The 50,831-nt window shown below is 40.5% G+C and overlaps 2 protein-coding genes across 13 annotated transcripts; one reads left to right on the top strand and one right to left on the bottom strand.

Annotated features, from left to right (window-relative positions):
* Positions 1–1,759: 1,759 nt before the first annotated feature.
* On the top strand, positions 1,760–13,500 carry AGT (angiotensinogen). Of its 9 annotated transcripts, none has more exons than XM_038133512.1 (6): positions 1,796–1,865; positions 4,901–5,076; positions 7,477–8,281; positions 10,540–10,804; positions 11,242–11,386; positions 11,831–13,500. In XM_038133512.1, exons 3-6 carry the CDS (start codon positions 7,501–7,503, stop codon positions 12,020–12,022), a joined length of 1,383 nt encoding a protein of 460 aa, XP_037989440.1. In that variant the 5' UTR covers positions 1,796–1,865; positions 4,901–5,076; positions 7,477–7,500; the 3' UTR covers positions 12,023–13,500. The 9 variants fall into 9 exon arrangements, with proteins under 9 accessions (XP_037989436.1, XP_037989441.1, XP_037989440.1 ...); XM_038133509.1 differs by having other exon boundaries at positions 7,474–8,281; XM_038133515.1 differs by having other exon boundaries at positions 4,901–5,080.
* Positions 13,501–18,624: 5,124 nt separating this feature from the next.
* On the bottom strand, positions 18,625–46,797 carry COG2 (component of oligomeric golgi complex 2). Of its 4 annotated transcripts, none has more exons than XM_038133054.1 (18): positions 46,650–46,797; positions 45,980–46,141; positions 45,175–45,240; positions 44,196–44,276; positions 43,482–43,585; positions 41,743–41,851; positions 39,857–40,036; positions 38,724–38,848; positions 37,326–37,452; positions 33,443–33,582; positions 30,017–30,078; positions 28,605–28,756; positions 27,154–27,354; positions 26,297–26,369; positions 25,015–25,157; positions 24,350–24,489; positions 21,094–21,274; positions 18,625–19,057 (listed from the first exon to the last, which is right to left on the bottom strand). In XM_038133054.1, exons 1-18 carry the CDS (start codon positions 46,716–46,718, stop codon positions 18,956–18,958), a joined length of 2,217 nt encoding a protein of 738 aa, XP_037988982.1. In that variant the 5' UTR covers positions 46,719–46,797; the 3' UTR covers positions 18,625–18,955. The 4 variants fall into 4 exon arrangements, with proteins under 4 accessions (XP_037988982.1, XP_037988984.1, XP_037988988.1 ...); XM_038133055.1 differs by lacking the exon at positions 18,625–19,057 and adding an exon at positions 20,272–21,017 and having other exon boundaries at positions 21,069–21,274; XM_038133056.1 differs by lacking the exons at positions 45,980–46,141; positions 46,650–46,797 and having other exon boundaries at positions 44,196–44,333.
* Positions 46,798–50,831: the final 4,034 nt, after the last annotated feature.

The raw sequence follows: 50,831 nt of genomic DNA, 5'->3' as shown, positions 1-50,831 counted from the left end.
TCTGTGCACAGGAACAATGGTGAGGCTGAGGGTCGGGTTTGCTGAGTGCAGTGTTTCTTTAGTATAGCGCTACTGAAAGAGTATTCTCAGTCTGTGCTGCAAAATGAGCCAGCATAAGCTGGCCTCAGCTCAGACATCTCTATTTTCACAGCAAGTTGAAGACAATCCCTTGGAGAGAAACTTGAGAGATGCTGGAACAAGCAAAATTCATGACAGCTGTCGGTCTGGGGATTTCTCGAGTTAGCAATCACACCTGGACCATTATGTTCTGCAGAGGCCAATGACCACACCCTCTGTTACTTCATTTCATTGCTTTTTGTACCAAGACCTCTGGTCTCTGCCACATCCTGTGGCAGTGTCTCCCACAGTTCAAGCATGCAAAAGAATTCCTCCTTTATATTTGTAGACTGATAATTTTACCGGGAATGCACTGATTCTGGCAATGTTACAAAAGAGTGGTTCAAGACTTTCTGTTCACCTTTAGCATTTTATGTTTATACTTCCCATACCAGTGAATTCTCTTCCAAATTGAACTGTCTTGGTCTCTGCAGGCACTCTACTGCTTCACAAAGCTTTTTTTCCTGGCTGTCTCACAATCAATCATTCTTCCATTCCATCCCCACAACTGACTGCCACACCTAGGGTCACCACTGCAGCAGCTGATGAAGCAGCTGTCCCCAGTCCTCCTTTTGTCAGATCCTCCCACATAGGCATTCTCTTTTGCCTTTCCTCCTTGTCCTTTTCCCACTGCCGGTTTACCCTCTCCATTTGGAACCTTGTTAAGACTCCAGGCTGTGTTCCCTTACCAAAACAGATGAGAGAGGGAACATTGTGAATGTTGATGGGATGTAGAGGTTCACTATTACCAATGTCAACTCACAGGCTGTATAAACAAATTGTTTGTGGCCTTTTTTTCACTCAAGATACTTTTAGGCTTAATAAGAGAAACCCTCAAATTTAGTATTGAATTATATATGCCATGTACATGCTATTATGTCTAAATTAGCCATACATATATTAATTAATAATCTATGTATGTCAGACGTGCCAACTCAGGTTAGGAAGATGTCATGTGAAGGTCTGTGGTCTGAGTTTGTGAGCAGAGTAATTTATTATCCCTCCTCCAGGTCTGCTGCCTCACAGGAGATGAGAGCATCATCACAGGAGTACATCTGGCCCCTTTGAGTTCAGGTCTCAGAGCAAAATTTAGGAAATCTGGAAAACAAACTGAATGAAACAGAATAAAATATTTACTATTGTCTCCACACAAAGTGCTGAATTTTATACAGCTTTTCCCAGAACAATTCAGATCAATGAAAACACTTTTTGACAAAGTGGAGACGCAATGTTCTTCGGCAGAAGAATAGCTGTCTGGTCGATCAGTCAAAACTTTAGCTTGGACAAAAACATTTTCCCATTCAAGGCTGAATTACATTCTGCTGTCTGTAGGGTTAGTGTTCCTCTGCCAGGGTTTAAATTTCTGAAGCCTTTTTGGCAGTATTTGCATGAAGAAGTGCTGGACCACCATCACCAAGAATTTTTTCATGGGGCAGGGGAATGCTTCCACATTAGCACTTCACAACAGTGAGGCTGACCAGGAGATCTGATCCCTAGGATGGCTGCAAGGAAACCCATAACTGCAGCACCAGTGTTTTTCCACCCCTCTTTGCTCCCTCTCAGCAGCTACCATGAATAACAAGCAGGAAAAACAGAGGCAGGTTTTGAAGAGAAATGAGGGCAGCAGTGGGGGGGAGGGGGGCGGGCCCAGCTTATGCAAGAGTGGGTATAAGAAGGGGAGCTGAGTACCCCTCCAAAATCGGAGAGTGGGGCAAAAGGAGAGCACACACCTCACTGCTGAAGAACAGGTTTGAGAGCTCTGTGTTTCTTTGTACCTTTACTGTGCCTGTTGCAGGGAGAGGTTCATTATAAAATGTGTGTGGGCCACAGGCTTATTTTGGATAGGGGATGCTTGTAGAACACCTTTGCTTTCACCTTCTTGGGTTCCTTGCTGCCAGAAAGCTTTTTGCCCAAATTTGGCCCAGTGCAAGTTCTCTGGCTCAACTCTCTTTAAGGGGCAAAATCCTTGGACCCCAGAACTGAAGGGCAGGATAGAGACTCCGCTTTTTTAAGTTGGAGCTCTATCTTTAAGCACACTCTCATTCCTAAAACCATGGCAACCCAACAAAAAAAGCCTGACAACAGCGTCCACATATAGCAATTGGAATAATGCTCATGCACTCCTGCTTAACAATGTCTCAGAAGTAAAATTAAAGACTAACTGTAGTTAAGTACTACTAGGATAAAACATGTTGCAGGTGTGGCAGGATATGTTCTTCGTAATCTGAAACCTTCTCCTTTAGAAGAAAGTGTTAAAAGATAAAAGACAAAGATCTAAGAAGTGCGCTGGTGTGTGATGCATCTTAATAGGGGAATATTAATTGAGTGAGCGAGCACTCAAAGTGACTGGCAAATGGGGGGGAGCTGAATCTGAGGTTTGTAGTAGTGCATGAACATAAAGTGAAATCAAAGGTTCTTCCTCATTACTGGGACTGGCCAAATTCCCAGTGGCCCAAAGCAAGAGGAGGACTGTGGTGAAAACAGGACATTGAACATTTCCTGGTGAAACTTCTTTTTCTGGAGAAAGCTATGTGATTACTTTATTGATGTGGGGGCAAGGGTGGGGGAAAAAAGATAGACTTCTGTGTTGCTCAAAGACGCTGACCATTTTTTTATCGACAGAAAACAATAGAACTGAGTGCACAAACACTAAAAGGCACCCAAGGATCAACTTGGCTGAAAACCCTGAGAATATTGAACTAAACTGAACTTTCTTTATATGGCAGAGCCCCCAGACACCCATGCTAGATTTGTTGTTCAGGTGACTCCTGCTTCTTCTCTTCTTCAGGGCAGCATCCCCTGCAGCCAGGGCTGCCTGTTTAGGGCTGGTACTTACAGCACAAGGAGACCAACAGCTGCAGCATAGCTTGGTCATGACCTTCAGGGGAGCTGGAGGCAGGAGATAGCCAAACAACAACATTGTCTGGATGCTACAGAACAAAGGCGTAATGATCTAAGGAAAAAAAGTACAGTGAGTGAGGGGTTTGTGATTTCCCTTTTGAGTGTATATTGTCCACAGCAAACATGTAAGTCTGACAGCTGTACTGGATGTTATTAGCATCACTTGTAGTTTATTACTGGCCAAAGCCAGTAATTCTTTTAAATAAGGATACTTTTCAGAGTTTTACGGAATACAAGGTGCCCTTCCATGAAACAGCTTTCATTTGTGTGTCCTCGATTCAGAGAGTACTGGGATGGGTTTTCTTTTTGCCTGTGCTCAAGCCTCATCTAGAGGGATGCAGCAAACCAGCTCTAGCACATAGGCTCAGCATGGTCTGGCCATTTGTGTGCACTGCTGATGCCTGCCTAGTGCCTCAGGTGGACCCACGTGGGTGGTGATGCAGGAGATACAGATTTGGGCTGGGCTCACGTCCCACCTGCAGCTCCACTGGCCTCTAAGGGACCAGCTGGCTCCCCTGCTCTGCATGTGGGAAGTAGTCTCCAGGGCAGAGGGGAAAGAAAGGGGACCCGACACCTAACTTGATTTCTTAGCATTTAGCTGAGCAATATGCATTTTTCATTTTTCATCCTTCTCCCTTTGCCTGTATTCTTTACTTGGCTAGAAGCATTTTGAAGCTGTCTGGAGATGGTACAAATGCTCAGGGATTGTTCTGTGGGCAGATGCTTTCTCAACTGAGATGCTCAGGTGGCAGGAAGACAAAACACCTTGAATGTTTCAAGCTGTTTGTTTAAGCCTTTAGTGCATGACAGCATGTTATGCAAGCCGGGGCTCAGAACTGCTTTTGGACTTCATTATAGTGAAGGTAATCAGATTGTTTAAATGAAAAGCAGGACTGCAGAGACAGAAATTTCTCATCTCTTTGGCGTGAGGCACCTGGCATACAGCCCTTGGGCTGGCAGGACTCAGCTGTCCCTGTCTCCACCTTCATCTCCACCAGCTCCACCTGCCCAGGCACACTGAAAATATCCCTCTCTCTCAGCTCTCTCCTTGAACCCAACATGTAGCTGGGCACTGCAGTACGAATCATGCCTGACTGGCCCTCTAAAATCAAATCACAGATGATAAATCAGCCCTACTCCTGTTAGAGCCATGGGATTTTAATTGCTAAGAATAAAGGGCCCTGAACAAGACCCAGTCTGACCAATTGCGTTTGTCCCTAGCTTGATTCCCTGTTTACGTGCTTAAATAGAAAGAGGGGGCACACCAAAACTGAAAGATTGTTTCAAAAGTAGCACAAAGATCTGCAAATCCTAACCCCTTTTCCCAAACAAGACTTGAGAGGCTGACACTGGAAGGGATGAAGTCTTTGTGATCCAGCTCTGGCCATCTCCCCATCTGGCTTTCATCTTCTCCATTTCAACACATCTTGTTCAAGAGGAGAAAGAACAAAGCCTTGACATCCTGAACAGTTCAAGAGGGAAAGAAGGGGTGAAAATTGAGAGCTTAATCACTTTATTCTACAGTAGCATACATGTCTCACACACTGGTGGGTCCCCAGGCTGCAAGGCAGAGATTAAAGGCAATTTATCTGTGAAGTCAAAAATCTGATCACTGTGCAACAAATCCAAAAATCCAACTGTACAACAAATACAAGTACAAAGAAATCTGCATTCCTTTCAGTCTGGCACAAAATGAGGTCTTTCCTATAATCAGCTATTCTGTGTAGTAAAACCCCCTGTGTCTGCTTTGGTAAATGTGTAACTTCAGGCTACACAGGTGTGCTGGGTCCGGCTAAAGGTTGTGTATCCCTCCCTGGAACTTTCTATGGAGCCGGTGTTCAGCCGGGCTCAGGTCTCATTGGCCTGAGGTAACTTCTCTCAGCCCGCAGGCTGTGATGTAAAGCAGCTTTGCGCAATGCCACCGCAGCCAGCCGCGTAGAAAGGGCAGAATTCCACCCGCGGTGCCACCACGCCGGGGGCGAGAGGTGTCGTGAGGAGCTCGCCTGAGGGACAACAGCATCGGAGGGGCAACAAAGGGGTGACACCCCTGGGACAGAGGCGAGTACGCGCTCTAACTGCATTTGCTTTGAATGCTGCTTTTCCAACTTCAGGTGTTTCCAAAGAGCTTGGGGCTCTCTTCTTTAGCCAAATAAACCACGCTGACTTTCCACAGATGGGGCTTAGGGTAAGTGCTTGGCAGCGAGAACTGCTCCTCTTGCTTCTGCTCTGTGGAACAAAAGCTGAACAGAGCTGGGAGCTCTGGCAAGCCAGAGAGAAGTGACCACTGGGTGCCAACAGTGCCTAATGGCACAGCCTGCCTGGGTGGCACAGGGTCACCTTCCCTGCTGTGCAGGAAAGATTAAGTAATGCCTCAAAAGAATTGTATGATGGAGAGAATAGTGTGGGAAGGGAATTCCTTCTAATTTGTGGCTTTTTGGTTCATTTTCCTGAGCATGCCAATGTGAAAAAATGCATTGAGGAGTCTAGAAATCCACTAGCACAGTAGCTGGGCTAACTGTGAAAGCGAAGTTGGGAAGGCACCTTCCAAGAAATTTTTTCAACCAGTCACAAGTAATGAATATGCTCTGTCATGCATGTCACATGCTACCAGTGGGACTGGGGAGGTGAAGAGGGGCTGGGAGCAGAGGGGACAGCAGCACAACTGTGCTGCTCATACAGTAATTTAGAGGATGAGGTGGGAGTTAATGGGAAAGAACAATCCTTGGGTGAAGGCACAGGGACAGTGACCTACAGCAGATCCTCCCCTGCATGCCTCTGGGGAGCAAATAGTTTCAGGGTTGACTCACAGGCATTCAGTAGGAAGACACTTAGACATCCTGACTGACCATCACAGGAACATAAACTCCATTTGCAAACCCAGCTGTTAGATAGGAGCCTACAGCCTGGGAATGCAGAATCCATGTTAGCAGGCAGACATAGGGCAAGGTATGTCTAGTTACGAAGCATCTGCACATCTCAGTTTTCGTATGTGCAATAGCGAGGTGGTACTGCAAACTGGGATATCATTAGGCATGAAATACGTGGGGACCCCTCAGGGGAAAGAACACAGTTATACGTTGTAAATTAGGCTGGGAAGGGGCCAGTCTTGAACAGCTGGATTTAAACACAAGCATTTCCACCCTGTGTAAAGTGTTGGTGAGACAGAGGTTGGTTGCTCTGTGTCCTCTCAAAAGGCCCAGGCTACCAGAATTACAGTACCTAACAGACTGGTGTGACTCAAAAAGCCTTGGAGGAAGTAAGCAGGGCTTGGGTACTGGCAAGGCTGATAGCAATTTGCCCATCCAATGGGCTCTGCAGAACTTGAAATGGGTGAAAGAGGGTGAACAAAGCTACAACAAACAAGGAATCACTACTAGCATAAAAATACAGCTCTGAATAACAGCATTTTGACTGATGATATGTGTTACAGATGCATAATTTTCAACAGATTTCAATTTGGATTTCAAATACACAAATAAACAGTCATATATTAGAAATCCAAGAAAAGTACAGCAGAGCTATTGAGCTAATAATCAAAAAAGTTTGGTATAAGAAAAGAGAGAATCCTAAAAATATAAAATTTGTCAGTGGGTATAATTTGTCTCTGTGTGAGAGACATGCTCATTCCCAATATGCATTACATCCTTTGTGCTAAAACACCAGAGACATCCACATACAGTAAAATTCTCTGTTTCTTGTCAGGAAAAACAAGAGCAGCTAGCAAGTGGTCTTTTACCTCAGGAGAAGACTGCCTGCGCATCTGAGTAAAACTTAGCCTATCCCTTCTAACTGTATTCAGACATAGAAGGTGCAATGAAACATGGTTTCAGTGTGAGCACATTTGTATAAGGGAGCCTGGAGTGTGTTTGCCTAGAAGTTAGAATGAATGTTTGCACTGGGCTATGAAAACACAACATGCTCAGCTAGTGCCAAGTATTTTGCTGACTAGACATACATTACTGATTAGACATACATTCTGTGTTTGGACCTTAAGAGAACTGGTTTCCAAACCTACTTCCTGCGTAACAGCAGGCACATTGCTTAGCCTGTCTGTGTGTCAGCAAGGCTCAGTGCAGCAGTTTGCAGAGATGGCTCTGACCAGGTCCCGGGAACAAATGTTGTTGCATTTGTTGCAAAACAAGGTTTTGCAGAAGTAGCATGCTCTAGTTTGCAGGCATAACCAGCATCCACTACCATTCCCATGATAAATCCTTACGGTACTGCAGAGGCTAATGGAGTCACATCCGTGCTTACCATTTCCCACCTGCCGCCATTGAAACTGGTGTCTGTCTCATCCGGGACTTTTTGGGGGCAGAGTCAGACCAAACACCACTAAATACTAAAATTCCCACTTTTGTAACTCCAACACAGCACTAGCACCTGACCCTGTGATTAAGAGAAACTGTACTTGAAACAGACTGACCAGTCTCCTTTCCTCCTATTTTTTTCTTTCAGCAGACAAGGTGGAGGAAATTTTCCAACATGAATCTGGTAGCAGATCTTCTCTGCTTGTTGGCTTGCCTTTCTGTGGTGACTTGTGACCGGGTCTATGTCCACCCTTTCAATTTGTTTTCTTTCAATGAGAGTGACTGTGACAAGCTGGAAAAATTGATTCAGGAGGGAAAGACTATTGTCCCTGTCTCCATTGAGTCCCAAACCACACCCGAATATGAAGGTGGCATGAATGACAACAGCAAGTTGGAAGCCCTGAGCCTCAGCACCTGGGGGAAGGAGGAACGGAGCAACTTGGTGTACGTCCTGGGCATGCGGTTTTACAGCGCACTGCAGAAAGCACAGGGGGGCCAAAATGTGCTCCTGTCCCCAACCAGCCTCTACAGCTCCTTGGTGTCATTCTACCTGGGGGCCTCAAACCAGACAGCACTTGATTTGCAGGGTTTGCTGGGATTTGTTCCCCCCTCTGGAAACCCTGACTGCACTTCCATGGCAGTCGGAAGCAATTTCCTTTCCAGCCTGAGGACGATTGAAAGACTTGTGAAGGATGGGGATGATGGGCTGCTCTTTTCCAAGACCCTGTGCTTGTTCTCTGCCCCTGACATAGCCCTCTTCCAGCTGTTCATGGAGCACTTGCTTCCCAGTGCTGATGCATTCTACGCCCGAGCTGTTGACTTTTCAAATCCAGGCGAGGCAGCAAAACAAATAAACGCCTTTGTGGAGGCCAAAAGCGAGGGCCAGAGCAAGGGCTTACTGGCAGACATCGACTCATCCACCGAGCTGCTGTTTGCAGTGGATGTCCACTTGGCAGGTATGAGGCAGCGCTGCTCCTTTTGGAAACAGGCTTGGGGAAGGACGGGCAGCAATCCTGCTCCTGGGAAGGAAGCAAGGTCATGCCTGGCCAGTGGGGAAAGGGAAGGGCTCAGAGGAAAGGTTGGACCTCTGCTCCCCACCACTGTGCCAGGGATCCTGCCCGCACTCTGCCAAGAGCCAGCAAGGGCAATGGGGAGGAGGCAGATGGACTCCAAGAAATTTTCCTTGTCCAGGAAAGGTGTGGAAAGGTGCATAAGAAAGACTTACACAGCATTTCTTGCTGCAGAGGAGCTAAATGTCATGAGGGGCCTCCAGCAAGATTTATCAAGGTGTAGCTTTAAAGAAAACCAAAGGAGCTGGAAGATGCAGGGCAGAGGTACAGATACAAAAAAAGGCTAAAAAATACAATGGACATGACTCCTCTAGTGGCTATTAAACACAGAAGTCTGGATGTAACATCTGGCTCAGGAAGTAACTGAACATCATCAGTTATGGAAGCAGGGCACCTATACAAACCTAGAATAAGGCAATCCCTTCATTGCCTAGGGTCATTCTGTGCTGCTGTCCCAGAAATGCCCCTGCACTACAACTGAGCCTTCTCTTCTGAGTGTAGCTGCTGTCCTAGATACTCATGACTGAATGCAATATCAAAGACTGCACACTTGAGACAGCTTGCCTACTTGGGAATGTATTTCAGGACACTTGCAGTGAGCCCCAAGCTCCTGAGTGGGCCTCTACTGCTAAAGGTAGAGTTGTGGTGCCCAGGAAACCTTTTTGTGCCTCTATTTTCCCACCTCAAAACTGGATGCCAGGTTTTCTTTGCCTTTCATGGGAGCTGTCATTCTCTCAATGAGCTGTTGGCATCAGCTTTCTCTTCATTGTAAGATCTAGCATAGATATGATACCACAAAAGTAATTGTGTTACACACTTGGGCATGGTGACAAAAGCAGTTTTCCTTTAGTAGAACCATTTTTTCCTCTTCTTCTGTATTGGAAACTTGTAATTTGTATAAGCTTAGAAACACATGTTCAAGAGTTTGCCTCACTGGGTCAGCTCTACTACCTTCTCTCTTAGAAGGTGCATTTTAAACGTTACAGTCCCCACACATGGGATGGACAAAATTGGCTCAAGAACAAATGAATTACACAAGCAATTACCTTCTAATAAACACAGAAGATGACTTTAGCATTTGGTTTGCCATTTGGTAGTGAAGGGGCACCCATGACAGCTGATGCTGTCATGCTCCATGTCTGTCCCTATAGCTGCAGAAAGCAAAAAGTACATTTTTTTCTCTGAAACACGTTACAAAAGCTCTGAGATGCTATTAACAGCCATAGCATTGATGAAGTGACAGAAATGTGTACAAAACAACAGCTAAATGTTCCAGTGGTCTCAAGTGCTGTTCAGTTGCACACAGTTTTCTTCACATTTGTAGGCTTGCTGCCAAGCAGGGCCTGCCATTTAGAATTCAATGCAGAACATCAGGTGCAAGTTTCACTGAGGGCAGTAGTTTCTTTAATGCTGAACAGAATTATCTGCCCAGCTGGGCACAGCATTGATCTGTGGCAGTGAGGAGATAACATGTTGAAATGCAAAGCTGCACAGAAGTAGTGCAAGGTAAGAGCAAGGCCTCTCATAGTTGTGAACTGGGAAAGAAATTTACTTTAAGGTCTAGTAAGTGTTCAAGTATGTCCTTTTTAACCTCCTTGGCTCAATGTACTCTTCAGTGTTGTGCTTACAACCTTCCCCATTGCTTGGTTTGTAAGATGGTGAAGAGTGAGTTCTCAGGCAGAGCTTGTGCTGCCTTCCCTCTCCTGAGCCTGCCTGGCTGCCTGAGAGTGCTCCTGCATCAAGAGCTGGCCCAGATGGATGTGCTTCCAAACATGCCACCATTGCACCGGACAGAGAGGAAACAAAGCTGACCCTCTGCACAGGCCTGTGAGGCCCCTGGGCACCGTGTGGCAGCCTGGGAGGAAGCAGGCAACCCAGCAAGCAGAAACCCTTTCCTGTCCCCAGGAAAGGCCACAAAGCCAACAGAAACACAGCAGCTTTAGTCACAGTCCTGATGGTCATGGTCCCTGTGCTGTGAGCTTGATGCCACCAGAAGGCAGGTTAAAAGGGGGAGACATGATTACAGTAGCTAAATGTGATTTTATACATGCAGTCCTTCTCTAAGGCACAGTGTGTTCTGGCAGAGGGGAGAAGGGAAGGAAGAGAAGAAGAATCAATTTCTCCTTTCTTGATCTGTTTTTCAGTGAATGTTAAGCAAGCCTCCCTGCTCAAAGAGCCTCAGGACTTCTGGGTGGATTCAAACACAAAAGTCTTGGTCCCTATGTTGTCTATCACGGGGACATTCAAGTACAAAACTGATGCCAGTGGCACTTTTTGCATGGTGGAAGTTCCCATCAGCCAGACGGCGCTACTGGTGCTGCTGCAGCCCATCAATGGCAGCCACCTGGAGAGCGTGGAGTCCCAGCTGACGTGGGAGTCCTCAGCCTGGTTCCAGTGGCTGTCCCCAAGGTAGGGAAGGGCCATGTGCACTCTCCCATAGAAGGAATGGATGGGATGGGGTGAACCACACGGGCCTGCCCCTCCCCTGGGGTCAGGTCCTGCCAGGGAGGCTTTACTGCCATGCACAAAGAGAAAGCCCTGCACAGCCAGGGGGCTCGTTTCAAAGGAGCTCTACTTCGGTGGGATCAGCTTTTTATCGGGGGGTATGTCAAAGAAATGAGCCTGCCACCCATGAAGTGGGACGATGTGGAGTTTAGCAGCAGACCCTGGCTGAAGTCTGGGTGAGTTCACACTTGGAAAAGAGTAACAGGCACTCACTGTGTTTGTGCCCACACACCAAGCACTTGTTGCAGTTTTTTCACACGCCCATTCCACTACCCAACCATGACGCTCTCACAGGGAACAAGCACTCACTTACCTCTCTCTGTCTCTCTCTCTCTCTGCAGAGAAATTAAATTAAAGCTGCCAGCATTAACACTAGAAGACAGCTCTGATCTACAGGAGCTTCTTGCAGATATGGAACTGCCTACACTGCTGGGGAAGGGGGCAGACTTCAGTAAGATAAGCAATGCCAGTCTAACAGTTGGAAAGGTACAGTACATGTCACTGGCATTAAAAAAAAAGTTTCCTGCACAGCTTCAGCCAACTAAACTGAATAAATTTACCTAGAACTAAGCAGTCAGAGCCATGTAGGAGACATGCTCAGTAGGGAACTGAGTATCACATACAGTGTTATGGTTTTGATCTAGTAGGAGAATAATGCTGATAATACAAAAGTTTTAGTTGTTGCCAAGTTGTGGGAGGAATGAGTGAGCAGCTGTGTGGTACCTAGCTGCTGGCTGGGGGTAACAGCATTACAGACCAGCCCAGTGTAAAAGCAGTTATACAGCTTTTGCACGTTATGGACAAATATTCCAACATCTTTTCTAAACACCTATGGAGTACAATGTGCTTCATCGTTTACTCAGACGCATTTCTCCCATCATGATTGTGCTCTGATGACTCCAGAATTACTCATATGTTTTTTCCTTACAGGTAATAAATAAAGCCTTTTTCAAACTGGCCAGTGATGGAACAGATCAGCCAGAAGACCCTGCAGCACAGAAGGAAGATGGGGTGTACCTGGATGTAACACTGAATAAGCCATTCCTTTTTGCTGTTTTTGAAAAGCAGTCAAGGGCAATGCTTTTTCTTGGCAGAGTAGTAAACCCTTTGCATGAGGATTAAATGCAAACACAGAGAAAAAGAAAGCAATGGGATGATGCACATTTCCCATCACCTTTTTCTTATTCATCAGATACTTTTGTGATGTTGTTGAGTGCTCTACTTAGCTTTGAGATGAAACAGTCAGTGTTCAAAATACAGCTTTTTGAAAGCTAACACCTTGCAACGTTTCATGTGAGGTGACTCACATCCTTTCTCCAGCCTCCATTTTATTCTTTGTGTCTCTTTTGCTCCTAGTTCCCTTTTTGGATGCAGTGGGGCAGGGCAGTGTTTCGATGCGAAGCATCACCTTGAAAAAACAGATAAGCAGCTTTTACTATAGTATTTTTATTTACTACAGAAAAGGACCTCTTCATTCTTTAAAAAGCTTTTCTAATTGTCAGTCAGTTTTGCAAGAGAGACTCCCTTTTACATTACACTGAAGATTTTACAATTATCCACAGAGATTTCTAGCTTCATCAGCAACATTTCCCTCTAAAATGCTGCCAACAGCACAGGCAGGCTCCCCTTGTCCCACTGAGACAAGATTTTTCTGCTTTGGAAGCAAAAACATGCTTAGAGGAAGTTTCTTCTTTCTGCAGCCCAGATGGATATGTTCACTTCTTAACTCTATGGAAATGCTAAAAATAGGGTTTGGTAGTATTAATGAACTGTGATGGATAAATTCTCAGAGCCTGACAGAATTACCTCTGATTTTTTTAGGAAAAAGATCCCACAAGGTCTCCTTTTGCAACTCAATTCCATTTACTGGATTACTTTATAACCTGTGAGGCATTTCTTGCAGCCTTATAGCAAAGAAGGACATTACTGGTTAGAGTCCAATTCTGTAAACTTTAACATATCCAAACCATATGTTCTTTAAAAATAGCATTAATGGCAATAATATATATTAGTATAAATAGTGGATGTGGTGCTGCTACTTGTGAATAAAACCATTACAGCAATCCAGTCCAACTCTTAACAGAGTCATAGAAATTTGAAACATTAAAGTGGAACAACAGATTATTAGATGACTTTGAAGTGAGGAATTGGGAGACAAACCTTGGTACTAAGCCTGGAACAAGGATTTCCACCTCTCATCTCTGGATTTATTGTTAGCACTGATGGCACTTAAAAATAACTGCAAACCTCTTTGGCAGATCATGCGAGACCCATCCTACAGTGCACAGCAGCTCATTACCATCCACAGTGGCCCAAATGTGTATCTAATCTAAATGCACTAATGCCAGCAGCTTGGTGTCAGTGATGTGGATATGTCACACATCCCTGTAGCTTCATGGAAAATGCTGTAACATCATAAATAAAATAACCCCCAAGAATGCTAGGATACAGCATCCGTGTATTTATCCATTTATACTGTATGGACTCCAGATGGTCTAACATCTAAATACTGTACTTGTATTATATACAGAAGTAATTAAGTATGAAAATGCAGAGGTAGAAAGATGCAAATAAACTCACTTCCAAGTTTCTTTGCCACAGTTCACTTGGGCTTTTGTCCATAAATGAGTCCTGGCTTATTTTGTCCATAAGTAAGTTCTGGGTACACTGACAAAGTTGAGGGGAAAATGCCTTTATTCAGAGTGGGGGGGGCACATGCTCTGGAACTCCATATCCCTCTTCAGTGGTTATAGGCAGAAAAGCAAAACAAACCCATCAAACACACTTTTCAGAAAAGAAATTTTGTGGTGGAGAGCACCTCTCCACTGACACCCTGGAGACGAAAAGGAAGAAGAAAAGGGCAGAGACAGGGAACTAAAAGTAAACTCACCAGAATAAGGACCGCAAAGAGAGAAGTGCTGGAGCAAATGCTACAATACCAACAAGGTAAACTATCTGTACAGGTATGCATTCTCCTGCATATTCAAATGGTAAAAAACAACCAACTAACAAAAAAAAACCAAAAACACCCACACCCAATTCCCAACTAAGTCTCTGCTTCCTCAACAACGTATGCTCTCCTGACACTTGTTTCTGACATCAATTTTGCATGTAAATTTTCATAGCATTTTTTACTCTTCCCTCTCCTCCAATTTTACCAAATTCCTCTGTCAGGAACACCATGATACACATTTCCAAGCATCCTAGACACCACTCACATACTGAGATCCCAAATGCAATCTACAGCCTACTAATCTAGTGAATGAAGCACCTAAACTCGGGCTCTAAAAGGTGGGAGATTTGGAGAAACAGAACAAAGGCAAGGATGAGCTCTTTAGGTTTCATCAAACAGCACAGTTGATCCCTGAGCATAGCAGACAATTTACGGACAGCATAAAAACCACAACAACTTTTAAGAAATCTATGCAGTTTGCTTCCTCATCCCTCCAGTTTGACCTTGAAAATACAATGGTTGATAGAAAAAAAGAGAGTAAATATTCCTTGAGTGGTCCAGCCAAATATACATACTGCTAGTTATCTTTAGACAATGAGGTTAGAACAGTCTGGTCCGCTTCTGGTATAACCTACCAAGTTGAGAACCCAGTTACCATTTTAGAGGAAGACATACCACTGCTCTTTCTCTCCTCAATATTGTACAAAACCTCTTCCAGCTAAATTCCTTCCAAGATTAGAAAGGCATAGCAAGTTTTCTAAAGGTTCTAGAATGGAAGAAGAAAAAGGCACAACATCAAAACTGCATTTCTGTCATGAAGTGCACTTCAAAAATTACTTAGGAATAGAAGTAATATGATTAGTAGCAGAAGACATCTCCATTGGAACACTTACATGGTAGATTGTCTCCTCAATGAGCCACAGTGTTTGAAAATGCTAAAATTCAGTTTACCAAAGACTAAGTTAATTCACACCTTTCTTTCAATGGGCGTAGCACACAAATTCTTAACTGATTATTCCACTGAAAGAAAATTCAATCCTATTCAAGTGAACAAAAATAAAAGATGGGGAACTGACATAGAACCACTGATACAGACATTTAAAGCAATCATAGGACCATTCAGCAATTTTGATTTGCTGCACAATGTTATTTCCTGCTCTGAAATTAAAGCTGTTCTTCAATGGAAAAGAACAGAATTCAGCCTAAGTCCTCAGAAAGTTGATGAAGACTAGTAGGAAGCACTGTTATTGCAGGAAGATGTGGAAAATCACTTGCAACTCAAGTGTAAGTAATCTCTCCGTGCCTTCTTGGTTTGGTACGCAGACTATATATTTTTCCCCAGCTTTGGAGGATACAAACAAAACTGTTCTATTTTCAATCATGAGTCTGTACAGGTCTCAGAATCTGCTGCTTTAGTGACAGCTGTTGTAGAAATTTAATTGTATAGAGATGCAGACCTGCTGAAGTGAGCAGTTGCACAGTGCATTTATAATCCTAAAATCTCAGTCTCAGGCTACAACTTACAAATCCATTTTATAATAGGAAAACATTGCTGAAAGCAGCAGTAGTCAGAACTAGGAAGATGTTTCTATTCCTGACTCTTAAGAAAATTAAGAGGTGTGGGAAGAACATGCTTTCTGTGTTCATCTATTAGAAGCCTGGAAAAATATAGTATGTACACAAACTTCTTGTTCATAAGCAGTAAGAGTTACATCCAGTCAGCAGTGTGTGCTTAAGGCTGAGGATTTCCACATGCCTGAAAGAGACAAACAGATCTCTCATCTGACAAGTTGGTTCACCTTGCTGTTTCTTTATTCAGCAATAACATTGGATGCTCCCTTGATTGTGCATGTGCCATGAATGGAGAGATGCTAAGCAAGTTAGCAAAGCCAAATCCTGCTCTCCATTACTCAAGATTGAATGCAAGCACCACCACGCAATTTTAAGCAGCAGGGCTTTCCTCACTGCCTCCCTTCAAAAAATTAGCATTAGAAAAGTCCTAACAGCCACCTTTCCTAATTGCTTCAAAAGCACCATGATCACATGGTTGTGTCTTCTCAACTAAAATATAATCAGTTTCCAACAGTGAGGAATGAAAGCCCTCAAGCTGTGAAAGGTTTGTTCACTAGTTTCACTTCACCCAACAGCCACGTGCTACACACCTTCTATCTCTAAGTACTTGGAAAATTTGCATAATCTGGCCATTAAGCCCCAAGCTCTCTAAATACTTTAGGAAGGAACAGGTATTTTTAATTAATAATCTGGAACTAGAATTCCAGTGTTAAATTTTCACAAGGAAAAAAAAATCAGAAAAACAAAACACAAACAAAACCAGGGCATTTTTTTTTTTTTTACTTTAAAGCCCTACATTCAACTCCTACTGTGCCCAGACTATGTTGCCTGTCCTTAACATGGGAATGAGAAGCATCAATAGGCAGATCTCTCTAGGTTCAAGAAAGCTCTTTGTTACTCCTTCTACCATTTTAAACCCTAGTAACACTTTCAAATTTCCTGCTAAATAAAGATGCACCTTGCACAGATTTAACTAGGTTTGAAGTTGCAAAAATTCTACATGTAGGCAGGTGAGTTCTAATAGATAATATAATACAAAAAAGAAATGCCAGCCTTGAATAAATTATAGCTTAGTGAATTAAGTTTGAATTTGAAGGAAAACAGGTAGTCTGAATGAATAACATTTAAGTAAGATACTTGTAGTAAAAATTATTTTAAAATTTAAATTCATTTATGAGTTTTTGTTGCAGCCCTTCATACCAACATGGTCTGTGAAAAAAAACCACATCAGTTAAATGAAAACATTCAAAACCCAAAAAGAGCTAACCATATCCCATGATGAAGGAGCAAAGCAGCAATGAGAAATAGCAGAATCCTGTTCCTGAGAGTACTTTATCCAGCTCTGCTTAGGGTTAGAGTTACACCCAGAGTTAGTGTTATGCCTAGGGTTAGGGTTCCGAAAATCACAAAGCCCAGAGCTCCAGGCACACAGCAGCTACAAAAGGCATGCCGAGGGGAAAACAAAACTGGCACAACATGGCTTCTGCCCCACCTTTCTGCCCCACCTGCGTTCCCCTTTGCATGGCATTTGCAGCTGCAGTGTGCCTGGAGCTCTGGGCTCTGTGGTTTTCATAACCCTGACCCGAGGCAGAGCTTTGAAAGCAGTCTTGGGTGACGTCTGTTTCCAAAGAATGGACAAAAAAATGCCAAAATCAACCTCACAGATGCTGCAAAAGTTGGGGAAAAAATCAAGGAAAAAGACAGACAGTTGAGGGGAAGAGATAAGTGACATGGCATGGAGGCTGCGGAAAAAAAAAATCTTTGCCAAAGTGAAAGCCATCCAAAGGCATGGGATGCCATGAAGTGCAGGGACACGGACCAAAGCTTGCCAAAATTGATTGACATTGAAATCCTGGAAACAGAAAAGAAGGACTTACAAACACTCTGTAATGGAGATATGATTAAAGGAAATGCAATTGAGAAAAAAACCCCTAAATATCTGAAAATTGGCAAATTTAGTGAGTACAAGAAGATGGACCGGGATTACATGAGGTGCAGTGCAAAGGACCAAAACATGCCAAAACTAACCTCACAGATGCTGCAAAAGCAGGGGGAAAAACTGAAGAAGACAAAACATTGACCGGAAGATATGAGAGACACCTAGAGTTAGGGCTCTGAAAACTACAAAGCCCAGAGCTCCAAGGACACTGCAGCTGCAAAAGACATGCCAAGGGGAACACAGAACTGCCAAAACATGGCTTCCTCTACAGCTTTCTCCTTTGAACTAGCCTTATACCAAGGCTGCTCTCTCAGGAGAGCTGGAATAACATTTGGAAGTTTTTGAGACCCTGTAAAGAGTTAAAGCACACAGCTGCCTGTCTGTCAAGGCCACAGACAGAACTTGCCATAAGATAAGCCATCACAGCAGGAACTGGAGCTAAGCACAGAATGGAGGAATTTGTGACAGGAAGGTGCTGACTCCAGACCTGTGAGTGGTGAGATCTGGTTAGCACATCCTGGTTAATGCATCCAGACAAAACTTCTCTGGCAAACCGTGGGAGAGAAAGCAAGTGCTCATGCTCAGTATCAATGTTCAAATTCACCCTAAGTTATGGGACAGATGGAGTCTGTGACCATCAACAACCCTGATGTGCCCCCAGACTCATTTCTGGGGCTTCCCACCAGAGGACTGCATGTGATTCACAGTAGACAGCATAGAATTCCCCTTCAGGGGAGGTACCAGGGCATTCCTACCTGAATCAAAACATGTATGAACCCACTGAACCCATGTATGAACCCTCTTTGTTTCATTGATTTCCCCCACCCCTGATGGATCGTGATTGTGACCATCACTTTGACCAACGAACATCTAAAATGGCAACACTCAAGTCTTGTTGTTGGATGGTGATGTCTTTCATCTCTACTATGTACTCATATATTTTCTCTTTCTTTCTTTTCCTTATATATTTCCTTAAATGTTATCTCTATACTTTCATATTGTTCTATTTCTACAGACAACAACCAAAACAGCTACATACCTTTTTTCCATTGCAACCAAACTGCTCTAAAATAAACCACATAGATAGATAGATATAGCTATATATATAAATATAGATACATAAACTCTGGTCACTCAGTGTCCTTTCACTCTAGTCAAGGGTTTGGTTAACAAGAACCTCAGTTACTTTGCCTCTGGAGTGGGCTGTAACACAGCCATCAATCAATACATTTAATTGAAAAACACCTGGTACATCAAACGTTAGGAAGACAATTTATTACATATTATTTTCAACATAGAACTTTGCTCTTGTACATTTCAAGTTGTACAACAAAAATAAGAAAAACATTTTCTTCTACTTTTATTCTATAGTAGAAAGTTTAGAACTTGGATTGCTTTCCATATAATGGATAACTGATAAAGTCTCAGTCTTTTGGTGAAGCAAGTTCATCAAGGCAGAAGATACACTGATTTGCTGCTTGAGATACTTTAGGAAGCACTTAATTGCTATTTATTTGGTAAAACAAAGCGGAGTTTTCTCTCTTTCTTTTAGGGACATTGTTTATCTTCAGTCACATGCTTTCAAAAATATCTAGGATGGTTCCATTGTAGCCTGTTCCTTGGCAGTTAGAACCAGCTCTGCAAGGGCTGAAAAGCTTTTTATGCTGCTTGTTTCCAGTCCCATCTTTCGCATCTAAAAAGATACAGAAAACCCATTAATTTTCTTCAAAACATTGAAAATCCACTAATTATTCTACTTAAAAATACTTAGTGAAGCCTATGTTTTGTCCTGCACTGACATGTGGCAAAAAACACAACTGCATATACTACAATATAAATATTTTCATCCAACTTTGCTCACTTAAGTCTCTCTGGTTACAGAAGTGTCTTGCAGGGAAATGTTTCACCATCTTCTAGGCAACTTGTAACTAAAGCCAGCTGGAAGTTTCCCAGTGAAGCAATCAGAAAGAGAAACTTGGCTGCAGTTGGTTTTAATGCATTGATTTCAACTGATTTTTTTTTTTTTTTTTTTTTTACTACTCCAAATGAAGTTTCTGGGCAGTACTTTAAAGATCAACATGAATGCATCCAAGAAGAGCCAACAGCACAGTGAAAGCATTTCAATAGGCAGCAAAAGCCTATGGCTCTAGGTTCTAACCTTGAACTTCCTGGGAGACAAAAACAACTCTACAATTACAGAGGTTGCTGCAAGTAATTTCTTAGCCAGGAAATCGCTTGTTCTGACAGTAAGAAAAATATGGCCATGAAAAAACTAAGACTGCAGGGAAGCAGAAAAATCTGGATCTAACTAAAACTAATGAAGTGATTCTGAAAAGGTGTTTGCTGCTGGACCTCTTTGTAATAGTCACATGTACCAAAACATCTCCCAAATGATTATGAATAATCTGTCCCAGTTCAGCTTAAATTCACACTGCAGTGATGGAAAAGAAGAACAAAAGCTCAACCCCAGGCAAAAGCTGACAAATACTAGTTTTCGTTAGTAATATCTCCACAGTTCCACCCAATTGTGATTAGTCTCATGTGGTCTTCAGGGCAGCCAGGACAAGGGTGAGAGACGCATAAATCTTGACTCCATGTTTCAGAAGGCTGGTTTATTATATTATGAGATATATTATATTAAAAATGCCACACTAAAACTATACTAAAAGAACAGAGAGAAAGATGCATCAGAAGGTGAGACAGGAATAGAAAGGAATGAATAACAAAGGCTTGTGACGCCCAGAGAGTCTGACCCAGCTGCATCCTTGATTGGTTATTAAGTAGAAACATCCAACATGGACCAATCAAGGAAGCACCTGTTGCATTCCACACTAGCACATAATAATTGTTTTCATTTTGAAGCTGAGGCTTCTCAGCTTCTCAGGAGCAGAAAATCCTGGCAAAAGGGTTTTCATAAAATATCATGGCTACAGTCTCATATCTGAGAAAAGCAGCTGCTCACACACAAGCAGACTTAATCTACCTGTTAGAATGCATCAACAGCATCTGCTCATAAACAAGATCAGACAATTCCTTGGCAACTAATGATATACACTCGTAGCTGGAATAGCTATGATAGAATATCATAGTTGGAATAGATATGATTTTTAGAAATAAAGGAGTACGAAACAGTATGTTTATACAATTTATTGTACGTTTCTTGGAATATTTTCTTCTATGTTTTGCTATTTAAGATTTTGTATTTGGCACTGAGAAGCACTTATGCAGCACAACAAATCAGGCTGACATCCTCACAGCTCTTGGGAACAGACCCTGACCATGAAGAAAGTCAAGGCTGGAAACACCCCGACAGAATACAAACAAAAGAAGGGCCATTAAGAAGTTTCTATCAGACCTAAGTCTCATCTGTAAAGACAGTGTTTCTTGTTAATGCTTCCCAGCACTGAGCAGTACTTGAATTTTAAGGAGTAAGAAATATAAGCTTTGCATTTGTACAAGAAAGGATAGGAAAGTATGCACTGCTGAAGTGGCATCTATAATCACCAAGGTCTGAAATCATCTCCTTTATACAAATGTGAAAACACAAAACAAAAACCCAAACCTATACCAGCAAAGCTTTCAAGACCAAAACTGGAGTCAAGGCTCCCTTTCCTTTTCCATCTCCCTTCCAAAACTAATAATAATAATAATAATAATAATAATAATAATAATAATAATAATAATAATAATAACAACAACAACAACAACAACTCGTTTGTTGTAACTTACTTGTTCTCCAAAATACTCAATGTCTAAGGCCAGCTGGAGTCGGATTTTGTTATCATCACTCATGCCCCCATTTGTACCAACAGGGTTTGAAGTTGCAGTTCTTCTTGCTTGCTTCAACCTTTTTAGACTCTCTTCCATTTTCTTAACAGAACTGAGCACATCAGATACAGTTTCATAATACCTGAATTAAGGAAGGTTAACGAGAAAGAAAAAATTCCACTTTACAGAAGAGCCTACTTCATACACAGAAATACATCACTGGCCCTGCTGAACAATGCCAGAAGGAATGGCTTCCCTTGCAAAGAAGCTACTTATTAGCATTATCAATTAACCAGTATTTCCACTGTTTGTTCCAGAGGTTAATCTGAGGATTACTATTCAGTCTTGAAGACTCCTCATCACAACGTTTTTGACTTGTTCAAGATGTTTGTACTCAATAGTGACCAAGGAATGCAACTGCTTAATTTTAAACAGTGAAAATCAGCCCCTCTAATCAATAGACTACTGAGTAATACTCAATTTTATGAACAGGACAGAAATAACAGCCGGACAGACCAAAACCTACATATTTTTAGGCAAGTTATAGAAGTATATATGACAGCACACATAGGCACACCACTCAGAGATGCCTATTTCTAAAATGAAGAAACTGATTTAAACAGGAGACTCAGGAAGCTAGCAGGAAAAGTCAGAAGAACCCTAACCCTAATTTAGAAATGGTAGAGATAAAATAAAACACCATGGCCCATGGAGAAGGAATCCACATTAAAGAAAGCATAGAATCAAATATCAACTACTCAACAGAAGTTCAAAAAGTCTTATGGACTGAAAACCCCATGCCTAAGTGGGAAGAGCACATCATACAAATTAACAGACGCCCAGGACAGTGAGTTAACAATAAGAAGAGAAAACAGAGCAACAATGGGAAATTAAAAGATCCACGAGAGAAATGACCAGATTGAGCTATGTTTTGTAATGTGCTAAAATACCTAACTTTCAAAGAGACTCTCTGTGAAAAATATTACTTTAAGAATTAAGAGTTGAAACAATCTTCCTGATGATGTTAAACAAGGAGGCAACAAAAAGCAGAAAGCTTTTTAAAAGGGTAATTAGAAAGGGATGGCTAAAGAAAAAGTGCTCGCCAGTGCCATGGAAAATTGTTTCACGACAGCATTTTATGGAAAGCAAAAGTATTCCAGTAAAAGTCAGTTGTGTCCTTTTTTCACATCTTGGTATTTCCTAGTCCCACTCACTTGTCATTAATTCCTGCTTCTGTTGTACTCCTAAATCCTTCTGCCATTCAAGCAAATTTAGCCCCCAGTGATTTTTAACTAGTTTATGCTCTTATCTGTTTTGTTCTTTTTCATTTGGGTGTGAATTCATAAGAATGTATTATCACAGCAAGAAATTAATTATTTGCATTTGTATTCTCAATAAATACACTATAATACTCCTCTGTATAAGAAATTCAGTTTCGTTGACTTGTCGCTTGTCAGTGAGGATAAGATATTTTAAAACAAAATGATGAAAATAGCAGCAACAAACCATGAAAACAGAATTTGACAGAAAATTCTAAGGAATTAAGAAATGAACCTGCCAATCTTACTGGTGTTTAACCACTGCCACCATGTTTAATCTAAGTTTTGGAAAGTGAAGAACTGCTTTTTGGGGGGCAAAAAAGCTCTGGTTGGGTCCAAGGAATTACATAACAGCTACTCTGCATGGTGTTACCAGATTAACTTAAGTTTTAAAAGCAAGACTAACCAGGCACACAGACATAGAGAGACAGACAAGAATTCACCTCAAGATATTTTAGCTCAATAACCTTGACTGGCTTGAGATTCCAGGAATCTTTGCAAGTAACAATAAGTTTTTTTCCATGCACTACAAACTGCTAAAGAGACACCAAGCTTGAAAAAAGAGGTTTTGTGCAAAATTAAAATGGCCAATGCAGTCAAGATGAACCTAAGCTTATCCCTGTCCAAAATACTTCAGAAAAATTTTAAGGACGGTTGGTGAAAATGTAAAATTGTCTTACAATTTTATGTCTATTCTGAAAGTACAAGAAGAGGAAGAGTAGAGAGGGATAAGGAGGGGCAAAGGACAAGAAAAAACTTGTGTTCTGACTATGGTTTAAAACCTCAGTATTACTATGTGGTTAAATCTCAGAAAAAAAAATCAATCTATGCTCAGCAGCAGCCAACAGACAATATAATATGCAAAGAATTATTGGGAAAAACCATGTAAGGACAGACAGAAAGCACACTTTATACTTTAACCTGCATGGACTCTTCTGGTGTTATCATCTAAGGTCAGAAAGGTCAAAGAAAACCAACAAAGCAAAACTATAAAGATGGGAAAAAGAAAAAAAATCCAAATAGGCTAAGGTTTAGTTTTATGCAAGGTTAGAGATAAAAAAAAAATATAGCTAACACAAAGAGTAAATTGTCCGCAACACAAAAAGCAGGAGGTATCCTGTGAAATTTTCTGGCAGAACTTTCAAACAAAAGCAAGTATTGCTGTCTCACATTACATGCTTTAACTGGCAGAACTCACAAAATGCAAAATCCCTGCTCAGTAAGAATTTAAAATACAACAGTAAGAATTTAAAATTCAGCTAGACTAATGGAAAAAATTCATTAAGGAACCTAATGCATATGACTACTCATGTTCAAAAGCCCTCAAGTTGCTAACTAGGAAACAGAAGATCTGCTAAAGAAAGTATTACTTTATGACTGCCTTATTAAAATTGTGAACAATTAGCTCTTCAGCAGTTTCAAAAGCCCAAAGCTTTTTTTTAAACCACTAAAAAGTTGGATAATCATTGCATACATTAAAGAGGTCAAAGGACAGTAGAACTCAAGTTCTTGAAAATTCAACCACTGTTCACTGAAGTAACAAGATTAGTAACTTTCAATGAAAGTAATGAGGTTAAGGTCTTACATCAATTTTGCACATCTTCAGTTCACTGCTGCATTCCCAGAACTAACCAATTTTTCAAATGCCCTATCCACCTTGTCATGCTTTGTACAGATATGAGCAGGAATCAGGTTTTTGGATTCCCTGCCCAGCTTTCCATCTGCTGAACATGCAGTATGAGAGTAAATCAAAGGAAATATATCCCACCTAAAGAGTGCTGTATTTTGATTTTCTTTACAGTTGTCTTAATTCATAGCATTTTGTTTTTTCCTGTGCCTGTTCAACAGACACTGGAGTTTTTAACTAAGGCAAATAATGTTCTGTATGGTTTTCTTACTTTTGTGTGCTTTCAGAGAGAGCACCTTCCAACCACTGATGAATCATGGGCTGCTTCAAGGTATCTCTGCACTCATTCTGCAGTCGGTAGAAGGGCTTAAGAGCACTGTCAACATAAGGTGAAGCTTTAGTTGGCACCTCCTGGCAGAGGACAGGGAAACAAGTTGGGGAAGAAAGAACCAGTCATTTACTTACTCAAAGTATCAACACCCAATTCTAGCATGTGTAAAAAATGCTAATACTGTACATAAAGCAAAGAGATACATAAACCATTTAGGACAAGTCAATGAAGAGATCCTTACACACAGGAAAGACACCATCACAAAATTATTCAGTAGCATTATACAGCACAATATAATAGAGAACAAGGTTCAAAATGCCCAACGCTTTTCCAAAGATGCCTGTGCCAGCCATTCCTATTACCAGGGTATGATCCTGAATGCTCTTTCTGCTCATGCTGATTCCAGACAAAGTTGAGCAGATTCAGTGCCCAAAACAGACTATTACACCCTTGAAAAATGCCTACAGCTTTTGTACTATACTTCACTAGGTTGAAGACGTTGTCATGGGCTCTGTCAAGCTGATATGGACAGGCTCGAAGAACTCATGATAATCTCAGCACAGGTCTTTCTGAGATTTATTTTTTCATTTGTGAGCAGCACTAACCTTGTTGGTTCTCCTATATAATCTTGGAATTTCCAGTGCACTCTTCAGGTATGCAAAGGAGGACTCACTAAGATCCTGGATAATCCTGTTATTCAAGGTAGGCACACAGGCTGATAGAGAAGTCTTTGAATCTTCCAAGGCTCCTATTAAAGTAAAAATGCTGAAGTTTAAACTGAGCTACCCTGTCCGAACACAACACAAATTATGTGAATCCCCTCAGCTTCCTAATCCCACTCACTCACTATCTGGTGTGGAGTACAGGATATGCTTACCAAATAAATACACACTAGCCACTTACTAAACACTGCCAGTAATACCTACCATTCCTCAGCCAGAAACACAGAGAGAGGCAAGGAAAGACAAATGGAGTAAAGTAACATTCTTCAGGTTCAAAGTTTTTCCAGTATTACCAATGAGGCAAGGGCCTGAATCACAAGGCTCTGACCTTCCAAAGAAACTGTGTGAAATTCTCTCTAAATTCCCTATGGAATTACTGGAATATGTTCAACTCAAAGCTGTGACTGGTAACAGACCATCTACTGAGCAGGGGATGTGCACAAGCTCCTACATCTCTAATAGACTTGGACATCTACCAGTAGCTCTGATTTAGAGATTTCAGTGGAATTCATGATGCAGAACTCCTGGCTATGCTTGCAGACAGGGACTAGTTCACTCATGCAGCTACATGCCTAGCTTTAATTATTAAATTAAAATCAAACTCCATATTTCACATAAAGAATGATCAGATGGAAAAAAAAAAAAACCAAACAAACGAACCAAAGAGACAAATCCACAACCCAAACCAACCCAAAACAGAAACCCAGGAAAAAAAAGGACACTAAAAACACTAAAATACCGAATTGCTTCTACCCTCTGAAGTTAAGGTATTTAACTATGACACTTTGATAACCCTCTGCCTCAAATGATTCATCAGGCCTAAGAGAGAACAGTCATTTTAGAAAAACATTTTAGTTTCTACTGGATAATGGAAAGCTTCTCCTTATGTCTTCTTCCCCAATTATTTCAAAAGTTTAAAGATATGAATCTTCTAGGATAAAGTCCTCACTTTCTGGAGAACAATCTGAAAAGCACTTTAGACTTACTCAATTTTAATTGTTAAGCATTTTCTTGAATCAACAGATCTGTTCAAGATTGTTTCTATTCAACAATTGAAACAGAAGGCAAATTTCATTAAGTATTTTCATCCTAAATAATGAAACTGTAAAAGTTGATTTCATTTTTTTGGCAGAGGGGATTTGGGAGAAAGGGGGAGGAGCTTTACCTGCAATGCAAGATATATTCTTGAAGCCAATCATTTCAAGCTTTGGTTTAATCATGTCTAAGATGTCAGGAATCTGAAAAAAAACAACCCAAAACCAGGAGAGATATAGTCATGTTATAAAAATTTTAATTACTTTTCCAACATCCTGTAAGTTTCAAGTGCATCACAAAACACCCTCAATTTCTATGATTTTACTGCATCTCTGTGCAATCAATACTAGAAGTTCACATTATACACAGGAATTTAGGCTTACACACTAAATCATCTACCTTATTATTGTACTCAGAGGAAATAATTTAGAATTAACAAAACCCTCCTGCAATTTACAGCTTCACAAATTACAGAAAATTCAGCCTTACTGAAAATAAATACATAGGAATCATCCCTACTGGGAGACAATTAACAACATACATCTCTCCTCAAGATTCTGGATCATTAACCAAGTATAATCATGATGATAAAACCTTTTCCAACCTTGAAGACTAAAACCAGCAAACACTTAAACACATTAAAGCTGAATGTTGCTCCACACTCCAAGCTGCAACAGGGACTTCACTAGAAAAGGTAAGATTGGCAGACTGACACTTCACACCAGAAAACTTCAAAAAGATAGTATTTTAGGAATTAAGTCCAGCAGCTACTGATAAAAAGAATTTAAATACTTGAAGTGGTTTGCCCATAATCTGCCATTCCAAATAAGCACAGAGCAGGCCATGTATTTCAGGTATCAGACACCCAAGTTTTGGCATTTAAGATTAAAAAAAAATTATGGTACATTATTTTAAACAATTTAATGCCCTTACAAGATGCCAAAAACATCAATGAAGATCTTTCTAAGTAAAGTCAAAAGCACAAACCCGATCCTGCAGTTTGTCCAGATCTGCAGCAACATATATCAGCTGAGTACTGGATATAGAAGACACTGGCAGACTTTCTGGAGAAGCTCCATTTCCTTGGTCCTCACTGGGGTTGAGGCTTAAAGAAGATTCCTTTCTACCAACTGGCACAGGTTTTTTGCCTTCTTTTGTATTTTCACTGGAAATGGGCCTTACAGAAACCTGAAACATCAAATTGAAGTGTGAACCCTAGCAACAGTGAAGGCAGTTAAAGCTGGACAAACTGAAACAGCATATAAAGGACCTGTAAGACTTCAGCATTAGAATGCCACGCTTTCAAGGCATATAATTACTAAAATATGTAAAAAGTAAATATTAAAAAAAAATTTGAGTGCATTACAAAGTTGGATGATTTACAACAGATTTTTCTAACTAAGGTTAGGAGAGGGCAGTTCAGTCCTGATGTCAAACAACTCCTTTCTCCCACCTCCTCAAGCTCTCTGCTGTCAGGCAAATGCTTCCCCTGACTACTCTGTTTTAAGTCTTATCAGTACTTTGCATGGGCTGATTTAGCTGAGAGAACTAAGTCACTGAGTCATAAAAGAAATTATAAATGGAGATCTTACTGCTGTGTTCAACTACCAAAGGGGCATGTACAGAGAAGACAGAATCAGATTTTTCCCTGAGGTACAGTGAGAGAGTAATAGGCAATGGATATGTACTGTACCAAGAGAAATTCTGATCCCATAAGAAGAAAAAGCAATCAATCATTGGACCAGGGTTCCCAGGAAAGGGTGCAATCACCATCTTTGGATATTCTCAAAATTCAATTTAGCAGGCTCTGCACAACCTCATATAAGCTGATCCTATTTTGAGTAGGAATTGGGACCAAATGGCTTCCAGAAATCTCTTCAAATCCCAATTATTCTATTGTACTGTCTCTCTATGGCACAAGAAACAAGGGCTCACTTGTATGGCTGGGAGCAGGCAGTGCAAGAGCAAAGCACATTTTCTCTGCTCAAAAGCAGTGATCATTGATGCTGAGTCAGCTGCCTGGGAAACTCTGGTTTTGCACTCTCAATACTAAATAATTGATCCAGATTATATCACTCCTTCTTATTTGCAGGCTCTGGCTCTGTTTCACAGCTTCATTCACTCAATCAACAACACACAAACAGAAGAAAACTAAGATTTTGGCTTCTTGTTTCAGTGGCAGAGGCAGAATTAAGCAGCATGAAGTACAGCTTTGGCAACCACCAGACAGCAGCACTGCAACAGTACTGATATTTGTGACTAATCACAGATTTTGCAGTGATACTTTTTATAAGCCAAACTCATGAACTGCTTGAAGGTTAAAAACCATTAACTTCACAAAGGAACTCTTTTTAAGAGGTTACATATTTTGCTTCAAAGAGTCTCTTTTTGATGGACACACCCCCTCACCAGCCCCTTAAAGCAGGCTGCTCTCTCACCTCGCTGATGAACACGGAGTAGCGCGCCAAGATCTGCAGGCTGAGTTTCCACAGGCGGTGTGCTAACAGCGGCAAAAACATCTGATCTGACCAGCACTTCACAAGACTCGTCCAGACCATGTGAGTGGCCAAGAGACAGAACGAGCTCCCAGCTAGAAACAATTGGGCAACAAAGGTCAAGTTCCTAAGCATGTTTCTAAAAGATGCAACATCAGTGTGATGGCACTACCCAACATTTACCCAAGATCTTTCCTAAAAGATACAACCATCAGATAGTATATTAAGAGTTTGTTTTAGGCAATGCTTTAATACATTTCTATCTCCTCAATGCTTTAAATTTCAAATTCCACTGAAGTCTTGCTGTAGCTGTGCAGACAAAAGCCAGAAATGAGAATTTGCCTGCAATAAAGGCAGAAACAGCTTGGCCAAATAATCCACTTCAGGAAATAACATTTCCAAAATAGTTTTTGGCAGTCTTTTGAAGAAGTTACATTAGATATTCCTGCCAGCCATAACACAGTACTCCCTTACCACTAAACTATTGCTCCTCTCCCAGTTATATGAGATATTTGCTATAAATATTTATTTAAAATACTGTACAAATATCCATATTTAAACAAAATGCTTTTAAAGCAGTTTACTCAGTTTTACATTTAAAGCAGTTTACACAGTTTTAACATTTTAGAGAACACAATTAGAAAGATAAGGAATGTGTCTGCAAGTTCCAGGCCTACACATTGAAGTGTTAAGATTTATATATTTTGTCTCCATTAGGATATTTTTCTCCTGGTTTGCTTCAGAGGGGATGTGTGGATACACACATACAGACATTTAGGTGGCCCATTGATACCTTCCTCATAAGTATTCACTCTGTTAGCTGAAATTAGTTCTTCTGATTACAATATGCTTCATATGCATTTATCAGGTTATTCTTCCTGTGCATACCTCCTCATCTCCTCATAAATCAATGTATATTTTTGGAGCAGACACCAACACTATGAATGACAGCAAGCCTAAATGCTGCCAACAGACAGTCATTTTCACCTCTACACACCACTACAACATTAAGAAAAATATGCCCCAATAACACAGCATAGCCTTTTGGCTGTCACTTAGAAGATGTCAAATGCTAACAACCCCTCCTTGCACTGGAGGGATGGTTCAATAAGTATGTCAGTGACAGCTGCTAAAGAGGGGGTTTTTAGCAAGCAAAGTCATCGCTGACCAGAATTCTCACATTGCCATCTCTGTAACAATGTTTTATACTGTCTGAACAGTTAATCAGAAATAAGGAAGCTCACGTGAACCACGGGATGCGTGTTACTGAATATTTAAGAGACAGAGTGATCACTGCTATTTATACAACAGTATTTATTCCTTTCCAGTAAATATTTTTTGCAATAGAAGTTTACCTGGTGCTTCCTCTAGAGTATCTGAAAGTGCTTCTTCCAAGGCCCCTGCTATTTCTCTGAATCTGTGAGAAAGAAAAATTTTGACTATCACAATTCAACAGTTGCTTAAACTGATGCCTAAATATTTTTTAATGTTAACTTTAGTATTATTTCTCTGTGCTATCAATGGACATACACAGATTTTAAACCTGGGGTTATTTTTGCCCAACTTAACAACAGCATTCAAACACTTGAAAGAGAACCTTTGACATTTTACAGGCACATACAAAGCTTATACTTTGGGATGTTATTAAAATTGTGGTTGCAAACATCAAAATGATAGCTCACAGAGTGACAAGTCCTCAGCTTTTTGAGGAGGGAAGTTTTTTGTTGTGTTACTGTTCTATAAGCAATCAAATTGACACATACTTCTTTAACCTTCAGATATGTCAGGTGATACTGGAGCTCCAGCTTTCTACATGTTTCTTAATGAGCAGTAACATTAGGTTCTGCAAACAATTCTGTACCTAACAAAAATCAATAGTTCCTCAAGGACACCTGCTGGGTTTTTTTAATTCCCCTTTTAAAATACCCTTTTTAAAAAAAAATCACCATTCAAAGCAAAAAAAAAAAAAAAACCAAAACAAAAAAACCCAACGCAAACCAAAATGACATCTCCAAAAATTTTTAGGTATAACAGCAGAAGTTATTAAAACCTCTGATACTTTTCCATACTTGCATCATTTTAAGCTTCCCTGTAGAAAGTTCGTTGTCATTAATTTCCTCTTTTTTGCTTTTATGTGCATCATAGTAACTCTGTAAGTCTTTCTATCAAACTTAGTAATTACAAACCTGTAGGGTTTCTTTCAAAGTCCCTTAACTATCATTTCCAGATCAGGACAGGAGCCCACCTAGCTTTTTTTGCTCAAACTCCTAATGGACTAGGATGGATGTTTAGCAACTAAACATGTTTGTGAAATGGCTTCAAAACCTCAGTTCTACATATGCCCTTCTTCTATCAACAGAGCAGTATCTTTAAGTCTTTTGGTGAAAAAGATTTTAATAACAATGTAATTTTTGCTGAGTATGTCTTACATAGGAAATAATTTCCCCAGTGTACAGCACAGTCAGCCACATTGACATAACCGAGAGACTGAAACACGGGAAAGAGTTACTGGTGCTGCTTGTGCCAGCACTGTTACAGAAGAAATGCCTGAACATCCATCTGTTCCTCAAAGGATCATTTCTAAAGGCTTTAGTAATGGCTGATTTTTCTGGGGAATTTCTGTAATTGAAAAAAGGAAACACCAAACAATCTTAACTATAAATGCCTAAGTGTGAGATAACAGTTCAATCAAAATCTTGTATGACTTAAAGAATATGAACACACATCAAGAGAAAGCTTCCCTGACACATATAATTAATATGTTGTATTATTTTCACAATTATGCACTTTAGAATTCACGAGCACTTCCAAAGTTAGATTATTCCAATATAAAGGAATACTATCATTTAAGATGAATCAGCTATGTTATCCAAACATTTCTCAAAATAGTACATTATTCAGACTTACAGTAATCTTGGGCTAAAGGAAAATGATTTTTTAGAAGTATTTTAATCAATCAAAGCTCAGAATACCTAATGGGAAACAGTTTTGAAGAGAAATATGCTGAAGCTCCATTTCAATTTTATGAGCAAGATTATCAAAGTTTGATCAATTGGTCTCCTACTAGAAAAGTTGGACTTGAAACAAAAAGGGCAATTAATGATACATTTCTGTTAAAAGGTTCATAATGGCTGCAGTTCCACAGACACTTTTAGTCTGTGCACCACTATGTAGCGAATACTCCTGCCCCTTCCCTTGGGCCAGCATGAATATTTGTACAGTTAAGTGGTTTGGGGAAATGGACTGAAGTTGAAAATCAGTCTTTTTTTTTTTTTTCCTGAGTAACAGGTCCTTATCAGTTCACTACACAACTGCAGGAACAGATGTGCAAGCAAAAAAACAAATCAGGGTATCAGATGTTGTGACTAGAGCTTTACAAAACACCATGAACCACCAAAATACTAAGACCCAGCTCCCAGCCCCATGTTCTCATCACTTATATTAACTCTACCATTCGTAAGATTCCTAAATGGAATTTTTCAGCACAAGTGTAGATTCATCCTGGATTAAATAAACTGTATAAATGTGACTGTCACCTTGATTTTTCACGATTTTCTAAGCCTTCTGATGTTTACATTTTTGTAACAAACTTTTTTACACACTTTATGTAAATAACATTGGTTTGCATTCTTTTATGGAGGAGGAGAAATTTTATGAACTGTTGGTCATTCCAGTGTCATTGGAGAGGTGGCACTTTCACTCTGCCATCCACTGTCACTTTTGGAAATCCATAAATGTTAGAATCAGAAATTAAAAAGTCCTTTTTTCTACCTTGAAAAGAGCAGCATGCCCACATTGTGTTACTGCGTGTCCTATAGTGGCATGACTGTGATAGTGTTATTGCAAAGTACAGAACTGTGCAATAAAAAAGGCCACTAAAGTGATACAGGTTAAAAACAAACATCAATTTCTCTTCCCCCTGTTTTGGAAATTCCACTTTTTGTCTGTTTGGGTTTTTTTTAAGAAGCTGTCAGAAGGCTCTGGACCAAGACAGATTACACATGGCACAGCTGGGTCATAGCAGACTTCATCAATGTTCTGTTCTTTGCCTGGAGGGTTCCTCTCCAGCCCTACAGTCAGACATGTAAACTACCCTTTCTAAAAATACAGGTTTTTTATTCTATTTTGTTCATTACAATTCTAACATTACTAAAATTAAAAATGGGCTTTCTTGGGTCTCTCTGTTCTTTTCTAGCTGCAAGGTCTGTAAAATGAAATACTACAGATACATCAGACCTGCTAGTAAAATAACCTAGAAGTTATTACTTAGCTCCTCAGGAACAAGGAATAGGAGGACAATCTTTGGGAAGGCAATGCTACAAGTTAAGGAGTACATCCTGTGAGACAAAAAGAATGTCAGAAACAAGGCTAGGTCTGGAAAAGATGGACGTTCTTAAGTCCTTTAGTTCTATACCTCTAAGAAAAAAAGATTTCTTCCCTCACAGTAAGTATTCCTCTGGATTTGCATAAGTAGCATTCAACATACCGCTTAGTTTCAGGGATTTCAGGGACGCTGGAGAAAAATAATTGGAAACAAGAATCCAAGACTTATTTTGATCTGTTCCTGAAAGTCTTATGAGTAGCTTATCAAATCTGATGTAACAACACAGTACATACTGAAGAGTAGTTATGTGGTTTTCTGCTAAATTGTTGAAAGATATATAAAAGTTATTTGACATAATTAAATTCTTAATTTGATTTCCATATGATTTGTTGACAAGCGAGACTTTGAACAATGAGGAGGTGCGACCTTAAGAGCGAACAAAAAAATGCATGCCAACCTTATTTGAAAATACACAGGCAAATTCCATTTGTTGTTAAAGCTGTGGTAAGAGGGATGAGCTCTTAACCGCTTCACGCTGGCCTGGGAGCCACACTGCCGTTCAAATTTCCGTACAAAATCCATACTGGTGGTGTATTTCTGCAGGAAGAGAAGGAGCATTCTGATCACACACAAGCTCCCAGCAAACAAGGGCAACAACCATTCAGCAGAACAGTTGTACCATGGTGCAACTAAGCTCAAGGTTCAGGATGGGCTTACACTGCCCCACATCACCTAATCATACAAGGCTAAAAGCCTGGACTGCAGAGACACCAAAACCAAACTAACTTGAAAGTGTCACTATATGGTAAGGACACTTCTAAAAAGCATAAAACTGTCCAAGCACGCTGATCAAGCAAAACTGATCGGAGATTTGTGACTTTTTCTGAGCTCAATCACTGGGGTGGTGATGGACAGTACTAACAGAGTCAGGCGCAACAGATAAAACTACACAATGAGGAGAAACAACTAGGAATGAAACTCAGAAGTAGACACAGCCAACTGCACACGCAAATGGAAGCACAATATTTTTGTCTGTAACACAGGACCTGTATTATAAGAATTTCTAGAGCTGTTTCCCTAAAAATGTTTTGCAAATATCAAATATACACAGAAGAACTTCAAACAATTTCAGATAAACTAACTTCATCCAGTGTATACTTCTAATAAGATCTTTATGAATAGTTTTAAGTTGGTTGCAAGCAAAAAAAATTACATCAATCCCCAAACATACTGTGGATTTAGTCTGAATAGTATGAGAAGACTGAAAATAATGAAATAATAAATAAAATCATGCACAAAGCAGAAAGTCAAATACTTGATGAAAACCAGAAGTAAAACAGTACAAAAAATGTTATTTCATACTAAATAAATCTTGCTGACAGACCATAAAACTTAGGTAAATAAATTTAAAATCAAAACACAACTGCAGTCAAAATTACTTCTATGAACTGAAAGCTAGTTTGGTTTCTGTGCAAGTTTCTTCTATCAAAAAAAATTAGGAAACAGCCACAAATCCTATCATATATTCCCATAAATTCACTACTGAATTAATGAAATAAGCCTGACAATCTCTCAGTGCTTCTGACTTCAGTGCAGGGTTAGGGTTCAATCCACAATCCAGAGCACTACGGGAGCCACGTGATTTTGCCTCTTGTGAAGCAGTAAAACGTTATCAGGAGAAGCCCCTGGGTTGCTGCTTAGAGGGCCTGCTCTCAAAAACGCTCCTGTGAAGAAAGGACATGAACTGCCACAGGGATGCTTTTGTAGTGTGTATCTCAGTAAGTTCATAACTTTCTGTTAAAGTTATAATTATGGAATATCTTTCTTGTGACGTGGTAGTTTCAGTGTCAAGATAATATTCTGAAAAATGCACACAAAAGATTTTAAATTACTACTTTTCTCCTAACCTGGTTGTATTTATAACACAACGAACCCATAAAAGGTATGGGAGTTAGACCCAGACTGAATGACAGATTAGTTCTCTTTCAAGCCTCCTTTCTTAGATAATAAACCCAGCAGTGTAAAAAGGTAAACAAGCTGTTAATGCTCTGCTACCCTAAGTGTAAGACAGAGATATAAACCAAACACTCTGTAAAGACCTATCACTTTCAAATACAAGGCACCTCAAGAGACATTTATCTCAATATTGAGAACATTATATCGAGGAGAGGGAATTAACTGCAAGATTGGTTCCTGTTTCAGCTTCTAGAATTGGGTTGTTGACTGCACAGTTATTTAAGAAAAGTAAAATCGGGAACCAAAAGGGAGCAATTTTCAAACAGAGAAATCTAAACTTAATCTTAAATAAATGTTTAGGGACAAAAGAAGTATTCTTTTCAAATACCCATAAATCTACACATCTAACTCAAATAAAGCAACATCAACGTGAAACTATTTTAAAAAGCCACCTTGCACAAACACTTATTTTAACATACTCAACATTGCCAGTTTGATTCTTAAAGCATTTAAAACAAATCTTTCAATCCCTCTCTCTCTCCTCTACACCTAAAAACCCCTTAACAGAAAACACAGCATATTCAAACTTTTCAGCATTAAAACTATACATAGGTATATATGCAAATACACATGGAGAAAAAAACTGTTCTGCATTTCTATCAACCTAGAAAATGGAGACAAAAGATTATTGTCTAAAATTTGTGTAATATTACTTGGCTCATCATCAATGCAAAATAATTTTAAAGGGTTTTTCCCTCCCTCTCAATTCAGAACTATCAGTCTTTAGGTAAGTGTAATAGCATTTTTACACTTGGAATTTCAGCTTTGTATTGATTTTAAAGTAAAATATTTTAATGATTTTAATGACCACGAGTCACTAAAGTAGTCAAAGCAGTCTGGAAAGTACTTTGGATTTACTGCATGATTTACCTGGAAGTCATGGGTGGGTGCTGGGTTTTTACTGTGTTTTTTTTTGATTGCTTGGTGTTTTTTAAATAAACACAACGCCTTTGTTGGACAGTATCAGTAATGTAAGACAGGCCTTTTAAGCAAACCCAGCTTTTCTGAAGACACAACACACTCCTGTACATCATGCAGCACAGTACAGCAAAGGTCCAACAAGGCTCACAATGTGCAGTATGTAGAGCATAAGGTGAAAGCTTGAAGAGTGACTAAAACTTCATGGCAAACTAAGAATTCTCATGAGGGAGGAGGAACACATTACGGTGTCACTTGCGTGGCACTACCACAGCTTTCTTCAACATCCATGTAATTTGCTTCTTATTCAGAGACAGCACTGCAAACACACACAGTCATGCCTACCTGCTTTCACTTATTCAATCTATCTGTATAAAAGAGATCTTAAACTCCAAGGAAAAATATCTAAGTGTTTAGTAAAAGCAGTTTTGCAGGAACACATGAAGAATCACATGCCTTATGAACCTCCACTGGCAAGCCAGCATTTCCTTAAGTCATCTGTCCTGATATGCCAACAATGCCTTCCTTCAGATAATTTATCACTGACTCCCATCTCTATCTTGAAAATAAAATGTTTCACACTAATCACAAGCCAAACTGCCAGGGGAAAAAAATCCAAATTTTTCAGTAATCATGGTTAAACACAAAGCAGACAGGACATGAGGAAAAGCAGAGAGTTCCTATTTTCTACTTGCGACATACAAATCACAAGTAAAGCACTGCCAGAGCAGATCTTCATACTAGACCAAAAATCTGTTTCACCATTAGTAAAAGATGATGTTTTAGAGACAGAGCAGCACTACCAATGAAGAAAATACAAGAGTGACAAGTACTTTAAATTCATTATTTAATGTCAGCTTGTGATACTAGAGAAATACTATCTCTGTTTTCTAAACCTGATGGCGCTGCCAAATGTTTTCAAGTTTTAGTTGACTTGTGTTTATAATCATAACATAATCTGCAGTACTGCAAGAGAGCAAAAGCTAAAACAAGCAAGTGAAACAAAGAATTTTTTTAATCTTCCCATAGTAAAAAATAAGTTGCAACCCAGGTATTTAATTAGTATGACAGCTCCTGCTATACAGCAGTTCTAGACTTGAGTGAGCACTGGAGTCATCCACTCCCACCTTCAAGAACATTGCAATTCTACTCCCAAAATAAAAACTAATTCACCTGGCTAAATGATGTCCAATAACTTCTGTACGAGCTCTCCTAACAAACCTGAGGGGAGAATTAATTCCTACGAAAATTGAACCAAGTGGTTTGAGAAAACTTCCTCTTCCAAGCCATGCAACAACATGAATTTAGACAAAAGCAGCAGGGGTGGGAGGGAGAAGCTAGAGAACATGACTCTTTCAATTCTTGTGTCACAGAAATTAGAAATGGAAAAAATAAAAATTAATTACCTCATGAAACACATCTGGGTTTCCAGGGTTAAAAAGTGATGGTAATTTCTCTTCCAAACCGCGTACTATTTCTGGCCACACCGAATTCACTAAAAAATCGTATCCAGGAACAATATCTGCTTTTTCACTGAAAAAAATTGCAGTTATTCCATGGTTATATTTTACCACCAGGCTTCTATTTGGAGGCAGGAATCACTAAAAAATAGATGCACTGCACTAGACAAAATGCAATGAAATTTTTTTACATATTTATACTGATTCCCTAAACTGTTCTTTCTTTGAAGATTCATTATCTTATTACACAGTCTCATCAAATCCAAGGTGGTTTCTCGTAACTCTCAAAGTGTTTTAAAAATTTATCAGTTACATATTTTGCAAGTGTGTACTGGAAAATTGGTACATTTCAGTTGAGAAATCCTAGGTATAATCCTAGGTTTTAATAGCTCCAAACTTCTAAGACCTATCAAGTAGGAATAATATGACTAATGCAATGAAAAAGAGAACTTTTTCCTAATTGTTCCAAACTGTATTTATACCTATTGTGTTTGATCAAAAGATTTAAAGCTACCTTGATTTTGAAAACTTGAAAATTGAGAGCAGAAGAGATAAAAGCATTCAATTCCAATTTAGTACACCACACTACAAAGTAGAAATATTCCATTATTAAGAATGATTAAAACTTGCTGAGGGATTAAAAGAATTAAAATGTTAGTAAAACTTGGGAGTCATAAAAAGCTCAGCAATGGATGACTAATTAGAAAAGTAATTCTGCAGTCCCTGGGGGCTACGTCCATAGTTGTGCTAATTACAGCAGTCTGCTATATTAACCATCCTGCAAACAGATGAATAAATGGATACAATTCAGTAGACCTGAATTATTTAAGCTTGAAAAACAGGCAATTTAATTGCATAAGGAATTAAGCACTTTTTGAGCACAGTGGAAGCACAAATAAATTAAACCTGTAGTTTTGGTACATGCAATAAATCTGTTAAACCTCTGAGGACCATTCCCACTTTTCTGATGTGCACTAACAACTCAGTAACTTCTGAACTTCTATTTTAATAGCTTTATTATGCTCTTCTTTATGAAGTGTACAGTCATATTTAATGGGTTCAAAAAACCAAGTTATCTGACACATTGTATTATGCACAGGACTCAATTCTACTACTGAAATATAGGATTTGCTTCCTCTGAAGGTCTGGGCTGCAGCACCAGGAAAGTCTGTTCACTGTTTTGTTTTGAAAAACAAAGGCATGAGATACAAATCAAACTTGACTACGAATTTTTAGGAAAGGCTAGGTAAGTCATCAGTGCAAGAAAGCTGATAATGCAAAGGATTTCAAAGCATATGGTACTTACTGTGACTTCAGTGCAGCTGAGAAGCCCGAGATACTTACCTGGAAATTGCTCCCCCTGTTACTTCCCGCAGGAGGCGGCAATGATGAGGAACAAACTCCAACAGCCTATTGTACATAGCCTGGAGGCCATTAGGGTGGGATTGCACATACTGCTCCACCATCACCTGCCAGGAACAGTTCAATGTTAAATGCCAGAAAAGTGAATATAAAATATGCTGTAATGCAAGACTCACAAAACTCTTTAACAGTACAACCTCAAACACTGCGATAGTCAGTATATTACTTTTTTTTTTTTTCATTATATTTTCCAAGTAGAACTTGCCAGCCTGAATTATTACTTCCTTTAAAGCAGCACTCTTAACTGCCAAGACTGGCCTCAAAAATGGGAAGGAGATCCTTTCTTTTAAATGTGAGCCACTGTGTCTGGCTCCCAACCTACTGCCACATCGCTGTCACCTGAAGCAGACTGTGAAGTTCAACAGGGAACTGGTAAAAGCTAATCAAACTCAGAATAAAGTAAAAACTCCTTCTAAATGTTGAGGTGGTTGGTCTCATCCCAAATAAAGGCAAGCCAAAGCAAAGCATCTTCTGTGACACTGCTAAGCCTTTGACACAGCTAGCAAATCAGTTTGTCTGGACAGTGCCTCATACTCAGTGAAAAGGGATGATCTCTGCCATAAAGAGAAGGAAGACAGTAGGAAAAGAACAACAGCTTGTTTCTTGGTATTCTTCCACATGTCTGAACACATTTGCCTTGTGCTACATAAACAAGTGGAATGGTGCAGAAGCGGTGAAAGTGTAGACCCTGAGAAAACTAAGGGGAAAGTGACATGTCCCACACTGTAGCAGCTGTTACAGCACATAGCAGACACCCAATGGAAACCTGTCCTAAACAGGAGGGGTTTGGTTTTTTGATTCTTTAGCCCAAGAAAAATGGAGGTAAGAAAAATAATCCACATGGGATTTAACGTGAAATTGGTGACAGGCAGGTAAGAGAATTCCTCCACTCTTTTCTTCTTAAATAGCCACAACAACCAAATTGACATTTTGCTGCGGCTCAGCTCTCCTGTTCTCTCCACAAAGATATTTTGAAGCTGCTAACAAAAGCTGGAGGTTCACAGGAAAAATAAGCACGTTTGGAAAACAAATGGAATTTTTTAATGTTATCTTACCTCATCTACATAAGGTTTTACAAGCACTTGGCCAACTAATGCCTCTGCATCTCGTGTTTTGTCAATTGTTGCGTAAGTGCGTAGACAGTGGCGTATTATGTCAACATTTGACGTTTGAAGACCTTCCAAGAGCAGCCCTTCCAGAGACTGCTGCAACATGGCTGTTATTCCAGCTATACGCTACAAAGAGGAAGAAAATATAGTCAGAAAAAGCCAAAATCAAAGCCTGTCATCGTTGTTGAAGAAAATTCATCCAGATTTGCCTAACTCAGCTTTCTATCCTTACTTGAAAAGTACAAAAATTTGATAACTGCCAGTGTTCAATGACCATTAACACAAACTTAATTGGCTACTGATGCTGTATAAGACAGGATTTATTCTAACAAAGCTAAAGGCAATTATTATGTTCTACATGTTTTAAATTCCATGGAAACTTGCATCAGGTCTGCTTTATCCTGAGGAAATAAGTTAGCAGTTGTTCCTTGTTCAACTGAACCAGGATGTGACAATAAACAAAAGATTTACAATAAGTGACCAGGGATAACAATTGTAGCATTTATCCCTCACTGTCGGAGACTAAACAGACAGCGTGTACCCAGCACTACTTGTCAAATTACCACAAACCAATGACACTGAGCGACACTAGCAAAAACCAAAGAAATTAGATTCCTTCTGGCTTCTGCCAAACAGCTTCTTCAGTCTACATATATTTTCCTTTTTGCAAACCATTTTTCTTGATCTCCCATGACATCTTTTCTACTAAATCTGACTAGTGTAGCAATGAGTCCATTGCTACACTACCTCCTGGCCCTATAACTCTGCATTTGAAGGAAGTTCAGCAACACACATTAAGGTAGTCAGAGCTGAGCTATGAATATAGCCAGTAAAATTTCTTCTCTCCATTTTTACATGCTGTATTGTGTCCATCCATCCTAAAATGATTCACAGAATTCGTACCGAACATGCAAAGTCAGGAACCTAATTGCTGACTAGTCATGAAAGCTACATTCTGATAAGCCTTAGCAACAACAGGCACAGGACAGAAGTCCTGGCAAACAGCATTAAGGAAGCCACGTGACAAATGTTCTCCCACTCCATACTACTCTGCTGTTCATGCTCACTGCTGCTAGTATCCAAGTTTGATAGCCAACTCAGTGGCCAGAGGAGTCTTGTTAACTGTCCATGTAACAAAAAGATCCCATGGATTTCTGGAGCCGAAACAAGTTTATATTGCCAACAGGCAGAGGCACAAACTGGAAATGTGAATTACCTCAATAGCTTGAAAGCCATTAAGAATGACACCCTCATGAGAATCACCTTAAGGCATTACCCCGTCTCTATATTCACAGCTTTCTTTTAGCACAAGTTTTCATTTATTCCCTCTCCCCACTGAATGAATAGAAGAAAAAAAATCCCAGCAAAACATCAATTAATCTTTTACAGTAGGTAAAAGAGTATACTGGGAGATTACTAATGGCCAGCATAATTTCATGAGAAGACAAACTTGAATATATTCAAGCCAGCCCCAGTGTAGGCACATTCCATTTATACTCTGGTCTGTACACGGCAGCTAGCAAAGACAACATAAATCTCTAGAACGAGGCCTCAGTATACGTAAGCAGACAAACTGCAAGATACATTAGGCTGACAAAAATGTCTGTCGTATTTCCTACTCTTATTCTCAGTAATTTATCCTAAAGGAGCAAGCAAACAGGGCATAAATCCTCAGAAAAAGCAATAGTTCTAGTCAACTGATAAAAATGACCTCATGAACCCATTTTTCTCCATAAATTAATTCAATAACACTCTGTGGAAACAGGCATTTGTCTTCCAATTATACTGGTTTTGCTTGACTGTGCAAGTGTTAAGTGTCATGCAATACTTACAGGTCTCACTTTGTCTAAAAGGGGCATTCCTTTGCTTTGTACTGCATGAAATTGTAGTTGATTAAATTCTGTGGCAATTCTCTCTAAAACTTGTCCAGTTAGAAGTGGACTAGAAGAGAGATGATACAAAATGAGAATATACAGTTAGATCCTTTCAAACCAACTTCCTCTCATCTGTAACAGATAAAAAGAGCTCTCCCTCAATTTTTTGTAGCTTAAATATTTTGAATTCTGATAGGTGTCACTGTCGTATTTTCTGAGAAATCCCTTCACCAGGATTTCTTCTCCTGGGAAGCTGAGAAGCCTCAGAAAAGAATGAAAACAATAATTATCTGATTGCTTTGGAATGTGGTCTGGAGATTGCTTACCAACAGGTGCCTGTTTGATTGGTTCCATATGAATTGTTTTTACTTAATGACCAATCACAGTTCAGCTGCGTCGGGACTCTGGCGAGTCAGGAGTTTTTATTCATTCTTGTTAAGCCTTCTCATGTATCCTTTCTCTATTTCTTCAGTATAGTTTCAGTATAGTATTCTTTTAATATAATATCATAAAATAATAAATCAGCCTTCTGAGAACATGGAAGTCAGATTCTCATCTCTTCCCTCATCCTGGGGATTCTCACAAAGATCACAGCTAGGTAATACTATAATTATTGCAATCAAGCAATAATGATCTGGAGCACACTGCATGATTAGCACTGTTTTGCAGCTCTAACATGAAGTGGATGAAGCAGAAGCTGAGAGGAACATAAGCTCTTGCCTCAGCAGTATGAAGCACATTTTTCTAAATGGCACTTTTATCATCACAGGAATAGTCAGTCCTAAGAGAGCTCAGAAACTGCACTTGGTGACCTTCACCATCCAGATTTGTTTCTTTCTTACTCTGTCATATAGTAAAACTAATGATAGTTATCTCTAGAGAAACAGTCCTGCCCTTCTCAAGTCCACACAATCCCAATAATGAGCTGAATTTTCAGTTGTTCAAGTATGATCCTAACTGCAAACTTAATTCTGCAAAGTGCCTCACCTGACTGAAAACATCTGCTTTTGTCCCTCTAGGTATCAACCTACTTTCTGGTACATCTACCCCCCACTACCACGTGATCCAACACAGTGAGCTGAAGAGACAGTCTCACAATGTGTCTTCCCTCCAGCTTAAATTGTATTTGCATCCCAGCCAAGCCTTTCAAATGCATGACTGGTACATCAGTTCCAAAACTGGCTGAACAATATCCTGCAATTCTCAGCAAAGGCAGAGGAAGAGGTTTGACTAGATTTGGTCAGAAACCTCCCTTGTACTAGGTTTGCCTTGCCTGCCTTCAGCTATTCTTGCAGCAGTCCTTTCACTCACACATAAGCAGGGAAAACAAGAAAAACTATTTTGTTTCACTTACAAATGACATTGGAATAAACTATAGAGTATTTCAGACATGAGAGGATTAGTGACTTCTAATAAAATAAAGTAAAACAAAATAACTGCACACTAACTTCACAAAGCTTGCTTACTGAAAGCACCACTAGTAATTTGGAACTTTGGAGTCTGAGTTACGCATTCTGTGAATGACTGGCTTGTGGAAGACTAAAACCAAGAAAATATTAAAATTACAGTACAGTACTTTATTCCATTTCTATTTCTAAAGATACATCATACTGCTTGTAGATTCGCCTTCAACAACACCATGAAATTAAGTTAGTCCCGTCAACTACAAACAAAACTGAACATTACAATTTTTTTACCTGTTTCCCTCTAATGAGGACAATTCTTTAGTGCCTTGGGAATGTAGAATCTTCTCAATTTTCTCAACAGACTGAATAACATGAATAAGTCTCAGGACACACATCTGTAATTAAAGAAAGATTTTTCGTGTCTAACCCCAATCCCAAAAGACATCACCTAAAGAAAATATTTTAGATGGTTTCTTAGTTCTTTGGGTTTTTTCTGGTTTAAGTTTTCTCCCTTTATCTTAACACTTGAGTCATGTTTCAGTTGAAGTTTTTGCTCACATATGTCCATAAAACACCACAAATAAATGTTTGTCACAGATGTAGGACAGTTGTTCCTATCCCTGATGTTTTTCAAAGCACAAAGACAAATGTTAGTGTCTCCTGCCCATAAAAATTAAACAGCTGTACTTCAATTCCATTCACAACGAGTAAGTTCATACGCTACTGCAGTCGGAAACAAGAGCAACTGTTACAAAAGAAAAAAAATCCAACTAAATAAAACATATGTTTTGGGCAACTACTGTAAAACAAAGATTTATGATCAACTAGACATTGTAAAATATGAAGTCTGTCAACCAAAAGGTCAATATACTTTACAAGTACAAAATCCTGCACAGTGTGCATCTAGACAACATAGAACTTTCTTAATTTCCTTTTCTCTCGGTTAATGGCAAAATCAAAGCTATCCTAAGGATGATCTTTTAAAGACAGTACTATCTGGTGTACCTTTTTTCTTCTAATGTCTTCTTGTTTAGTCATTCGGTCATCTACTGCTTGAATTCCTTCACTGACACATGACTTAAGACTCTGTGAGAGAAAAAGTAAGTATGTAAAGCTTGCTTCCCTTTAAGGGTTGAAAAAAACCTAAAAAAAAAAAAATCTAAACTTAAGACACAGATTAATAAGATCATGGGACTAATAAAAGCTACACTACATCAAGTGAAAAAGCCATAAATACAACTATATAACTGAAAGTAGAACGTGCTCCCTAGGTATTGTCACTGCAAATGTAATTATTTCCACCATAACCATTCTTTTATTAACTTAGAGAGAACAAATGACCTTTGCCTAAAAACAGGCAATCAACCCACTATGTTTTTATGTCTTACAACTGAAGTTATAAATCAGTTTAAGTACTATTTTTCACGTAATAAGGATTTCTCTATGCTAGCTGACCCTGTTTTTGTTAGACACGAAGAGTGTGATATTTTGAAGGCACATTTATGCAGCAAGCATCCCTTTGAACTCGCTGCCAAGATGATCAAAAATTGCCCCTTCCTATAAATACCAAGTCAGTGTGGAGGAGCCAGAATAAGATCCACCTTCAAGAGGTGATGTTTTATAGTTAATCCAAACACTGAGAAAAGTAAGTTCATAAAGGGACTGTGCTGCATCTGAATTTTCTACCACCTTTAAGTTACTCAGATATTAAAACAGCTACAAGGTATCTCCACAGACTTGTCTTGCAAGAGTCTATCCACTCATCAAATTTTAGAAACTCCTTATCTCTTGGTTGAAATGCACTATAGGAAACATAAATTTGCTGCAATACAAGTGCCTGAAAACACAATGCTTCTTCTATTAGCAATCTAAGTCCTCAGTTTTCAAAGAGAAGTTTATTGTAACAAACAGAAGACATTCTGTACACCATATGAGAGCGAGCTGAAGTTTACCAAGCTGTTGACAATGATTGTTTTGAACATACCATAACTTCTTCCCTTAACTGTCCCAAGGGTACTGAAAGTTGATTGAGAGCCTTGTCCATGCCAACCTGAAGAAATTACCACAAACATATTTATTACTTTTTGATAAGATCATATGTGAATTACTGACAAAGCCTATCATTTTACAGATACTGAAAGAGAACTGAGAAAACATAACTTCATAATTCATAACTTCATAATTTCCAGATTTTAATTCAATGCAAAAATATGTTATTTCAAATACAAGAGTTAAGATGTAAGACTGCTTTCACACAAAGCCAAAGGATAAACAAAATTTCCTCCCATGGAAATTTTTCCTCTCAGAAGTGTGTTAAGTCTCAATCTATGCATCTGTATAATTGGAATAATTACAATTTTCAGACACAAAGTTGGGGATTTTTTAAGATACTTTGACTATACAAAAGGTTTAAAGATTCCTAAAAGAATCCATCCGAACAGTCTTACTTTTACCACTGCTATTCTATTTTAATAATTTATTTCTTCCAATTTTAGAAGTGTAGACAGTTTGAAACAAAGTTTGTCCTAAATCTAACTCCCTAACAAATCAGCTTTTCAAGACAAAATGCATACATCTAAAACATTTACTACAGACCAACAGCAATTCTGTACAGCAATTCTGTAACTTCTACAGGAATGGTGTCTCGGTGCAAGGACTAGAGAGCTCAGTTTAAGATGCCTTAAATCATAAAATGCCAAAATAAAAGCCATATACTTTTCATATGAAAAATAAAAATCCCACTGAAGCACATTAAGCCTGAACTACACAGTACAACCAGTAACACTTACTAGATTTGTTGAGAGATTAACAAAATCTGCATAGTCCTTATTTATGAGTTCTACCATAGCAGTTTTAAGGAGTTTGTAATAGAGCTCCAGATCCTCTCTGAGCTCTTCCAACTGCACACGTTTCCTGCAGTCTGACACAAAGTGATCAACATCAAAATCCGCCTGAAACAGGAAAGAAAGATGTAAGTAAACAGCTCTCACAAGGAACACACCCAAAATGAAGTACTCCACATGCCTGCGAGTTGACCAAACTAAAGGCTTCTTAACGCAGCAGTTAAACTCTCTCGGTTTTAGGCTGAAAAGCAGAGTGTGGTGGGGCTGAATAGCTCCAACTCTCCTAAATGCAGGAGACTTTTAAAAAAACAAACAAACCACGAAACAACAGCCAAGAGTCGAAATTCAGTACTGAGAACTACTCTACTCTTTCCAAGCAGCGAGGCCTCTCGCTCCCGTCAGTCTCGGAGCCCGGCCCTACCTGGGCACGGCGGCCTCCCGGCTGCCCCTGTCAGTGACACCCTCGGCGCTCCCCGCAGCCCCCGCCCGGGGGAAGGGCCGTGGCGGAGCTGTAAAATCCCCACCAATGCTCCGGCCGCGCTCTGCCGCAGGGAACCCTCCACCCCCATCCTCAGGAGGCCCCTGGCCTCTCCACAACCCTCTGGCCCCCGCGCACCTTCATGAACTCGTCCTTGTCGAAGCAGAGGTTCTCGGGGCCCCGCGGCAGGTTCATCCTGGCCTCCATGCCGGGCCCGGCGCCCGCACCGCCCCCTCGGCCAGCGCGGCACCGCCGAGCGCGGCCGCCGCCGCAGCGCCCCCTGGAGGGCTCCGGGCGGCGCTGCGGGCGGGTCCCGGCGGGCGGCGGGCGGGGCGCGGCCGTTCGGAGCCGGCCTGCCCAGGCCCTGCGGGGGACGGCCCGGAGTCACGGGGCCCGATGGGCTGGAAAACGCCCCTGGGATCATCGGGCCCAGCCTCTGATTGAACGCCACCGTGGCAATTACGTCAGGGGATTGGGTGTCCAGTGTTTTCTTAAACGCCTCCTGAGACAGTGACTCCACCAGTTCCCTAGGCAGCCGAATCCAATGTCCAAGCACCCTTCCTGTGAAGAAAAGCTTTCTAATGTCCAATCTAAACTTTCCCTGGTGCAGATTGAGGCCATTTCCTCTTATCCTGTCACTGGTTGCCTGGAAGAATAGGCTGACCCACCTGGCTACAGCCTCCTTTCAGGCAGCTGTAGAGAGAGCAGTAGTGGGGTCACCCCGAGCCTCCTTTTCTCCAGGCTAAACACTCCCAGCTCCCTCAGCTGCTCCTCACAGGACTTGTGCTCCAGACCCTTCACCAGCTCCATCACCCTTCTCTGGACACGCTCCAGCACCTCAATGTGCTTCCTGAACAGAGAAGCCCAGAACTGGCCATTGAACTCAAGATGCAGCCTCACCGGTGCCAAGTACAGAGGTGCAATCACTGCCCTGGTCCTGCTGAACATGCTATTACTGGTAGAGGCCAGGATGCCATCGGCCTTCTTGGCCACCTGGGCACACACTGGCTCATGCTCTGCTGCTGTCAGCCAGCACCAACAGGTCCCTCTCCACTGGGCCTCTTTCCATCCACCTTCCCCCAGCTTGTAGCACTTCATGGGGTTGTTGTGGCCAAAGTGTAGGAGCCAGCACTCAACACTCGCACCCAACTTTGTGTCCTGTGGATTTACAAAGGATAAACTCAATCCCCTCATCAAGATCATCCAGAAGCACTACCACTGTAACCCCTAAATGGCTAAACCATGTCACCCAGAGCCAGGTCCCTCTTGATTCCACCACTTCCCTGGGCAACCTATTCCAATACCTGACCACCCTACCCGTAAATTTTTTTTCCAATATCTCTATCCTGAATCTCTCTTGTCTCAACTTAAGGCCATTTCCCCATGTCCTCTCAGTGCAGGCAAAGGAGAAGAGACCAGTCCCCACCTCACTACAGTTTCCTTTCAGGCAGAAAGCAATGAGGCATCCCTCATGAGGCCACCTCTTCTCTAGACTAAACAAACCCAGCTCCTTCAGCCATTCCTCATAAGACAAGTTTCTAGACCCTTCACAAGCCTTGCTGCCCTTCTCTGGACATGCTCCAGCACCGCAGTGTCCTTGAATTATTTGGGTTAGAAAGGATAATGTCATTGAATGGGTTAGGTCAGAAGGGACCTTAAAGATCATCTAGCTTTAACACTCATGCCATGGGCAGGGACACCTTCTACTTGACCAGGTTGCTCAGAGCCCCATCCTTGAACACTTCCACGGTTGGGACATCCACAGATTTTCTGGGCAATCTGTTCCAGTGCTTCACCACCCTGACAGTAAAGACTTTTCTTCTTGATATCTAATCTAAACCTACAGTTCTTGCCACCCTGAGATGTCACAGGTATCTGAGCTGTGCTGCTGCTGTGGGTGCCTGGTGTGTGCCCCACAGTGGGCACCAAGCACACCAAACTGACCCAGTCATGTAAAGCTGCAGGGCCCAGTTGTCAGGGCCCGTGGCACAAGCCATGGAGACACAGGGCTGCAGAGGAGGAAAGGGGCTCCAGGGGATGGAAGCTGAACAGGGTCACCTAGATCTGGTAGCCAACAGCCACATCTCCTCAGGTTTTATGTATTACCAGGGGTGAAGGATACCCAGCCTCTATAGGCAAGAAATGCCAGGGTCTGACCATTCTTTAAAGCAAAATAAGCTTTTTGTCATGTTTAAATTTATTGTAGTTTGTGCCCATGTGATCCTGAGTCGCAGGAACTGAGTCAGAGCATAATTTACTTTCCCCATCCTTTTCAGCAGAATGTCTTCTTAGGCTCTTGTTTCCTTCAAAATCTTTTGTTCAAGGTCGTTGATGACTTAGTGAAGACAAATTTAGCTCTAGAAAGCCTCCCTGCTGTCGCTTACATTTCTGTTTGCGCCTCAGGATGGAAGATAACAAATGATCTCGTTCCTCACATAAGCATTTTATGGATTTAATTTTGTCTCAGTGAGCTCAAATGAGGAGCTATCCCAGTGCCTTGCCAGAGAGTTGTAAAGGTGCATCCTGTTTCTCTGCCAGTTGCTCTGTGGATAATGACAGAGAAGACTCCCCAGGCGTGACGAACGTGGGCTCAGTGGTACACTGGGCTGGAAACCCCCAGACCTCTTGGGCAGCCAACATTTTGACAGCACCAACATATATCTCCTATCCTGACTTCTTCAGCATTACCACAGAGCCTGGCTGGTCTGTAACCAGCAAAGATTCGTGCCAGTGATTCATGGCTGGCACTGAGTTTCTCAGGACTTCCCTGAGTTACTGGGAGTATGAAGGGTCAGTGGTGAGCATGGTGGACATGTGCACCTGCTGGCTGGCTCCTTGTGTGCTCATTGTCCCCGCTTGCTTTCACCCTGTCCCTTTGGAAAGCTTTTCAAGACTGACATGTTTTGGAGTGTCCAACCTTCTCAGAGATCTCAGAGGTTGGCAGGCATGATTTGTAGCTGTCATGTGTTGTCAGATGGAGAGCAGAAAACAGTACATCCACCTCACAAATCTACACTGGCACTTTTTTGCAGTAGCTACGACTGTGCATATCAGGTTTCTTACATTGTGATATTGAAATGTCTACATTCTGGTGCAGGGACTAAGCCACATTATTGCTTAGCCATATTTTAATTTAATGAGCTGGATGCTTGAAATTAAAATTTTAACCAGCGTTAAATGTTAACTTCTTAACAAGTAGTTACACCTACTTCTTCTGAGTGTACTAGCTATGACAAATCGTGCTCTAAAAATAATTGCTGGTGCCATTTATGGTTTTGTTTACAAAGCTCTAATTATAAAGTGCTTTGAGGAAATAAAAAGTATGCTTCTAACTTGGATTTGTTTAATGATGAGCTCTTACACTCTCCATACTTATTGATGTAATTGTAAATTCAAATATGAAGTTTGTGGAAATTAACAATTTACTAGCGCACACTGCAATGTGGCACTTTAGTAAGTTAATGCTAAAACCAGAATTAGGAGTTGTAGGTTATTTCCACAATCCCTGTGTCTCTGTACAGCCATTTTCACCTGGGGCAGTGGTGCACAAAGTAAAGATTCTCTAAGACGGAAAAGACAGGCAAAGCAGTGAGGGAGCTAGCCAAAGAGTCCTGCAAAGCTCCCTATACTTCCATTACTTTTGTTTACTTAGTCCATTTGTACTACAAGCCCCTTCATCCCTTTCCTTTCCTGATTCTTGTTACTGTCATTTCAATAGCTCCTGGCTTAGAAAACACAGTTTTAAACACTTTTTCCCAACAACAAAGATGTGGCACCTAAGAATTTCTTGAAAACTTTAAATCACCATTTAATCTGTAGCTTTGAATAACATATCATTAATGGACCCATCAGATGAATGAAGAGAGAGCACCTGAAAATCTGTCTCAGTTATTATTGTTATTATCTGAATAAGGATAATGTAGGTGCCTGAGAGTAGAAGAGCTACTTTTAGCTGTTGTGTGGGCACTGAATTTTAAAGATTTCAGGACCCTTTCTTATTCTCAAATAAAGAACGCTTCAAGGGAGGAATAGTGATACAATAAATTATGTTTAGGATAATTGTATTATCATTTTTCTGAAGGCTGCCAGTGACCAATCCACTATTGCAGAAATACTGGTGGATACCAGTTAAATTGGGAAGGAAAGCAGTTAGTTTTATCTTCCACCACATTCTTGAAAGTTGTCTCTGGTTTTATTATTTAAAAGAGTTGAAGACATCACCTACAATTTATGATAAATGGGAAAAGTGTGACTGTGTACAACATGCAGGGACAGATATACTACAGTTAATATGTGCCACAACACTCCAGGTACTGAGAA

Source organism: Motacilla alba, chromosome 3 (assembly GCF_015832195.1).
Source record: "Motacilla alba alba isolate MOTALB_02 chromosome 3, Motacilla_alba_V1.0_pri, whole genome shotgun sequence".
Taxonomy (NCBI): domain Eukaryota; kingdom Metazoa; phylum Chordata; class Aves; order Passeriformes; family Motacillidae; genus Motacilla; species Motacilla alba.
Note: the sequence above shows the minus strand (reverse complement) of the source record. Positions and strands in the feature narration are given on the sequence as shown.

What these genes read in the sequence shown, in the direction of transcription:
- AGT (XM_038133506.1), top strand. An exon ending in TTCCAGTGGCTGTCCCCAAG is followed by an intron (nt 10,805 to 11,241) that starts GTAGGGAAGGGC and finishes CTCTCTCTGCAG; the next exon opens with AGAAATTAAATTAAAGCTGC. An exon ending in CCAGTCTAACAGTTGGAAAG is followed by an intron (nt 11,387 to 11,830) that starts GTACAGTACATG and finishes TTTTCCTTACAG; the next exon opens with GTAATAAATAAAGCCTTTTT.
- COG2 (XM_038133054.1), bottom strand. Translation starts at nt 46,718, where the DNA reads ATGGAGGCCAGGATGAACCTGCCGCGGGGCCCCGAGAACCTCTGCTTC. An exon ending in ACAGGGGGAGCAATTTCCAG is followed by an intron (nt 37,453 to 38,723) that starts GTAAGTATCTCG and finishes AATTTTTTTCAG; the next exon opens with TGAAAAAGCAGATATTGTTC. An exon ending in CTCTCTGAAAGCACACAAAA is followed by an intron (nt 21,275 to 24,349) that starts GTAAGAAAACCA and finishes TCCTTAATTCAG; the next exon opens with GTATTATGAAACTGTATCTG.